This window comes from Rhincodon typus, chromosome 8 (assembly GCF_021869965.1).
Source record: "Rhincodon typus isolate 14 chromosome 8, sRhiTyp1.1, whole genome shotgun sequence".
NCBI lineage: Eukaryota > Metazoa > Chordata > Chondrichthyes > Orectolobiformes > Rhincodontidae > Rhincodon > Rhincodon typus.
This window is the reverse complement of record NC_063339.1, coordinates 44607960-44680048: the sequence shown is the minus strand read 5'-3', so window position 1 is coordinate 44680048 and position 72089 is coordinate 44607960. Positions and strand designations below refer to the sequence as shown.

Below are 72089 nucleotides of genomic sequence, written 5' to 3'. Positions count from 1 at the left end.
ACAAGAATTACAACCAGTGGCTCTCCAACATTCATGGGAATAGTCGGGTAAATCCAGGACTTGGTTGCATATCAACTCTGCCAGTCCTTCCATGGGCTGTATGTGTTTAGTTATTGTGGTCGCCCATTCAAAGTGATTGGACATGCATTGAGCTCATTCATCAAACATAGGAATGACAATCGAAAAGTTCCAAGCATCTTTTGCAATACACAGATCCCCGGAGCTGTTGGTCACAGACAGCGAGCCATCATTTACGCTCAGGGAATTCAAATATTTGCTGTAGTCAAATAGCATTGGGCATGTAAGGGCATCTATACTATCCATCAACCAATGGTCTAGCAGAAAGAGCAGTCCAAACTTTGAAGGTAGGCTTAAAGAAACAGCCTACAGCTTTACTCGGTACCAAACTGTCCTGGTTCCTGTTTGATTTTCAGACCACCCCTCACACAACTACATGGACCAGCAGACGTGCTAACAAGGAGAAGACTCCACACTCCACTCTGGTGTGGTGACCCAGAGCAGCCCTATGGTCCTTTAGGACAATGACAACTTTACTTTGCTACGCACATTCACCCCATATAATTACCCATCAATCCTCGATTATAAGGCTGTATTCAATCTAACTGAGCCAGGACATCATGTACTACTAAGTAAATTGATCTTCAAAATCTGTAGAACATATGCCAAGATGATGAAAGAATAAAAACCACATCTGAGCCATAAGTGACAGCTCCCCTTTCCCTGGAAAAGACACACTTGATTCAGTATTGTGTCTATATTATTACAGTCTGTCTGCCACAGTGCAGGATCAACCTGATAATCTGACAGCATATCACCTTAACTCTGACAGGTATTCATATTACATTGCATTATTTCAGCAGACTTGGGAGCATTTGCAGACATAGGAAAATCTTCAAATGATTGCTTCCTAAGCTCCCTTTTATCATCACTGCTAGGTCAATTGAAAATACTTATCAGCGCTGCTTTTATGATTGGACCCTACTGGAATCAAGCCTCACCTATTGGAATCAAACATCTGAAAATTGGAGACACATTCCTATGACGTTGCTTTCCAACCTTCTGTTATGGACCCTTAGAGTGGGACATCTAATAGGAATTTTATATATTTTCTTATAATGGAGACAGAATATAAGCAGCTTATATATTTCAGAATTTCTGTTTACCTTTTTGCAAATTTAAGAAGGCAACCCATAATTTATAATCTTGAGACTTTTATAGATTGTCAGTAAAAAGCAGCCATATTAAAGTTTCTTGCACCTGTGCAACAAATTAATAAGAGAACGTTCTGTACTTCTGATAAGCAAGGCCCTTTACAGCTAATGAAGTACTTTGAAACGTAGTCACTGTTGTAATGTAGGACCCACTACAGGGAATTTGTATACAGCAAATTCACACGACAGCAATGTAATAATAAACAGCTCATCGATTTTGGTGACATTAGTTATCCTCAATAGGCAGAACACAAGGGATAACCCTTGCTCTTCTTAAAAGAAAACAGAGGCATGGTGGGTCAAATAGGCAGATAAAACCTTGATTTATATCTCAACCAAAAGACAACAGGTCTGACGGTGCAGCAATCCTTCGTGCTATAGTTGAATGTCAGTCTTGATTTCTGTGCTCAGGTCCTGGAAGGGTCTTGAAGTCAATAACTTGTATATTAGAAATGCTAAGTTTCTTTAACCAGGAAATGAGAAGCACACTCCCATAACTGTTGTGACTATTCTATTTGCAGTACAAATGTGGGCAATAGTTTTTCTTTATTTTTGTCATCAATTATATCCCAGGAAATTATAACATTTTACAGTTTGACAATTCTTGATTGAATTCCTGAAGAAAAACGATGACAAATTACCCAACTCGTGACATTATCCTCTGTACTTTATGGCACACTAAGCCTATATTTTTCTTCATTGAGTCTAATATGAGAAGGCTGAAATGAACAAAAAGGCTAGAAGTACACACCAATTGTAAACACGTGAAAGGAGAAAAGTTGGTCTGTTTTTTAATTATATTATTGTTATATATCTTACCATTGTTCTAAGATTTAATAGATCAGTTTTAACAAAGGATTTGTTCCGCAAATTTTATCTTTTTTTTCTGTCAGATCTAACTCTAATGTTTTCTATGTTTAAGTTTTTTAATTGTAATTTGTATAGACTCAGTACCGAGAGTACCAGCCGATAACGGGCTTCAGCAAGATTGATTTATGAGACTCTGTTTAACAATCAGTTTCATGCCATTGCCTATTTGTCAAGGACAAGACAGTTTTCTCCTGGAGAATGTGAGCCCATACGCTTCTGTACCGAGTGAAATGAAGTGAAATAAACTGGTAAAACCATTACAGTCATGAAATGTTTCTGAATTCAGCTTTCTTATTGAATAAATTCAAAACACATTGCAACGTGGCATGTTTTTTGATACAGTAAAATAATGTGGCTTCAAAAACATCAATAAAAAAAAGCAGTTTAACAGCTAATTATGTGACCAGAAGAGGTTAACCAATTAATCTTTACATTGTTCTAGACTTAAGGTCCATTAATGATTTGATTTTCAGCTCCTTAGACAAAAGGTACATAATATCATTGATTTATTTAATTTGCAAAATCATTAAATCATTCAAGGCACATACAAAAGTCACAATCACAGGTGCCATCAGTGCACATGGAATAGCAAAACAAGAAAATAGAAAAACTAATGAATAGAAGAAATATTTAAAAATTTAAAAATTAATAGCACATAATAGTTTGCAATTACAAGCATAAATTGTTTCTCATGCATGAAGATGATGAAGTAATTTTCATGCTTTCAAAGAAGCTTATTCAATTGTAAATGAAACATGGGATATTCACATTGAATTTCAGCAGTCTTAACACTACTGTAATTATCATTTACCATAAAAACCATTTTGTTTTTTAATTCACCTCTCCAATTGACTGGCTGAAATGGAATTCCCAGCAGTTTAATCATGTGAAAAATCATTTGGTCACTGTCACCTGAAAGTTGCCAGAAAATTAAAACACAATTTCCAAATGCCTATCTGGGACTGCAGGAGGGAAATTATCCAGAAACAAAGAAACCAATTACTTCTAAATATGGGCAGTGACAACTGTGAAACAACATCTCTAGAGGATGATGAATAGCAGTCATTTGCAGCTCAAAACAGTGGTTAATTGTACAATGCAGACAATATTTTGCATAAAAAACCTTATATGTTTTTCATATAAGGAACCCCCATGAGTATAATTCCTTTAAAGATTAAATTACTAGTAATTTCAGACTTAATGATGTGATGCATTGCATGCAGAAATTTAGTCTATCATTTGCTGCTTTATTAATATTTTAAAGCTTATCTGCAAGTCATGGCAATTGTGGTGTCAATCATTAGGAGCTCCTCTATTCAGAAGGCAAGAGTTTAAATATACTTGCATTTAAAATTTCACTAATCACTTGTATTACATAGGCAATAAATTGGTTGAATAAATTGACATAAATTAGTAAGAACTATGTTGAAAAATAAACACAGTTTAGGAATCAATATTTATAATAACACAGCAAGTCACTAATTTTTGCTCATAACCCAGGTACTTTCATTTAACCAATGAACATTCTTAGGGAGGTTCAGCAAAAACAGATTGGATCTGTCATACAGCTCACGGGGAACAGTCAGTGTTCCATAGCCCCACTAAAGTTCGGCGCTAAATTATTGATTTATAAAGTGCAACAGCTCCATTTGCTGGCAGAAGGCAGTACTACGTGGGCAGAATTTCACAACTATGAAGCACTGATGCTTTGACATTCCAGTTAAAAGATTTAGCACTTTAAATCAAACAATGAGCTAATTAACAATTTGCATTAATATAACAGTTTTAACATCACTAAAATTTCCCAGGAACAATTTCAGATATAAATAATGAAACCAAGTCAAAGAGAAGGACTTCAATAGAGAGTAACAAAAGCTTTGTCAAAAAGGTATACTTGGAGTTTCACACGGTGTCTGTGGAGAAGAGGAGATTAACAGAAAACAATTACGTTCCAAGGTGAACATTCTAACAACTTTGAGATGGCAAGAGCTACAGATGCTGGAGTCAAAATCAATACAGTGTGGAGCTGGAGCTGGATGAACACAGCAGGTCAAGCAGCATCAGAGGAGCAGGAAAGTTAGCATTTCAGATTGGGACCCTTCATCAGGACTCTTGTTAAGCACCAGTAAGTTTAGTGTACTTACAATCCTTAATGTCCAATAGGACAGAAAAAAAGCATTGGTTGAGTGTATGGATCCTACATAGAATGGAAAACAGTACAGGTCCTTTGCAGGTCTGGGAGAGAGAGGCTGTGAGCTGGGGTAGAGTTGACTGTAGTGCGAGAAGATGCTGGCACATGGCTGCAAACGTGAAGCTGAGGATCCACAGAGAAAACTGTTTCTGGAGACTCTGGGTGTACTGTAGGTAGCAGTCGTCACAGTTTGGTCCAAATTGGGATGGTCTGAACGTTGTTTGGAGTCCGTGGGGTGTGAGCCAGCTGCGTAGGCAGGTACTGAGAAAGGAGATGTGGCTGCAGTAAACGTTGATTCTCCTGCTCCTTTCTTTTTTGACTTCTATTATTGCTCAATAAACACTCATATTTAAGCAAATTGCTGTTGTCAAGCCTTCTCTTAACTACATTTAACCAAATCTGAAAAGAACTGCTTGGATACACCCTGCTATTCAAAACAATTTGTTAGGCACAGAGGACATTATAAGATTGAGTGGTCAAAGCACCTGCCTGCACAAGGAACTTGCCTGATTTTCCTCCTATTCTCAAAGGAAGGAAACAAAGGTAAGTTCCCTTGTAGATGCATAGTGCAACTCAAGGCCACTTCTGCCTAAGACAATAGAATATAAAATATCCCATGATACTTTGAAGCACTGACTTTTGGCCAGTATATGCCAATTCATCCATCAACCAACATTGCTAGACATCTTTATAGTATTATTCATTCATAAGATGTGGGTACTGTTGGCTAAGCCAGTATTTATTGCCTATCCCTAATTGACCTTGAGAAGATAGCCTTTGTTACTTCATGCAACCATTGCAGTCACTAGGATAGGATCATCCAAACCGATGATAGGGAGGGATTTTCAATGGTGCAATGGTGAAAAAGCAGCAGTAAGGTTTCAATGATTTCTAGATTGGAGAGGAACTTGCCGATGGCGACATTCCCATGAAATTGTTGTCTTGATCTTTGAAGATGATACAGGTTGCAGGTTTGGAAGATGCTAGAGGAGGAGCCTTGATGCATTGCTGCAGTGACCTTTGAAATGATACACACTGCAGCCACATTGCCAGTTGTGGAGAGACTGAATGATGAAAGTGGTGGCTGGGGAGCCGATCACATGGAATGTTTCGTTTTGGATGGTGTTAAGTTTCTTGAGAATTGTTGGAGCTGCACCTATCCAGGCAAGTGGAAAATATTTTGACGTGCCTTGTAGATGGTGGACTGGTACAGGGAGACAGGATGTGAGTTACTCAATACATAATTCTTAGCTTCTGACCTGCTCGTGTTTATTTATCTGGCTGATTCACTTCAGTTTCTGTACAATGGTAACCCCCAGGATGTTGATAGTTGGGGATTTCAGAGTTGGTAATACATTGGAATATGAAACAGAAGATGGTTAGATTCTCTCTTATTTGAGATGGTCATTGCCAGGTATTTATGTGGCACGAATGTTACTTGTCACTTATCTATTCAAACCTGGATATTGACCAGGTCTTCCTGCATATGGCCACAGGTTGCTCATTATCGAAGTCACAACTGGTATTAATGTTGTGCAATTATCAGCCAACTTCCTCATTTCTGACCTTAAGATGGAGGGAAGATCAGTGAAGAAGGAGTTGAACATAGGTGAGCATGGGATACTGCTCTGAATAATTCTTACAGAGATGTCCTGGGACTGAGCTGATAAACATCCAAGAACAACAGCCATCTTCCTTGATGCCACACTCAGACAAATGCAGCCTTGATGTTAAGTGCAGGTTATCTCACCTCATCTCTTGATTTCAGCTCTTATGTCCATATTTGGACAAAGGTTGTTATGAGGTCAAGAGCTGAGTGGCCCTGGGAGAACACAGTGAGCAGATTATTGCTGAGAAAGTGCTGCTTGACAGCACTGTCAACAATCTCTTCCATCATTTTACTGATTGTCAAGAGTAGACGAATAGAGTGGTCATTGACCTAGTTGGATTTATCCTGATTTTAGTAGATAACACTATAGTTTTCCACATTGCTGGCTAGATGTCAGTGTTGTACCTATACCAGAACAGCTTGTTTAGGGGTGCAGCGCTATGATCCTAACTGATGATAATATCAGACAAGTCTGAACCCAGAGTGAAACCTGGCTTGATTGGCCAGAATTGTTGCAGTTTATCATGGTGGTCATTCAATGAACATATTACAAGAAGGGGGCCAAAATGTTTTTAACAAAATACATCAAAGTTTATTCCACACAAGAGGAAACAAAGCAATTTTTAATACTTTATAGGAAATATTTGAAGTGATCTTATACAAAAATTAGAAATAAAGAAATTCTTAAACTCGGCAATATCTTTACAGAAACCCAAACATCATTCAAGGGTCAACCTGTTTCTACTTTAAAGTTCCTGTTCAGTTGGCACAGCTGTGCTTGGTTTTTTTTCTGTAAACTTCTGTATTCACTTGATGCTACCTTCTTTATTTAACGTCCCTTCATGAGAGCCTTAAACAATCTACTAACAAAAATCACTTACTGCTTAACGTTTGTTTCTCAAAATCATGCATCAAAAGCCTTGCTGGATATCTTCCTTTCAGACACTTTAAAATCTTATCTTTCTGGAGCTTTTCCGTTACAAACTTTGAAGACATTAAGGAATCTTTTCTTTTGCCCTGAGTATTCTGGAGACTGATAAATTGCGTAGATTGCCATTATTGGACTTTTCTCTCTGAAAGATTTGCTTCAGTCTCTGAAAAAAATCTACACACTCATTAGTTATCTGGACGATTCCTTCTTCCTTAAAGAGAATTTCTTTTGTCAGCATGTGTCCTCTTTGTTGCTAGCCCAAATATTCCTTCCTTCCACCCTTGTTCTTTAAAACATTGAACAACTCACCTGAAGGTATCTTTTTTAAACGCTTCATTTAAATGCGTTGAATGAATTTCTAGACAAACTAATATTATGGGCTAAATTTTCTCAATCTTGGTGAAGAATGTATCAAGTGAGATTCAAGGCAGCTGATTCACCATGATTCATATCAATATTTCTCATACAACCTTCCACTCCTCATCTCAAAAGTTATACAACTGGCCATATCCACATGTTATGGAATTGTGTGACAGAAGAAGTGAAAGTGCTCACTGCTGTCGGTTTTGCAAACTTCATGTTGCTGGCGCCATATTTAAACTTTCTAGCGAGCCTCAGCATAAGCTCGAAGAACAGCATCTCATTTTCCACTTGGGGACCCTGCAACCTCTAGGACTCAATATCGAGTTCAATAACTTTAGAGACTGTTTCCATCCTTTCATGATTTTTACTCACACCCACACTCAGTTCCATCATGACATGGGTTGCTTTTAGCACAGCCGAACCATTCCCACCCACTCCCAGCTCTCATTGACACTTATTCAGCTTCTCTTCTGTCCTGGCTTACTATCAATAATTCCCTTGTTTGCCTACCCCTTTCATATCTCTCTGTTTCTCTGGGATCCATCTCCACCTATCCACTCACCTCCCAAACCCCACTCACCGTACAAACTGATCTTCAGCATAAATACCACTTTTTCCCAGCGGCTATCAGTTCTGATGAAAAGTAACCAGACTCTAAATATTAACTCTGCTTTCACCCACAGACGTTGCCAGACCTGCTGAGTTTCACCAGCAATTTCAGTTTGTGTTTCAGTGCACTCATACTGTGGTGTTCCAGCGTTATGCTGAAGGAAAGGGTCCAGGATAAAGTTAGCTCACTACTTTATGAAGTACCATGGACTTTGGGGTGGAGAGGACAGCGTTTTTTTCCTGCTGACTGACAAAAGAGGTCTCAGCCAACCCAATCTGAGGTAGCAGCCTGGGTTAGCGTTGTGTCCTGGGTTAAAAGAAATGTCCAGAAGTGCAGGTAGGAGGTGAATGAGCTTCTGTGTTACACAAGGTTAATTGTCACTGTTGTCTCTCTGCTACCTCACATTCACATGGCCACCACTTACTCAACTCTTTCCAGCGTACGCACTGAGCTTCCTACTCACGCACTGGGGGACCTTACCAACCGTCCTGCCCCTGCTTCACCACTGACAGCGCTCTCATCTACTTCCATCAAATTCAATCTTTCCTTTGTCCCATTTCAGGAAAAGATATCTCAGAACTAGGCTGCCAAGAAGTGGGGGAGGTAGTGGGGGTTGGGTGTGGTGACGGTGGACACAGTGTCCTCACTCCATATTGGGAGAAGATGGTACACCTGCCCAGAAAGAGGATGACAGTTTGTGTGGGGTCAACCCCTAGTAAGCATCATTGGGCTGTGCAGCTCTCCCATTACCATTGATGGTAATTCATTCTCAACCTACACCAGCTTTCATCCCTCTTACACAACTGATTCCCTCTCTTCTCCTTTGCAGGCTCGAGCAGGAACCAGCAAATTCTGCTTAGAAAAGGCCAGCACCAGAGACCCTAAGCTGCACCTCCACTTCTGAGGAGGAATCCATTCACGCCTGCAAGGCTTTCACTTACACTCTCCATTAGTTCAGCAATTATTACCTCAGTGGGTTCTCTTTCTAGGTTACCCTCAGGAGCACAGCCTGGTGAAAGCATCAGTGACACATCTTCGCAGTAGGTCAGGGAAGAAGAACAGCAAGTCCCAAGGATACAGAGATCTCAGGAGAACAGAAAGCTGCTCAGCTCCAGGCAGAAGGTGATCCCATGGTTTCAGCCATTAATGGCTGGGTCAATCTGCAGAGACAGGCACAGGAAGAGCAGGCGGCTTTTCCAGAGGCACTCAGTAGGCTGGATCAAAGGACCTGCACTCCATCATTCCAACTATTGGTATTCAGCATCAATGTCAAGGTGATGAGAGGAGGCGAGATTCTGATCTCACTCCAGGTGCCCTTTCCTCTCATGGGTGGTGCCAGTAGGCACCCACTAGGAGAAGGAGACACACACGGGACTACCAGACATTTGCTCTATTATTAGAGTTAGCTTTATTAGAAGTAGAATTAGCTTTATTGTCACATGTACTCACATGAGTACAGTGGAAAGTCTACAAGTCGCCACTAAAGGCACCATCTTAGGTACCAAGGTACCTCATCAAGAGTCATAGAAGCATACAGCACGGAAACAGACCCTTCAGTCCAACTTATGCATGCCAATTAGACAGCCCAATCTAACTAGTCCCATTTGTCAGCATTTGGCCCATATCCCTCTAAACCCTTACTATTCATATGCCCATCCAGATACCTTTTAAATGTTGTAATTTTACCAGCCTCCTCCACTTCCTTTGGCAGGTCATTCCATACACGCAGCACCCTCTGCATGTAAAAGTTACCCTTTAGGTCCCTTTTATATCTTTCCCCTCTCACTTTAAACCTATGCCCTCTAGTCTTGGACCTCGCAACCGTGGGGATAAGACCTTGGCTATTCACCCTATCCATGACCCTCATTATTTTATAAACTTCTATAAGGTCACCCCTCAGCCTCTAATGCTCCAGAGAAAATAGCCCTAACCTCTTCCTATAGGCCAAATCCTCCAATCCCAGCAACATCCTTGTAAATCTTTTCTGAATCCTTCCAAGTTCAACAACATTTTTCCTATAGCAGGGAGACCAGACTTGCATGCAGTATTCCGAAAGTGGCCTAACCAGTGTCCTTCACAGCCATAACATGACCTCCCAACTCCGATACTTAATGCACTTATCAATAAAGGCAAGTGTACCAGTTACCTTTTTCATACCTTGGCTAACTGCGAATCCACTTTCAAGGAACTATGAACCTACACTCCAAAGTCACATTGTTCAGCAACAATCCACAGGATCTTACCATTAAGTGTATAAGTCCTGCCCTGATTTGCCCTACCAAATGCATCACCTCACATTTATCTAAATTAAACTCCATCTGCCACTCCTCAGCCCATCGGACAATCTGATCAAGGTCCCGTTGTACTCTGAGATAACCTTCTCCACTGTCCACTACACGACCAACTTTGGATTCATTTGAAAACTTACCAACCATATCTCCTATGTTCACATCCAAATCATTTACATACATGACGAAATGCAGTGGACCCAGCACCGATCCTTGTGGCACACCACTGGTAACAGGCCTCCAGTCTGAAAAACAACCCTCTACCACTACCTTCTGTCTTCTACCTTCAAGCCAATTTTCTATCCAAATGGCTAGCTTTCCCTGGATTCCATATGATCTCAGCTTGCTAAACAGTCTACCATGTGAAACCTTTTCAAATGCCTTGCTGAAGTTCATATAGATAACATCCACTGCTCTGCCTTCATCAATCTTTTTTGTCACTTCTTCAAAAAACTCAATCAAATTAGTGAGACATAATTTCCCATGCACAAAGCCATGTCAACTATTCCTAATCTGACCTTGCCTTTCAAAATACATGTAAATCTTGTCCCTTTGGACTCCCTCCAACCATTATCAGGCTCACTGGTCTATAGTTCTCTGGCTTTTCCTTACTACCTTTCCTAAATAATAGCATTACATTAGCCACCCTCCAATCTTCCAGCACCCGTAGCTTCCCTAGTTTCCCATAAAGTTCTGAGACACACCTGATCAGTTCCTGAGGATTTATCCACCTTTACATGTTTTAGATGTCAGCAGCTCGTACTCTGTAACATGGACACTTATCAAGACATCACAATTAATTTCTCCATGTTCTCTAGTTTTCACATCCTTCGCCACAGTAAATACTGACGCAAAATACTTGTTTAGTATCTCACCCATCTCTTGCGGTTCCACACATAGACAGCTTTGTGGATATTTAAGGGGATCCATTCCCTCACTAGTTACTCTTTTGTCCTTTATGTATTTGTAGAATCTCTTTGGATTCTCTTTAATCCCATTTGCCAAAGCTATATCATGTCCCATTTTTGCTCTCCTGATTTCCCTGTTGAGTATACTCCAATTGCCTTTATACTCCTCTAGGCATTCACTCGATCCCAGCTTTCTATATCTGACATATTTTCCCTTCTTTTTCTTGACCAGAACCTTAATTTCTCTGGTCATCCAGCATTCCCTTCACCTACCAGCTTTGTCCTTCACACCAACAGGAACATACTGCCCCTGCACTTTCATTATCTCATTTTTGAAGTCCCCCCACTTCCGACCATCCCTTTACCTGCGAATAGTGTCTCCCAAACAACTTTTGAAAGTTCTTGCCTAAAACTGTCAAAATTGGCCTTACTCCAATTTAGAACTTTAGCTTTTAGATTAGGTCTATTCTTTTCCATAACTATTTTAAAACTAATACATTTATGATCACTTGCCCTGACGTGCTCCCCCACTGACACCTCAGTCACTTGCCCTGTCTTATTTCCCAAGAGAAGGCCAAGTTTTGCTCTGTCTCTAGTAAGTTCATCTACATACTGAATAACAAAGTTTTCTTGTGCACACTTAACAAATTCCTCTCTATCTAAGCCCTTAACACTATGGCAGTCCCAGTCTATGTTTGGAAAGTTAAAATCCCCTGTTGCAACCCTATTATTCTTACAGATATCTAAGATCTCCTTACATATTTGCTTCTCAATTTCCCACTGACTATCCCAATAAAGTGATCATCCGCTTCTTATTTCACAGCTCCACCCAAATAACTTCACTGGACATACTCCCAGGAATATCCTCCCTAAGCACAGCAGTAACATTATCCCTAACTAAAGACGCCACTCCATCTCCTCTTTCATGCCCCTCTTTCTATCCTTGTTTTGACATCTATAACCTAGAACATCAAGCTGCCAGTCCAGCCCTTTCCTGAGCCACGTTTCTGTAATTGCTATGATATCCCAATCCCATGTTCCCAACCAGGCCCTGAGTTCATCTGCCTTACCTGTCAGACTTCTGGCATTGAAATAAAGGTCTTTTCCCCACAGATTATATTGAAATAAGTTTAATTTATCAGTCTTATCTCATTCTCTGCCTTGCTCATGTCTGACTTGACTATTTGACTTGCTCCTCTCCTCCACTGCACCAGCCTCAGGCATATCTCTTTTCTCATTATTCTGTGAATATGAGTTTGTCAGACTATTACAGGACTAGTATGTGAGACAGCTCTCTCAGTTTTGGCACTAATACCCATCTATTGGTAAGTAGGACTTTGCAGGGTTGACAGGACTGAGTTTGCCATTGCCTCTTCAAATTCCTTAGTCAATACCAGCTGCTCTGTCTGGTTTTATTTCTTTCTTGAGTCTTTTTAGCAATTGGTACGATTGAATGGCTTGCTGGACTATTTCAGAGGGCAATTACAAGCCAACCGCATTGCTGTGGGTATGGAGTCACATGTAGGCCAAACCAGGTAAGGACAGCAGTTTTCCTTCCCTAAAGGTCCTCAGTGATCCAGATGGGTTGTTATGACACTGGGTTTCTTGTCATCAATTGTTTTTTTAATTCCAGATTTTTATTGAATTCCAATTCCACCATCAGCCATGTTGAATTCAAACCCAGCGCCCAGAATATTACCTAGCTCTCTGGATTACTAGCCCAGCAACAATGCCACTGCTCCACTGCCTCTCCTTAACATGTACAGTGCCAGAGGTGTGACCGCCAGAAGGTGTGAACACTTCTGCCTCTACTTCTGCAATCAAAAGCCCATCTCCTGTTGTACAATTAATGAGATGAAGCGTGGAAAATTCTGTGATATGAATCGCTCCAAGCCATGGTGGACCAACTGAAACAAATCTCTCTTGATAAAAAACTTTAACTGAAAATGAGAAAATTTAGCCCATATTGCTACTGTAGTGCATCAATGATTATTGGGAGCCCCATAATCACACCGCTTGATCAGCCATTTCTTTTATGTAACCTATTTTCAATTCTTTTTTGTAGATTCTTTTGATAACCTTTGCAGATTCACAAAAAAAAGTTAAGTCTTCATTCCTGAGTAAGGGAAAATTCCCATTTTTTCAATCCAACAATATCATCAAAACTTTCTATTCTATCAATTCACTTTTTACTTTACAAATTTCTTAGAAACCCTTCTTCACAGTTATGTATTTGATGTTTCTATCTGATTCTTGTTGTGTAAATAAATCCCACTGATCTTTCCTAGAACATTTGCTATTAATTAGTATTAATATTTAATAGTATATCCAAAGAAACCTCACAGGGCTTAAGATCATGCTGTGATGGTTGTCCGACAGCCACGTCATTTCTTTGAAATGTAGAAATCTGATGCACCTTTGCGCTACTCATATGCATTTAGGTGACAATGTTCTTCTAAATCTGGAAGGCTGCATAAATGGTTCATGGGCAGAGTACATTTAATGGCTTCACTAATTTTCTTATTAATTTTTACAACAGGGATGTGCTCCCATTAGAAAGAGATAACTGATGGTGGTTTAACCTGAGGATCACCACGTCTCAGTTGAGGGGAGAGGTTGAGAAGGAGGGTCTTTCATGGCAGGAATTGAACCCATGCTTTTGGCATCACAACAGTAAGTATTTTGGTTCGGTATTTTTGAAGTACTGTTATTTTTAGCAGACATGAGGTGCCATATTGGCAATAATGCGTCAAATGTGGCTCAGTTTATATGCTTCATATTGGTTCTGAGAGAAGATTGTGAGCTCAAATCTCACTTCAGAGACTTGTGTTCCAGTGTAGTACTGAGGGGCAATGTACATTTTAAATTGCTCCAACGTGTATGTGCACAGCTGCTCCCTGAATCTCTGTGCAAAGTGCTTGGCATTGGTGATTGCAGCATTGACCTCCAGTTCTAGAAATCTCTGCCACACACAGAACTTGGAAGCTCGCATAGCTGGTAAGAAAATTATAGGGAACACTGCTGAGGCCGTGCTGCACTGTTGGAGAGCCATCTTTCAAATGAGTTACCTTCTACCTTCTCAGGTGCATCTAAAGGATCCCAGGGCACTACTTCGAAAAACAGCTGGTGTCCTGACTTAAATGTATCCCTCAACTAACATCACAAAAGCTGATTATCACAGGGCTGTATATGTAGGAAAGTTGTCTGCCAATTTGACTGCATAACAATGCTGAATACACTTCAAATATACTTAGTTGGCTGTAAAGTGCTTTTGGAATCATGAGAGTATGAAGATGTGGCTCAGTGATTAGCACTGCTGTCTCACAGCACCAGAACCCTCAGGCAACTACTTGTGTGGAGTTTGTACATTCTCCCCGTGTCTGTGTGGGTTTCTGCTTGGTGCTCTAGTTTCCTCCTAAAGTCAAAAGATGTGCCAGTTAGGTGGGCCATGCTAAATTGCCCATAGTATCTAGGGATGTGTAAATTAGGTGCGTTAGCCATGGAAAATGCAGGGTTACAGGGAAAGGGTAGGGGGATGTGTCCGGGTGGGATGCTTTTTGGAGGGTCGGTGTGGATTTCTTGGCCCGAATGGCCTGTTTCCACACTGTAGGGATTCTATGATTAATTTCAAATCGTTCTTTTTTGTTGCATCAAGCTGGGAATGCAGTTTGTCAGTTAGAATATCCTGAAAGTAACTGAGCTATAGGATTGAGCGGGATGCAGGTTTGAGCCACACTGTTCTGATTAAGCTGACTTCAGCCAGGGTAACGGAAAGTGTAATCCAATAATTTTATCAGACAATGTTTTTCCCATTGCTGATCAGTATGCACTGATTCCTTCCAGAAATATATTAGTTTAAGTGTTATGTAACAGTTTTGATACTCTCAATCTCACAGATAATCTGCTCAACACCTATCGCTATCAAGAATCACTCATGAACAGAAGCTACTACAAAAATCTACTGAATACATTCACACGTATTTCAGCAGTGAATGAACATCTTCAGATACTGGAGAAAGAGCGTGCGGATTATTGGGAGAGGAAAAGAGTAAGTAAAGAATGAAGCAGCCAACATTCTGATAGAAATTCAACATAAAGAATTTGCATTTTTTTCCAACATGCCTTACGTAAAATATCTCTGTGTGCTTTAGAGAAGGGATTTGGAGAGCATTGGGAAGGAGATGGCAAGGGTCAAAGCTGCTAAAATTTGAAAGCTGAATCAAAGAAATGCATTTTAAGCAATTTAGTAGGAGCGGAGAAAAGAAGTAATGATAGGATTCAGGTGAAGGTTCTAAACTGAATTGAATTTAAATTAAAGGGGGTAGTGTCTACAGGAGCGGCTGGTGGTCAGGTCACAGTGACTGTGTACAGTGTGCCTGACTCTCTGACATTAGGAACACAATCAGATTGCAGCTTATGGAAATAACGCTGCTGAAGGAAGCAATTAGTGGCAAATGCCAGCATCCTCAAGCTTCTGCTATGCTTTAAAGTCAAGGTAGCAATGTGATCATATTCTGTGGTTTGACATGTCATCTTCAGTTTAAATTGAACAGAACCAATATTAATTTAGACAAATTGAAATCTTGCTGAGATTGCACTCTGGAGAGAAAGCTGGAGGTGCTATCAACCCATATAGGTCAGGGCAGGTTGTTTAAGTTTTAATCACATTTATTTTTCTCATAACTGACATTTTTGGGTTAGAAATTCAATTGCTAGCCTGCTCACCAAGGGAGAAGTAATAATTTTTTGGATGTCTTGTAAGTACCTGTGAGAAGTTGCCCTCTTACCTTGAGAAACCCTAAGAAGGTGTGAAAGAAGGGGACTCCTGGCTTTGAGCATTTCTTATTTGCACCAATAATCCTGAAACTCCACAGAATCTCAGAATCGTAGCCAGACATCGTTTTGCAACATCATTTTCAGGATTTCCTGCTGTGCATTCCTGTTTGCTCTTGTATCCCCTTTCCCAAGGCATGAGGGTTTAATTTTCTTGAAGTGTAGATTCATAGATTCATAGAATGGTTGTACCATAGAATATGACCATTTTGTCCATTGTGTCTGGACCTGCTTTCTCCCAGAGTGATTGTGTGAATCCCACTCCTACACTTTTTTTCTGTGGCCCAACATTTTCTTTCTTCATGTGTTTATTAATTTTGATAATCACAATTAAATCTGCTTCCACCACACCTGCAGGCAGTACATTCCACATCCTTATTATTGGTTCTAAAAGTTTCTCTTTAGTATCGCTTTTGCTAAACACCTTAAAATAGTACCCTCTGGTTCTTGACACTTCTACCAACAAAACAATTTCTCCCTATCTACCCTATCTTTACTCCTCCCCTCTCCTCCCAACTTTCCTGTCACTAAGGAGAATAACTCCAGCATCTCCAATATATTCTCATAACTGAAGTGCCTCCTCCATGGAACCATTCTTGTAAATGTTTTATCCACCATTTCTACAAGCTAAAGTTCAGTGCCCAGAATTGGCACAATACTCCAGCAGAGGCTACACCAGTGTTTTATATAGATTGACCAGAACTTTCTTGCTTTTATGCCCTGTAGGTGGAATTTTAACCAAGGAAGCACTATTCCTAATGAGAGGACTGGAAACCTGCTGAAGATATGGACAGGATGAGGTTGTTGACTTGCTCACCAAGCTGGTTGGTTATAGTTCAGATGTTTCGTCACCATACCAGATAACATCATCAGTGCTGCCTCCGATGAGGCAATATTGTTCTCCTCCGCTTAGTATTTATATGATCTGGTCTGTTGAGGTATTTTGTGTCATTTCTGGTTCTTTTTTGCAAGTGTTTGTATATGGGGTCTAATTCCACATGTTTATTGATTGAGAACCAGGCCTCTAGGAATTCCTGTGTGTATCTATGGGTGGCTTGAGCAAGGATGGTCACAATGTCCCAGTTAAATTGATGGCCTTCGTTGTCCGAATGCACTGAGATGAGGGAAAGCTCGTTGTGTCATTTTTCTGCTAGTGTTTGTATATCCTGATGGCTAGTTTCCTTCCAGTCTGGCTGATGTAATGTTCTTGGCTGTCCTTGTACAGTATTTTGTACACTACATTGGCCCTGCATGTTGTGGGTATGGGGTCTTTGGTCCTTGTGAGTGTTTGTCATAGTGTGGCTGTGGGTTTGTGTGCCACCATGATTCCTAGTGGACAAGAACAAATCGGAACTGACAACGAGATTCCTACAACCACTAGGAATGTACCTATACAAGTTTTTACAGTCGATTTTTGTGTTTTTGCTATATTGCATTCATATTCTGTTCTCCCTTATCAGTTTCTTGGTCCTCCTTTGGAGAATTCGAAAAATCTCGCAATCTTCAGATTTATGACTACTTCTGGCAACTTTCTTTTTAATCTTTTACAATCCTGAACTTCCTTTCTCAGCCACTGTTAACTGATCATCTTTGGATATTTGCACCTTGAAAGAATGTATAATATTTGTAAGTCACATAGTAGCATTTTAAAGACTGTCCTTTTTATTTAAATAATCATGGGATTTGGCATTGCTGGCTGGCCAGCATTTATTGCCTGTCCCTAGTTGCCCCTGAGAAGGTGGTGGTGACCTGCCTTATTGTACTGCTGCTATCTGCCTGCTGTGGTTTGAGCTATAATGTTAGTTAACCCACAGCAGTCCCTGTGTTATATAAACACAGATTCAGGTGTATGCACGGATCTTAGGCATAAATAGCGCAATCTGTAACTATTCAGTAACTACATCCATCAAACCCAGTGCTTAACTGTATTTTCATTTGGGTGAAAAGATGGTCCAAAAAGTAGTTCATATTTAACCCCTCAAGTCTGGTGGCATTACATGAAAATGATGAGAGGTTTTGTGAAATCTATTTATTTGCCCATAGCATCTGTTTATAAAAATCTGCTTCGACCCATCTCAAAAAGACATCTAGTTGATATACTATGCAAATTTAACCAAATATTGTTATTCAGGCTGCCATATTAAATCTGCAACTGCAAGAATGGAGCTGTGATAGAAAATGCAGAGCACAGAAGGCTATGAGGATGGGCAACATACACTGTTTCCAGCTTAGCACATTCACTGTTAACAGGAGGCACCAAACCACCAGCTGGATATTCTGCCAGTTCTAACTATACATTAAGCAGTCTGCTCAAAAATAATCTTGGAAAAGATATGAGAGCAATTAACCAAACAGCTTGTCAGCCAAAGATTGGGTTGTAACTCAAAACAATTCTTACCCCAATAGAACTAGCTGCAGTCTTCTAATCTGTTTCTCTAATCCAACAGTTGCTCTATCAGATTAAGTGAACGTGACTTGCATCTTGAAACAATCTTCAAAATTACTGAATGCTCAGGCTGTGAAATAAGTGGTTTAACCACTATGTTAACAGGCTTCTTCAATTTATTTTATTTCTGTCAGCAATCCTCAGAGTTTACCTCAGGAAAGTTATCAAAAATGGCAAGAGGCGAACAGAATAAACAATAAGGCTGCTTTCAACTAATAGCAATTTAATTGACAAAGAGGGCTGTCAAGCTGTAGGTACGCAGATTAATACCAGGCTTGTTCTTTAATGCATCACTTCCCTAATAAGCAAGCTCTTATCTACCATGACTTTACATAATATTCTAATGAAGTTAAAGCACGTATAGGTTTAGCAGATAAATTCTCCGAAATAATTTTAAATGATTTATAACAAGGAAAGTTCCTCAGATATTCACTGTAAATCACAGATCTGGTAACTTCAAAAGCAGAACTCCTTTTGCTGTTAGTGTTTCAAAGGTGTAAATGGCTGGCCATTTGAAATATCCTATGGTTATGAAAGGTGCTATATAAACACAAGTCATAGGAAGTAGTTTGCTTTTCAGGAGTATGTAAACTTTTACAATTGTCAGAGTAGCCAAGCAGATTATTTAACATCTATCTAGTTTGTGAACCCACTAAAAAATGTCCATTTGCCTGCTTAAGGTGATATTTTTTCTGAAATTTTAAACAAACGAAACTGTCCATTTGACTAAAGATACACAAATTGTTAAGATATGATCTCCTTTAATATGTTCTCTCATGTAATTACTTATTTTTCTTCTAAAAGCTCTTTGGATTCTTAAGGCATTGGGACTGATCCTAGGGGAGTTGGGACCTGTACAAGTCATTGAATTGCATTTCAACAAGGCCAGGACTAAGATCCTTTTAGAGGGCTTTGCTAGTGCTATTGGCAAGGGATTAAATTAGCCTAGTGAGTGATGGGAACTTTAAAGTATATTCAGAAGAGAGAGAAGTAAAGTTGAAATCAGTAAGCATGTTTGGAAGGCAGCGGAAAATGGACAATAATTAATGGAGTTTGGCATTGCTTGAATGGCTTCTACTCCAATACAAAGAGCTTTAGGGAATTCAATTCAAAGAATATGTTTAATGTTTTTAGGGAAGGCTACCAAGACAAAGGAATATGCACAAAGAATAATAGGATACTAAGAAATGTGGAGGATCAGAAAGACCTTGGAATGCATGTCCATTGATTCCTGAAGGTGGCTGGACAAGTGCATAAAGACAGTCAAGATGGCATATGGGATGATTACCTGACATAGACGAGGCATAGGTTAAAAGAGCTGAGAGATTATACTGGACCTGTACAAAAATAGTTAGAAAAGATCAGAGTTAGCGTTTCTGGTCCGGTGATCCTTCCTCAGAACTTGGGGTCACCAGACTCGAAACATTAACTCTGATTTTTTTCTTCACAAGTGCTGCCAGACCTGCTGAGCTGTTCCAGCAATTTCAGTTTTTGTTCCTGATTTACAGCATCTGCAGTTCTTTCGGTTTTTAAAAATAGTTAGACTCCAGTCAGAATATTTTGTGTATTTCTGGTCACCAAGAAAGATGCAATTGCACTAGAGAGGGTACAGCAGTGAATTACAAGAATCTTTACTGGACTGGAAAATAGTAGTTATGAGGAAAGATTGGATAACAACAAAAGCAATTTATGTTTATACATAGAATTGAGTTCTTTTCTTTGGAACAGAGAAGGCTGAAAAGAGCCCTAATTGATGTGTATAATATTACAAGCATGTAATTAGCATGGGGAAGATCCTGTGACAGAATGGGTAGTGTCCTGACCTCTGAGTCCGGGTTTAAATGTCACCCAAGAACTTGATGCCCAAACAGATACATTCATACTGTAGACAAACAGGCTGATGATCAATTTTCCTTTGTAAATTCTTCCACTGTACTTGATTGTGGGTGGCAGGAGAGTCTCCTGATTGATCATGCACCATGTGGAGTGCTGGCCCTCAAACTATAGCCTCTGGCAACAGACTAGCAGTTTGTTCCAGGAGAAACAAGCTACGGAGACAGATATACTGTATATACTCGTGTAAATCTTTGAGATTGTTTTTTAAGGTTAAATTTATGGGGTTGACTTTTACATGGATACTACTTTTGAGGGGCTGAAATTTATGCTACAGTCCAAAATACCATATCATTAGCAGAAGCCCAATTAATCTCTAAACTAATAAAAAAGTAAAACACAACGGATTATGATACCGGTAAGTACCAAATAAAGACAATAAAAACAAAAATGAATTACCGGTGATAAGATTTTATTTATACATTAAAAAAATTACACATGTTCAACATCTTCAGCACCGAATAAACTTCATCATCATCAGGATGAATGATATCATCGTATGGATCCTCTTCATCTTCGCTGTCTGTATTTAGATTTAGCACATCATCCACTTCTTCTTCATCATCTAATGTCATCCCATAGATAATCACCCTCTGTACTGTCAAATGTATTCGAAATTCCACATTTCTTGAATGATTTGAAAATAGTGTCAGCTTTTATTTCCTTCCATGAATCAACAATTCATTCACAGATCAGTGGCAGTGATGGAGCCCGCAAACTGCCTCTTCTCGTGTATGTTTTTTCTTCATCATGCATCCAGTTATTCCAGTTCATTCGCATGATGTCCTTAAATGGCGTATTGATACTAACATCCATTGGTTGCAAAATACTTGTAAGTCCACCGGGAATTACAACTATATCAGTGTTATGTGATCGGATGTTATCAACAGCATTCTTCACTAGATGTCATCTAAACTGGCCCCAGATGAGCAAACACTTTTCCTTGTGTAGTCCACCAAATTCCAAACTTTCTTTATCCATTTTCTAGATCCACCTTCATCCATCCAGCCTTGTGGACGCATATAGACAACAATTCCTTTTGGAAATTTTTCCTTTGGCAAAGTTTTTCTTAAAAATAGCCATCAGTTTTAACTTAGTACCATCAACCATACAAGAAGGAACTAAAGTAAACCTAATTTTCACCACTGCTGTTTTTTCTCCTTTTTGGTTCACAGTTTGATTCTCCGGCATGTTGAGAGTAACAGGCATTTTGTTCACATTTCCAATGCATGATAAATTGTAGTCTTCCTTTTCCCGATTTCTGATTACAAACTGGTGAAACTGTAACATCTTACCCCCGATTTCAGCAGGCAGCTTTTGTAAAATCTTAGTTCTCTGCCAAAATACTAAGTCATGCCTTTTCATGAATGTTGTGCATCATCCAGCACTCACCTTAAAATCCGAAATTCCATCCTTCTTTGATTCGTTTCGTGCATGGATTTAGGTGGCTTCACGACTAACACATCTTCCATTTTGATGATTTTCAAGTACCCACTATGCAACTTTTTTCTCCAATTATGGCCACTTGCTAGGTTTACTTCTGTTGGTACACTTTTGTTTTGGCATTGTCTGAAGTTCATTCGATAGCTTTCTCCAGTCTCTCACAAGTTTCTCTGAAACACAAAATTCTCTAGCTGCTACTGTTAGTTATCTTCTCTGCAACTTCAAGAACTTTCATTTTAAACACTGCTGTATATGTTTTGTTTCTTCTAAAGGGCATTTTTACACAAAATGATGAAGAAATTTCAAAACCTCAACTCGGTATATGACTGTATTCCTCAAGTGCCTGACTCTGACCTGACGTGTCTTAAACTTTAGCATTAAATTCTTCCATTTCCCTCCGTTTTCTCTTGTTTACTTTCATACAGTCTCATCAATCATTTCCTTATCATAACGTTTACCGACATGTACAGGATAACTCACAAATGTTGATCTGTTATCTGTGAAGAATCAGGGTCAACTTTTATACGAAAAATATATGGAAAATTCAAGATTTTTTGGCCAAAAGACAGGGGGTCAACTTTTACATGAGATCGACTTTTACTCGAGTATAGACGGTAACCATGTGTTTTGTCTGAGTCGTGCATCTCTAGGCATGGGAAGATTCATGGCATCTTCAAGAAGAAGATAGAATGAATGGCCCTATTCCTCTTAGTTAGGGATCAGTAATCGGGGGACATGGATTTATGGTAGGGGAATTAAAAGGGATCTGAGGAGAAACAAAATCACCCAGAAGGTGGTCAGGTGGCTATCTGGAACTTAGCAACTGAAAAGGTACGAGAGGCAGAAATCCTGATAGTTCTTACTTTAGTTATACACTTAATGTACTGTAACTGACAAGAATTGGGAAGTGAGGTTAGTCTGGATAGCTCCTTATCAGGCCAGCCTGGACACAATGAGCAAAATCGCCTGTTGTCATCCTGTAAATTCATGTGCTTTGTATGATTCTACGAGAGATTATGTTTTATAAAATGTGCCAATTTGTGTTTGTTGTAACGCCCAAACATCTTTCTTTGTAATTAGTGGTCTGAAGGAGGAATGAAAGGAGAAGAAAATGAGGGCAAGCAAAGCAGCACCCACTTTAGGGGGAAGGTAATGGTAGAGTGACAAATGTCACAGGATGAGTAATCCAGAGGCCCAGGCAAATGTTCTGGGGACATGGATAAAAATCCTATCCGAGTATTTGGTGGAGTTTTGTTTAGTTAATAAATCTGAAATATAAAGACAGCAATAGTGACTATGAAACTAATCATTGTCATAAAATCCATCTGGTTCATTAACGTCCAACAGACAAGGAAATCTGCTGTCCTTACCGGCTCTGGCCTACATGTGACCTTTTTGAGTTCATTCATAGGAAATGGGTTGCAATGGTTAAGCTAGCTGTTAGGAAGGGAATTCGCACATTTTAACCCAGTGACAGTGAAGGAACAGCAATATAATTGTAGGTCAGGACAGTGTTCTGTCTTAGAGGGTTACTTTCAGGTGATAATGATTCCACACATCTGCGTCCCATTGGCCTTCTAGGTAGTAGAGGTCAAGGATTTAAAAAGTGCCGTGGAAAGACATGTAGCACATTGTCACAGTGCACCTTGTAGATTGTACACACTATGTTGGCAGAGGGAGTGAATGTTGTTGGTGGTGAATGTGGTACCAATCAAGGAGATTATTTTGTCCTGGAAGGTGTTGAATTTCTTAGTGTTGATTGACCTGCATACATCCAGGCAAGTGGAGACTATTCCATTATACTGCTGACTTGACCCTCGTAAGTGGTGTGCAGGCACTGGAAAGAAAGGAGGTGAATAACTTACTGCAATATCCCCACTCTCTGACCTGCTTTTGTAACCACAGTATTTATGCTGCCAATCCAGTTCAGTTTCTACCCAACTTTTTATTATTTTTAAAGGCAAGTGTAAGGTGTTGTTTTCCAGATATACTTCAATTGGTCAAACTACCAGGCTTGAGGCAAAATGTACTTTATTCTTCCACTATAGTTAAAATACAAACAAAAGAAAGATCAATTGGAATAACTTAGCTCTAATGAAAAACTTATAAACACACCCTTGGTAGAGATAAATTCAGTAAAATAGATTGTCTCACATGCAATATTTCTCCAGTCCAGAAGGAAAGAACATCAAGAGAAAATTCTGAGAGAGAGAGAAAGAAAGAGAACTCAATGTTTTGCTGTATCAGGGAGAAATGTATAGCAGCTTCCAAACCCCAATAGCTGCTGAAAGTTAAACTAAAATCCTGTTTCTGTGGGAACTTGACCCCACCCCCTTCATGCTGCTTCTATTGTTCCAACTTTTAAAAACCCCAAGGCCTCACAAGCTGTTTACTTTATTGGCTGGAAACAGACCACTCAGTGCCTCTGCCTCAACCTCTTTCCATAAAAAAAGGACAAAATACATCTCTTAAGGCTATAGTATTGTTACAACTTCACTTCAGGAAAATTGCTCCTAATCAGCACTTGAGTCCTAAACGTACAGGTTTCCTTTTAGCACTTCACTGTGTGTTTAAATCATGGTGCAGGTAATCAGTAATTCAACCCAAAACTGCAGTATGAAACCAAGCCAGGTGTTATTAGCATAATGCTCACATAATGCCAGTTTTTACTTCTTTCCAAAATAACCCGGACTGTCTTCACTAATGATCCAGCACAAGAAGAGTAAGCAAACTCAACTTTCATGCAATCTGATGAGCAATAAGTCAGCACCATTCAATTCCTTAGAAATTTTTGTCAGGGTAGACCGTGACAATTTACAATCATGGCATGCATTTATGTGGAGAACATCTACCTACACAATGAATTTACAACTAATAAATTTAGTTCAACCAATTTTCAGTTCAGATTTCCAGCAGCTTGACATTAGTTCCAGAAACTGCTGATTTGAGAACCTTGAACTATTATATCATGTTGATGTCAGTACAATTCAAACACAAGCTGACTTATCTCATGACTCAACCTGAGGGACAATAGGAAAAATGTTTTACCAATTATTCCCTTCAACATTGATTCTCAAAGCACAGCATACAACAAATAATTTCAGAAAAGTATTACTCATCGTTCTGGATGGTTCTGCAAGATGCCATTTTGATTTACAAATAATGATGCTATGCAATACTTTGTGAGTATCATAAATAAAAATAAACTGGTTATTATGAGTCACAATCCATTAACCTATTGCTGGCTTTGGCATCTTGGTATCACATTTAATGTGGAAAAAACCTTTGCGGAATTAAATCATTTGTCAGGGAGAGTTAGACTATCCAGCAGTCAAGAAAATAATGAATTCAACACAAGTAGTATCCAAGAGATACAGTCTAATTGTCATGCTATTCTTTGGCAATATAAAATTACAGTAAAGACAATAGCTAAAAAGCTGAGTTCACCTGTCATCAAAGCTACTGCCTAAGCTGGGAACTGAATCCCAGAAACAGATTCAAGGAAACTCCTCTAAGTACAGCTTTGCAAGTTCAATTTATGGCAATTTAGAGAAGTTGGTGCGCAATTTGCTTACAAAGATATTCATAATTTCTGACAATTACTGTGAACAGCAGAAATGTTGCTCAGTAGTGTTATTTGTCTCTACTGTAATGGAGAATCATCAGACTAACTATATCTGGTCAGTGTAATGCAAAAACCACATATAGAAAAATGATAACATAGTTACAAGATGTCCTATTCTGAATAGGCTACTAAAACATAAGTTAGAGCCAGAGAATGAACATTCCCACATAAATGTATAATTAGTAGGCAATCAAAAGAGAGATCTTGGCTCGGTGAGTTGAAATATGACAGATTGCATCTATTTTAAGAGATCTTGAAAACATTCCATATCCAAGATTATAAACATTCAAACACTATGGAGGTAATTCTGTTTGAATACTGCCTGATCCTGTTGGACATCTTCTCGGAGTCACCAGAAGAAAAGGAATTTTTTTAAAATTATTCATTAATGGGACGAGGGCATCGCTGGCTAGGCAGCATTTATTGCCCATCCCTAATTGCCCAGAGGGCAGTTAAGAGTCAACCTCATTGCTGTGGGTCTGGAGTCACATGTAGGTCAGACCAGGTAAGGATGGCAGTTTCCTTCCCTAAAGGACATTAGTGAACCAGGTGGGTTTTCCAACAATCAACAATGGATTCATAGTCATCATTAGACCATTAATTCCAGATATTTATGGAATTCAAATTCCACCATCTGCCATGGTAGGATTTGAACCCTGGTCCCCAGAACATTATCGGGGTCTCTGGATTAACAGTCCAGCGATAATACCACAAGGCCATCGCCTCCCCAGGTTGTAACACTAGTCATGGGAATCTTGCTGAGAGTTCCCCTTTGTCTGGCTGAGGAATTGAAGTAGGAGATAAGGGAAGCCTGTGCAAAGCCAGTTGCTGCATGAGGGAGGCTCAGGAGGGCTATGATGAGGCCCAATTCATTTAAGGTCTTCAGAGCATTCTCCTGGCACAAAGCACGCATAAGGAAGAGGTGCTTTATAAAAGAGGTCATTACAAAAAGGTTGAGTCTCAGATGTCATAGAACATTCTGGGCTGTGTTCCCTGTGGCAGTCACAGCCAGAGTAGAGCTTAATTTTTATACAACTGTCCAAGCTGTCACATAGAGTCATAGAGCTGCGCAGCACGGAACCAGACCCTTCGGTCCAACTTGTCCATGCCGACCAGATATCCTAAATTAATCTAGTCCCACTTGCCAGAATTTGGCCTATATCCCTCTAAACCCTTCTTATTCATATATCCCTCCTTTTAAATGTTGTAATTGTACCAGCCTTCACCACTTACTCTGGCAGCTCATTTCATACATGCATCACCCTCTGCATGAAAATGTTGCCCCTTAGATCTCTTTTAAATCTTTCTCCTCTCAGTTTAAACCTATGCCCTCTAGTTTTGGACTCCTCCACCCCAGTCCTTGGCTATTCACCCTATCCATGCCCCTCATGATTTTATAAACCTCTATAAGGTCATCCTCAGCCTCCAACACTCCAGGGAAAATAACCCCAGTCTGTTCAGCCTCTCCATTTAGCTCAAACCCTCCAACCCTGGCAACATCCTTGTAAATCTTTTCTGAATCCTATATAGTTTCACAATATCCTTCTTATGGTAGGGAGACCAGAATTGCATGCTGTATTCCAAAAGTGGCCTAACCAATGTCCTGTACAGTCACAACATGGCCTCCCAATTCTGCCCTGATTTGCCATTCCAAAATGCAGAACCATACATTTATCTAAATTAAACTCCATCTGCCACTTCTTGGCCCAATGGCCCATCTGATCAAGATCCCATTGTACTCTGAGGTAACCTTCTCTGCTATCCACTACACCTCCATTTTGGTGTCATCTGCAAACTTACTAACCATACCTCCTATGCTCACATCCAAATCATTTATATAACTGATGAAAAGCAGTGGACCCAGCATTGATCCTTGTGGCACGCCACTGGTCACAGGCCTCCAGTCTGAAAAACCATCCTCCACCAGCACCATCCTCTGTCTTCTTCCTTCAAGCCAGTTCTGTATCCAAATGGCTAGTTCTCCCTGTATTCCATGTGATCTAACCTTGCTAATCAGTCTACCATGAGGAAACTTATTGAACGCCTTACTGAAGTCTCATGATCTTCAGTGCCCTTCTACAAGAGGGGGATCTCTGCAGCTCTGTGTGTTCTGAGAAATTAAAATGAATCATTTCCCATTACTAGAGGATAGCAAAGACTGAGAGGTCCAGAATTAACGGGACTGTAGCATTTCACCATAATGAAGGAGTCTACATGTACATGTGTAGCTATGCCAGGCCTCCAATTAAACTTAGAGATATGCAGTCTTATATATGTTAATTTCTGCTTGAACCAACTGGAATGTTTCAGGTAGATTCATTGGTATTAGCTTACGCTACTGATACCATGTTGGGGAGCATACCCTCAAGAAATTTTACGCAGAATATAGGCTGAATCTTGATTAAAAGTATTAGGGCTTTATCCCATATTACTTAATAACTGGTTATATTACATCTGAGATACATGATGGTTTCGTGCGAGATATCAGGCGTAACTTAAAAGTAAGCTACATTACAGCTGTTAAAGCATTCTCACACACCACCGGAAACAAGCAAACTCTTGTTAGCTCTCCCTGGGAACAGTCATTTATAGATTGATGGTTGGAGCTAATCTCATGGTGTCAGTAAACCCATTCAGGTCCTAATAGCCTTAAGACAACATCTCCCCTAAGCTTGTCTCCCGGTTGTTAAAATCTTGATACAATTGTTTCAAATAAGTAAAGTAGTTTTATCACAAGCCCATCTTCCCTCAAGTCTCTGACATTAAAATCATTGACAGCTTGATTGGGTTAAAAGTCTGCTGCTCAAAGATGAATCATTTAGGTTCAGTTTGTAGCCACACTGGATTTTGGTGCACCAATTGCTTCCAGGATGCTGTTTGCTGAGATGTGCTCCAGTATTGATGTTCACTGCTGAACATTCGTTTCCCTTGGAGAATCTCTCATTTCCATAAATCACGTCAGAGAAGACAGTTATGTGAATGAAAGAATTAATCTTCTTTCAATACTGTGATGAAGTATTTGAATATGTTAGCCTTACTTGTATTTTTACAACACCATCATTTTATCAGACTCAATCAAAGACAGTAAAACTGACTGTGCTATTTTGTGACTATTTCTTCTGAACAGCTGAATTGACTGTTTCAGGGGTCTACCACTAACTCCAGGTGGTTCTGGTGCCAAGGCATCCAATAATCAGATTTTGAAGATCCATCTGTGATTTGAAGATGAATGAATAATTCCACCAAACCTATAGAATCAACACTATCTTTTGATCTCTCAGTCATGAAGGGTTGTTGGATGCCAATGAAATTAATCTGAAGTGGCTTAGGTTCAACACACAACATCCTGAGGACTATGAAGTTATCCCCTTGTTGAGGAGAGTTACGTTGATCACTAGTATTTGGGTTCTGAGCTGATTGAGTTTATTCAGCATACTTTAGAATTTTAACAGTGAAGCATGTATATCTGCTCAGAAGTATTGGTTTCTGATGACGTTGTTTCAAATAGTACTGGTCTCTGTACTTTAAGAGTATTCGCAGAATTCCTTTTGCATTGAGCATTGTTCTACCTGGAACATGTAGTTATCTGTGACAAAACTGATTTACTTGAAAGCTGTTGCAGGATTTTGGTTTTTTCAGATGTTACTGATTTTAATGCTCAGTGTTTCAAATTGTTCAATCAGTTCAGTTGTATTAAATATTGAATCTTGTTCAACAAGTTTCCCAAAGTTTGCAAATAATTCTTTAATTACTGGATAATAAGATGAATTGCTAATGATGACTTGCCAATAATGTTTTAGAGTCATAGAGGTCTGCAGAACAGGAAAACGCCCCATGGTCATCAAGTCTGTGCGGGTCAAAAACATTTACCTAACTATTCTAATCCCTTGTTCCAACACTTGTCCCATAGCCCTTGTATGCCTTGACATCACAAGAATGCATCAAAATACTTCTTAAATGTTATGAGTGTTTCTACCTCCACCACCCTTACAAGCAGTTAGTTTCAGATTCCCATCACTCCCTCAGTGAAAAGAATTTTCCCTCATTCCTTCTAAACCTCTGGCCCTTACTTAAATTATGTCCCATGGTTATTGATCCCTCCACCAAAGGGTAAAGTTCTTTCCTGTCTACCCTGACTATGCCTCTCATAACTTTATACATCTCAATCATGAACCCCACTCCCCTCCTCAGTACCCACTACTCCAAAGAAAACAACCCCAGACTATCCAAACTCACTTCATACCTAAAACTCTCTAGCCCAGGCAATATCCTGGTAAATCTCCTCTGTACCCTCTCCAGTGCAATCACACCCCTCTGATAATGTGGTTTCCAGAACTGAACACAAACCAACTTTTTATATACTTTCAACCTAACATCCTTACTTATAAATTATCTGCCTTGGCTAATAAAGGCAAGTACCCCCTATGCCTTCTAAATCACTTGTCTAATCTATCTGTCCAGCTACCTCTATGTCTCTCTGATCCTGTTGTTTCCTACCATTCATCGTGTATTCTCTTGCTTTGTTTATCAAGCCCAAGTACATTACCTCACATTTATCTGCATTGAATTCAATCTGCCACTGATCAGCCCATCTGACCAGCACGTCTATATCCTCCTCACTATTTACCACCCCATACATTTTCATATCCTCCATGAACTTATTGATCAATTCTCCCAAATTCAAGTCTAACTCATTTATGCAATACGGAAACAGCAAGAACCCCAACACTAATTCCTGCGGAACCACACTGGACACAGGCTTCACTCACAAAGAACACCCTTCATGATCACCCTCTGCTTCCTGCCACTCAGCCAATTCTGAATTCAATTAGTTAAGTTTCCTTTGACCACATGGGCTCTTACTTCCACTATTAATCTCCTATGTAGGACTTTATCAAAAGCCTTGCTGAAGTGCAGGTAGACTATATCAACTACTTTGCTGTCATCTACATACCTGGTTACCACTTCAAAAAATTCAATCAAATTGGCCAGACATGACCACCCCTTAACAAAACCATGCTGACTGTTATTGATTAAACCCTGCCTCTCCAAGTGCAGATTAATTCTGTCCCTCAGAATTGTTTCCAGCAATTTCCCAACCACTGAGGGTTAGACTGACTGACCTACAGTTTCCAATTTTATCCCTTGATCACTTCTTAAATTATAGTGCCAGTCGTCTGGTACCTCTTCTGTGGCCAGACAAGAATCTTAAACTTATTGCCACCAATCCTGCTATTTCCTCCTTTGCATTACTCAAGTGCTTGGGGTAGATTTCATCCGGCCCTGAAGGTTATCTACTTTTAAGCCTGCCAGACCAGCCAGAATGTCATAACTATCTGTGCTAATTTCTTTAATTGTATCACAATCTTTCTCCCTGATTAGTAATTCCAATCATCCCTCTCACTAATGAACATTGATACAAAGTGTTTATTCACAAATTCATTTAGAACCCTACCAACGTCCTCTGGCTCCATGCATGAATTGCCACTGTGGTTCTTAATGGGCCCTACTCTTTAATGTACTTGTAAAATAACCAAGGATTTTCCTTTATTTTACCAGCCATTATTTTACCAGCCATTATTTTTTCATGTCCTCTTTTTGCTTTCCTAATTCCTTCCACTTGCACATACTGTACTATTTTGAGACCTTGGAATTTACCATAAACCTTCCTTTTTCTTTTATCCAATCATGTATATCCCTTGATATTCAGGGTTTGCTGGATTTGTTGGTCCCACCCTTTATCTTTATTGAAACATATTGGTCATATAGACTCCCCCATTCCTTCTCGAATACGTCACACTGCTCTGTCACAGATTTACCTAAAGGTATCTGCTCTCAGTCCGCTTTGGCTAAATCATATCTAATCTTATTAAAATCAGCCTTTCCCCCACTTGACAACTTTAATATTAGGCCCATCATTGCCCTTTCCCACAACAATTTATGAATCAAATGAGTTATGTTCATTGCTTGCAAAATGCTTCCCCAATGATATTTCAATCATGTGCCCAGCTTAAAATTCAAGTCAACAAGGTGCAGGGCTGGATGAACACAGCAGGCCAAGCAGCATCATAGGAGCAGAGAGGCTGACGTTTCGGGCCTCGACCCTTCATCAGAAAAGGGGGAGGGGAAGGGGGTTTTGAAATAAATAGGGAGAGAGTGGGAGGCGGATAGAAGAGGGATAGAGGAGAGGATAGGTGGAGAGGAAACAAACAGGTCGAAGAGGCGGGGATGGATTGGCCACTCTAATGTAGGGTCTTCTACACACTGGCTTAAAAGGGTCTCCTGGATGCATTTTATGAATTCTGCTCCCTCTAAACCTTTCACACTATTACTACCCCAATTAATTTTGGGTAAGTTAAAATCCTCTCTATCACTACCCTATTACATGTTGACTTCTCTGAAATTTGTTTAAATGCCTGCTCATCTATTTCTTTCAGACTGTTAGGGGACATATAGTACACTCCCAGCAATGTGACTGCTCCTTTTTGGTTTTTAAGTTCTACCCATATGGCTTAATTTGAGGAGCATTCTAAGATGCCATCCTTCTTTTACTGCTGTAATTGATACCCTGCTCAATGTTGCAACACCTGCTCCTGTTTTATCTTGTCCCTTGTCTTGCCTCAAGATCCCATAGCATGAAATATAGAGCAGTCAATCCTGCCCCTCTCTCAAACCTATCTCAGTGACATCATACCCCGAAGTTTTAATTTGTGCCCCAACTCATCTGCCTTATTCGTCAGACTTCTGGCATTAAAATAAATACCATCTACCTTTTCTAAGTTTCTTTGTGACTTAAATGCCGATAATTTTTATGCCGTCTTGTTTCACCCATTGTCTCTTCTTATTTTGACTGTTCATGTCCCCCGGCTGACCATTATCTCTGAATCCCATCCCCCTACCAAGTCAATTTAAACCTTTCCCCAAAAACACCAGCAAACCTCCCAGTCAGGATGCTGGTCCCATTCTGGGTCAGATGCAACCCATCTGCCTTGTACAAACTCCACCGCCCCCAAAAATGATCCTAATGTCCCAGAAATCTAAATCTCTCCCTCCTGCACCATCTGTTCAGCCACACAGTTATCTGCACTAACCTCCTATTTCTATACTCACAAGTAAGTGGCACCAGAAATGATCCAGCAATTACCTTTTAGGCCTTGTTCTTTAATCTACATTCCAGCTCCTTCTTCCCCACTGTTATTAGACTTCTGAACAGACCTCTCAAATTTCAAATCTAATGTTCATCTTGCTTTTTGTGCACCTTCTTTGCAGCCATAACTTTGTATTTCTCACTCTGTTCAAACACCCTATGATCTTTCTATGTTATGATCTGTCTGTACCTCATGCAAAGCAAAAATTTCTCTGTGCTTAGGTACATATTGACAATAATGAATCAAATCAAATAAATAATGCTTGCAGGGCCTCATTCCTTTCTACCTATGTCATTGGTACCATGATCTCTTGTCTGTTTGCTCTCTCCTTTCCAAATGCCCTGCAGCCGTTCAGTAACATCCCTGACACCAGGGAGGCTATGCTCTATCTTGGAGTTTGTTTAGCGGTGGCAGAAATGCCTGTCTCTTCCCCTTACAATTGAATTCGCTGCCATGCTTCTTCCTCCCCTTATATACAGCATACCCACACATGGTGCCATGCAGTTAACTCCCACCGTTTTCCCTGCACAGTCATCTCTCCCAACAGCATCCAAAATGGTATTATCTGTCAGAAAAACATTTAACTTCGACATTTTTATTTCCTTTTTTCAGAAATCTTCCATAATTTCAATTAATCAAAGTTGAAAAACTTCTGAACATTGCAGAATTATCCTCATCATTTTTAAAGACTGATAAGTTTTTTTAAATTGAAGAAATACTGCATTTTAAACCTTTCATACAAAGTGGAGGAAACTTAACTTTTTTCTGCCATTTTCCCCTTCTTTGTGATTTTCACACACATTCTGGCACTATGGAGAATTTGTGCTATGGAGAATTGTGACTGTTTCTGTGAGCTTAATGTGTGAATTAACATTGAACAAAATTGTGTCGGACTGATAATGCTTGTTAAAGAAATATTTTCAATTGAACAATAAAACATTGTTTTCCACTTCAAAACATTGAAAAACAATTTATTAAAAACAACCTTCAAATGTTCCTCACTCATTAGTGGATTTTTACTGTTATTTGCCCATTTCTTTTAAAATAAGTGGCCTGTTTTGAAAAGATTTTTCTCATAGCTTTTCCCGATTTTGAAAATAATCATAACAATGTTTCTAAGCTTACTATGATATTTAAGCCTTCTTTTAGCTTCTTAGCCTAGAATTTTCCTTTCAAATACAAACTATTTCAACCTTTCTCAAAGGGATTTAATTCACATCAGGTGTCAACGGTGGTATTATTCAATTAAGGTTCAGAATTTTTTTCCCTTCCACTTTTGGTGAGACTTGGTCCTCAAAAGCTTTTTCATTGATTCTAGCTGATTTGAGTTTTTAAGCGGTCAGCCTTGATGCTGCTATTGCTGTTTTCACAGAAGCTGACAGGCTCTATGCACCTTTAAACTGCTGGATATTTTAAGACCATAAGCTGTAGGGGCAAAGATAGGCCATTTTGCCATCAGGTTTGCTCTGTCATATCCTGGGATTATGGCTGATCTGATAAACCTCAACTCCGCTTGTGTGCCGTATCCGCATAACCTTTGATTCCCTCCTGATTAAAGATATGTCTATCCCAGCCTTGGGTCAGTCAGACCCAGCCTCAACAGTTGTCTACAATGAAGAATTCCCCAGCTTCGTTTCAATAGTTTTTTTTTTGTTTCTACATTGAAAAGTATATTTGAAGAGAAGAGAGGAATCTGTTAATATGAGAAATAATTAAACCCTGAGGGAAACAAGTGATGGTTGTTAATTGATTAATTGATGTCTCAGTGAATAAAAAGGGACAAGATTATTGCCCCCTCCAACTTTATTTTGACTTAATCCCTACCCTCCACCTTCACTTTTGTCATGTAGGCATTGTCCTTATCAGGCTTGGCTTTTCATTGGCCACGTGGGTGTTTTCCATGGTGGAAATGTTGAATAAAGTTTTTAAACGATGGTGTACACAATCTTTTTTACTGAGTCACTACACACACAACCAAATGTGTAGCGGGGAAAATAAGGAGTGCTACTGTACGGAGGTAGTGTAGGGGGAAGAAAAAAAGAGATTAACAGAGGATTCAGAGTCTCCTCACTTCAGGAACTGACTCCGAGCTGGCTGGCCATAGCCCAAGTACTGTGCACATATAAATGAAGTGTGACTTGGTGATGTGATACCAGCCTGTGTGCAGTTATTTCAGGTTCCTAGAAACTGACTCTTGTCAAACACCTAAAATGCTCTCAATGAGCTCCAAATAAAAAGGAACAGATTATTTCCCCCTCCAACTTTTTTTTTGATTTAGCCCCTCCCACCTTTACTTTTTTCACAGAAGCATTGCCCTTATCTAGCTTTGCTTGTCAATGTTTTAATAGCCACATGGGTGCTTTCCTGTTGGTGCAAAATAAAGAATAAAGTTTTTGCACAATGGTATCTTTGTACCGAGTTGCTACACATACGTACATAGCCATGAATGATGTGGGCAAAATACAAACACTACAGCTGGGCCCACCACCATCACCCTCACCTCCCCCCGCCACTGACGACCGTGGATGCAGTGGTAACATGAAGGAATTAGAAAAAAGGGGAACAGATTGGAGGACTACCTTGTGGGCACGCTCCTGGGCCTGGGCAGGCTGACTATAACCAGGTCCAGGCAGCAGGCTGTGGAGTGGGTTCCTTTGGCCAACTGTCTGCCCTGTTCATGGTTACATTCAAGTCCGGGTGTCCTTGGAGAGGGAGCACATGGTATCCATCAATGCCCTCGATGCCTTTAGGGAGAGGTGGGCACCGTAGGAGATACAGTTCTTTACTTCCCCTTCCAACTCTGTTTTAATTTGGTCCCTGCCCTCCCCCTTCACTTTTTTCACGTAAGCATTGCCCTTATCAGGCTTTGCTGGTTAATATTTCACTAACCACGTGGGTGTTTTCCTGGTGGTGGAAAATATAAAGTTCTTGCACAATGGTATCTTTTTACTGAGTCACTACACATTCACACACAGTCACTGATGATATGGGGAAAATATAAGCACTACTGCTGGGTCGCCATTGGGGCTAGTGGTAGCGTGAGGAAGAAAAAGAAAGAAAAAGAGAAAAAAAAAGAAAAAAATTTTAAAATTAAAGAGCTAACATATTAATGGTAACAGTGAAAGCACTGGGTTCAAGCGCAAAGAGCTTGGCTTTCCTTATCTAATGAAGTATATGTTAATTTGAAGGAGATCACAACAAAGATTCACTAGATCAATTCCTGCTAAGAAGGGAAAATTTTTTAAAATTCATTCATGGGATGAGGGCATTGCTGGCTAGGCCAGCATTTATTGTCCATCATTCATTGCCCAGAGGGCAGTTAAGAGTCAACCACATTGCTGTGGGCCTGCTGTTACATGTAGGTCAGGCCAGGTAGGGATGGCAGAATTCCTTCCCTAAAGGGCATCATGAACCAGATGGGTTTTTCCTGATAGTTGACAGTGTTTGCATGATCACAATTAGACTCTTAATTCTAATTTCTTTTATTAATTGATTTCAAATTACACTGTCTGCCATGGCAGGATTCAAATATGGATCCCCAAAGCATTTCCTGGGTCTCTAGATTAATAGTCTGGCAATAATACCATGAGACAGCCACCTCCCCACATAGTCCTCTGAGGAGAGATTAAGTAGGTTGAACTTATATCCCTGAAGAGAGGTGATCTCATTGAAACATATAAAAATGAGCCAGATTTTCTGAGGAATGGCAATCATACTTAGGTCATCGCTTCCCAATATATGGTGCCAGGACAGTACAGTGCCAAGGTGGCATGTGAGTAGGATGCCAGTGCGCAAGATGTGCAGGAGGCAGGTAAGTGAAGACTGTTTAAAGTATGTTGGGGTGGGCAGGAGACATCAGTGTAGTGATTATAATGAGGTCAGTCAGGTGGATCTCATGGAATATGAGTTCCCTGATTGGGACTGTAAATCTGGTCCAATCAAGGAGCCCTGGGTGACAGATAAAAACAGGAGTGTCAGACTTCTTGTTCATTCTGAGAGCTGAGTCTACACAAGCTGGATCAGTGGCAAGGATTCTCCATGTGTAAATAAAGGGTAATTTGGGGACGACATACTGGCCTCTGTAGAGTTATTTCAGTGGCAACAAGATTAAAGCACATCCTGAAGAAACCTGTTTGCAACAGTCATCTTTGAATTTGGGTAAACATTTCTGGCATCATGCCATTATTTGGGAAACTTGACTTGTTCGACCCTTCTATAAAGACTAGACCCTGTGTATCGAAAGTATGCATAATTTTTTCTGGGCAAATGTCATTGGGGTAGATGAAAATCAATGAGTAATTCTCCAGACCGTTTGTGGACCCACAGCTATTTCAGTTATTAGGAGCCTCACTGTCCCTGAGGCACTAGATACTAAAACCTTTCAAGGGTTAAAAGTTTTAATTAAGGAATATTACAACCTCTAGCATCCTCTAATTCTTAGATGCTATCTGTTTTACTCGGCAATTTGAGAACCAGAGGAATTCATATTGGGTTTTATGTTTATGTTAAGACAGCTGGCAGAGGCCTGTGAGTTTGTTCAACCTTTATTGAGATGCTGAGAGACAGTTTGGTATGTGGGATTAATGATGTAAACGTGCAAAAGCGCCTATTAGCTAAATGCCAACTAGACTTCAAACAGATACTACAACTGGCTCCATCATTGGAAAATGCAACAAGGGGAGTATATGAATTGCAGGATATTCCAATGGAAGTGGACACCCTTGCCAGTCTGACTGAACTTGGGGAGTACAACTTGAGTGAAGGCAAATTATATAGCCTCACTCAGGACACATCCTGAACAGAGGGACTCCAGGTCAACTCACAGCTAAATCCCAAAACAAAGCTAATACTCAGCCAAATGGTTACAATTTTCTTCAGGATTGGGACCAGCAAGCCACTGCAGTTGCTGCTGGTATGCGGACTTGGGACAGCAAAAGAGTCCCACTAGATCTAGATTGAGCAAGAGAACTCATAGGCCGGTATCCAGGAGCGTGCACACCTTGGAAAGCCCACCTACATCTGGTTTGGAACAGTTAAATTGCTTAGCAACATCCAAATCAGAACCAATCAAAATAAACGTCTGGTTAAATGACCACGAAGTTCTATTGCAGGTCACTACCAGCACTGCCATTTCAGTGAATACAAAACCGGGCTTTAACAAAATTCACTATGGACTCCAACCCTGACGCTTATGCAAGACCTTGGTTACACTGAGAACCTATACTGGAGAATCTTTACGGATTAAGGTTCGACTTCGGTTCCAATCTCTTATGAGAAGCAGTTGGTTCAGTTACCATTGATGGCAGGAAAAGACTCAGGCCCAAGCTTGTTGGGGAAAAATTGGTTAAGAAAGATTCACCTATATTAGCTTAACCGTTTTTGATTAGAAAAAGGCTGCCTGAGTGAAATCCTAATGAAATACCTGGAAGTTGTTCAAGAAAGTCCAGGGACTACCATGCCAGACCTTGCATGTTGACCAGGAAGCAATCCCATGATTCTGCATTCCTACTATCTCTCAGACTCCACCCAGTGCTTGCCTTATGGGCAAAAGTAGAGGCAGAAATCAGAAAGCTGGAAAATGAAGGAATCATCAAACCAGTGCAGTTTGTGGAATTGGCGGCACCAGTTGTACTGATTATGAACCCGAAACGTCAGTTTGTCTTTGTATGGATTTTAAAGAAACAGTAAACTGTTTTTCACAGTTATTAAATAACAAATCTCTCGCATAGAGGATTTGTACACAAAGCTGGCAGGTATGTTGTCCTTCACAAAACTGGATGTGAGCCATGTGTATTTGCAGTTGCGGTTAGATGAGGATTCCCAGAAGTATGCTACAATTAACAAGCATAAGGGGCAAAAACTGAAGTTGCTGGAAATGCCCAGCAGGTCTGGCAGCATCTGTGAAGAAAAATCAGAGTTAACATTTTGGGTCCGGTGGACCTTCCTCAGAGATTTCTGGACCCAAAATATTAACTCTGATTTTTTTCTTCCCAGATGCTGCCAGACCTACTGAGCTTTTCCAGCAACTTCTGTTTTTGTTCCTGATTTACAGCATCTGCAGTTTTTTTGGTTTTTAATACCCATAAGATTTTGGTCCAATATATGAGACTGCCATTTGGAGTATCATTAGCCTGTGCAACTTTTCAGTGGACGATGGGGAACAGTTTATAAGGTCTATCCTAGGCCGCCATTTATCCAGATGACGCCCTAATAACAGGGAAGACCAACAAAGAGCACTTAGAAAACATGGACATATTCCTTAAACATTTATCTCAGGTAGGCATACACTTTAGAAGGGAAAAATGTGTGTTCCAGGCACCCTAGTGACCTTGACAAGACTGGGTTACACATGTTGGAAGATAAAGTAAGGGTGATCCACGTCTTTACTGGAGCTTAGGTCTTTCCTTGGGCTGGTGAATTATTACGGAAAGTTCATACATAACCTGGCCTCCATTCTGGCATCTTTGCATCAATTCTTAAAACAAAAGGGTCAGCCTTGGAAATGGTCGCATAGCCAAGCTATAGCTTTCAGCAACGTGATGAAACAGCTATCATCGTCTAAGGTGTTTACACACTATGATCCCAAGCAAGATCTGGTATTGACATGTGATGCCTCACTGCGCAGCATTGGTGTAGTATTAGCTCATAGGTGGTCCAATGGAGAGGAACGCCCAATAGCATATGCATACAGGACTTTGCTTAATGCAGAGCGTAAACACACCCAGATAGAGAAGGAAGGTTTGACAGTCATATTTGGAGTCAGGAAGTTCCACCAATACCTTTACAGATGTAAATTTATAATAATATTGGACAACAAACCCCTGCCGGGTTGAATTCAGTAGTTGAGCTCTAATATTGAGTGTGTATGATTACAAGTTAGAACATTGTCCAGGAGATGAAGTAATGATTGCGGATGCATTGAGCTGCCTCCCACTGGCAAATACATCACCACTGGTACTGCTGCTGGAAGACTCCATAATGGTTTTAAATTTTCTGAACACACTTCCAGTCACAGCTGACAATGTCAGACTTTGAACACAGGAAGATCTGATCCTGGCAAAACTGAAACAACTGCTGGTGATGGGAGAAACCAAAGGGCTATCGCAACCAGATCAGATACCTTTTTGGTTCCAGAAATATCAGATCACAGTAGAGGATGGCATATTATTACGGAGAGCAGGAGTGATTGTCCCGAGCAAACGTTGACACCAGACACCGGCTGAGCTCCACCGGCGTCATCGAGGGGTTTCCAAACTGAAGATGTTGGTGAGAAGTTACATGTGGTGGCCAGGATTGGATACAGATATAGCTAGAGTGCCAACAAGGAAAAAAATTACTGCCAGCAGCTCCCCCATTTTTGTGGGAATGGCTGGGTAAACCCTAAGTTTGATTACATATTGGCTATACAGGTGCTTTCATGGGCTCAATGGCCTTAACCATTGTGAACACCCATTGGTTGGACATGTATAGAGTTCAATCATCAAACAGTGGGACAACGATAGAAAAACTGCACGTATCTCTTACCAGGTTGTTGCTGCAGCTCATACCACTGCATCCAATCACCGGGAGGCTGCCGCCATTCCACCAATGGCCCTCTATCACTGCCACGCTGTTGTTGGTGCCATCGCCTTTACCATCGAATGGCTGTCATATGAAGAGCAGTTCAATAGCTAGAGTTTGTACTTGCTCAGGAAGTTTAGAAGAATGAGGGGGGAATCTGATTGAGGTGTATATAAAATGCTAAAGGGGATTAATAAAATGGATGTTGAACCCCCTTGTGGGACAGTCTAGAACAAAAGGTCATAGATAAAGAGTGAGAGGAGGTAAGTTCAAAACTGAGATGAGGAGAAACTATTTCTGAAAGACGGTTGTGAATCTGTGGTACTCACTGGCCCAGAGTACAATGGAGGCAGAATCAATCAACAGATTCAAGATAGGTTCCTATGTTTGGATCACTTCAGAAGCCCCCACATTTTGCAGCAGCAACACAACACTTCTCTCACCATTTTGTGTACATTAATTAGATAAATGTAATTCATTGATTCAATAATTCACTATTACTAAGCACATTTTTACTGTATCAATTAAATGCTGACACCACTTACAACTGGGCAATAATAATTCCTTAATTAAGCAGATCTTAGTGATCTAGATTAAAGTTTGAGTGTGTTTTTTTTAATTTCTCGGCCTTCCATGCCTCAGGTGTCTTTCACCAAGCTGTTTACACTGTCCCATATCTAAGCACTTACCAGCTAATCAGCTGATCAGACTCCCATGATGTGTCTCTTGTTTTTCACTCTTTTCATTAAACCAAAGACTTTAGTTTCCAACAGCTGAAGTGAGTTAGGAAATAGGTTAGAAAATGCAAATATACTTCCTTCCCCAACTTACCAAACTCCAAAAGCAACCAAATTCCCAGGATTTCTACTTCATGCCAGCTGTTCGTTGCGGTCATTCAAATGAAGCAGCATCATGAAGCTATTCCTGCAGCCTCTAAAGACATATCTGGGCAATTTTCCACATTGTCGGGTAGATGCCAGTGTTGTAACTACACTGGAAGAGCTTGGCTAGGGGAGCTGCAAATTCTGGAGCACAAGTTTTCAGTACTATTGCCAGAATGCTGTCAGGGTCCATAGCCTTTGTACTATCCATTACCTCCAATCAATTCTTGATATCATGCGGAGTGAATCAAATTGGCTTAAGACTGATATCTGTGATGCTAGGAATCACTGGAGGAAGCCAAAATGGATCAACCACTTGTCACCTCTGGCTGAAGATTATTACAAATGTTTCTGTTGTAGAAATTTTTATTTCTACTTAACTAATAAAGAGACTTGACTCCAGCTCCCGTTTGAAGCAGTTTATTTTCTTGCTTGGTACCAAGGAAAGTGAGTGTCGATCTCCACCGGCACCCGACTCTTCTAATACAGAGTATAACAATCTCCTTTATACCATTAACTTCAGAGCAGGGTGTTCCCGTGACATCTTGTGTTTGTCAATTCATTCCTTGTAAGTTTAAAGAAAACAGACGCTGCTCGAGGTAACAGGAATGCTGTCTTACAGATACCTTAATAATTACTTCTTCAAATGACCTTCGGCATGCAGCTAGCATAGGGAGTGATATACAGTTTGATTGAAGCTCTAGCTTATCAGTAACTAGGCTCCACAGGGATACAAGGGACATCTCTAATTCAGCCTAAAACCTTGGTATAGTGACAATATATCAAAAGATCCTTCTCTAACTCTAGCTAAGATAACATGAACATAGTGATAACACAGTCTGAGTAACTACCTCCCGACTTCTGCTAAGCTCATTAAAATCCCCCATGCTAACTAATTAAAATTCTTTCTCTATGCTATCAGTTTCTCCCAAGGCTGCCTTTTCTGTCTTGGCCTAAATTCCCATCTACCCTTGCGATGTAAAATTTTTCTTCCACAGTTCCCTCCTTGTTGATCTTTTCAGATCAACACTTAAAATATTACATCTCTCTCTTGGTGAAAAGGAGGCTCATATCCCTCTGGGTAAGGACGCATTTTTAAACATTCCTCCTCATCAAAACTCTCGATCACTGTTCTAGGGTACATTGGCACCATAGGTCGGTGTCCTCCTATCGGGGGTAACAGGGTGCAAATAAATCTAGCAGCTACTACGCAAATAACCACCATGATAAATATTACACTATAATGTGTCAGAGTTCCCTACCAGTTACCGAACATCCACCAACCTCAGGGGAATTATAATTGTGAAACTGTTCTCTTATCTTCTTAATTTTCTCGGCCGACTTTCTAATGTGATCAGCCAGGTTGGTAATGTTTTCTGATTCGTCAGGAATATAAATGGAGCACTCTTGTCCTATAATGGCACAGCTACTCCCCTTTTCAATGCCATCCTATTCTGCAGTGCCACAGTCCTAACCGCCACTAATTCTACTGTAACTGCAGATAGATCTTGCTGTGTGTCCCTGAAACCTTCTGCTGTTTCATTTGCTAATTTCTCTAATGCAGAGGCCATATTAATTAACTCCCTGGCTGCTTTTCCAGTTCCGTAAATGGGAAAATCTATCATCCCAAACCCCTCTGCTTCAGTTATAGCTCTCCTTCGTACATTAGCGCCGGAACTGGCTATGCGGTGAACCCCGGGATGTTGAGTTAGAGACTCAAAGTGTCAGATCTGGGGTACAACATATGCTAGATAACAACAGCATGTCCATCGCATCGGGAGCCAAGGGTAGGCCTTTACCCCGCATACCCAATATGTTCCATTCAAGGCACGCAGCGGTGTATGGTTCAGGGTGTTGTTAAACTCGCAGCGGCTGTAGCCCATAAAGGTAGCGTTGGGGTGGTCTGGCTGACATATGCACTCGCTGCCTATTTCAGCCCTCGTTACGGTCAGGCTGGAGGGGGGCTAGATGTTTTGACATATCTACGTATGTACCAGCCATCAAAGGTGAGTTCTTGTGATCTGTTCACACAAGGAGGTAACAAAGATATCTTGCTGCCTTTGGGTGGGTTTCCTATCCAGCAATCCCCGGTTCTGATGCCTCCCTCCTTTCTTGTATGATTTTTAAAACGTCTCCAGGCGTACATGTCACTATGGCTAAAAGGGATTGACCTTAAGGGGATGCCTCCTTCCCCGCCATGGTGAGGGACGATGGTGCATACACAGCAAGCAGAGGCACTACTTCTATCAGCATACTCATGAGACATACACAGAAACGTGTTTATCGCCTTTCCTCTATGCAGTCCGAAAACATATATCAGTCCAATTGCCACAATCAGGATTTTACTTCTTTGCATGTTATGTCCTTTCGTTCTCGGTGATGTTTTCTTTTCTTTTCGGGAGGACCTTATTCTCCTTTCTCGTCGTAGTGCAACTTGCACCTAGTGGCATGGATCCAGTCGGGTTTCTCCTTCACTTTAACCACCGTGCGGGTCGTTAGCAGCACCAGGGGGAGAAAGAATCTTTATTCATCGATTTCACGTATATCCTATCACCCGGCTTAAACGGATGCATATTACCTTCCTTTAGCAGTGCTCTTGTCGGACTCTTTCATGTAACTTCCCTGCCTCCTGACACAGCGTCTGCGCATACTTTAATGTTTTCTCATCATTTCATATTAAAACTACCCTTTCTGGGGTCATGGGGGGCCTAGTTCCTGTTGTCATAGGTCGTCCCATTAAAATCTCATGAGGGGTGAGGCCCGTTTTTCTATTCTTCTGATTTTGCATAGTGCACAGTACTAAGGGTAGGGCTTCTGGCCACTTGAGGCCATTTTGTTGGCAGACCTTTGTTAAGGCTGTTTTTGTTTCTCCATTTATGGTTTCCACTATACCCGAGAACTGGGGCTGGTAGGGGATGTGCAATTTTCACTGAAATCCACAGGCTTCCTTTAACCCTTGTACAAGTTTGTTGGTGAAATGGGCCCCTCTGTCACTATTTATTCCCACTGGAATACTGAACCTAGGCATGATTTCTTTCATTAATATATTTATCACAGTTCTAGCATCATCCCTCCTCATTGGATAGGCCTCCACCCATCTGGAGAACATGTCAACTATTACTAACATATACTTAAACCCCTTCTCAGCAGGCATGTGCACAAAGTCAATTTGCAAATTTTCAAAAGGCAATTCTGTTTGGGGTAAATGGTCAAACGTAGCGGCTGTCCTTCCTCTATTATTCTGCTGGCATACCAAGCAAGTCTGTGCTACTTTCTCAATGGCTACTGTTATCCCGGGGACATACCATTGTTGGGTGATAACATGCTGCATCCCTCCTTCGCCCATGTGAGCCTGGCCATGGGCCAGGCGAGCTAGGGGCAAAAATAGCCTACGGGGCACACCTAGCGACCGTCCGGGTGGCGCCATATGGAACCAGATTGATAGCACCCTGCCTTGTGCCAGGTGCTCTGCTCCTGGCGTGAGGCGTGCCTCTGAGCCTCTTCCAATTGTGGCGCTTCAACACACACGGGGAGCTCCCTACCTCCCGATTCAACCCGTGGGGCCTGCAGCAATGGAGACTGACGAACAGTCACTGCCTTTGCTGTTTTGTCAGCGAACCTATTCCCCTTAGAAACTTCATCCCCTGCAGAGGTATGTGCCTCGCATTTAATAATCGCTACAACCTGTGGCAGCTGTATGGTTTCTAAAAGATTCAGTACCAGGTTGGCAAGCTTAATCGGTTTCCCGATTGCCCAAAGTCATGCACTACCCCGAAGGCATGACGTGAGTGAGTATAAATGTTTACTGTTTTGTTCTTAGCCAGAAGGCTCGGGTGACGACGAACAGTTCGGCAGCTTGTGCCAAGGTTCCTTCGGGCAGGGCGTACGTGTCCATTACTTCATGTGGGGTGACTGTGGCATACCCAGCTAACAGCAAGTTGTCTCTTGGGCAGTACGAGGAACCATCCGTAAACAGGATTAAATCAGGGTTTGTAATGGGCGTACTCAGCAAATCTGGCTGCAGCGTAGCGGTAGCTTCAACAGTAAGTAGGCAATCATGTTTGGTGCCTTCAGGAGTTGGCAAACAAATAAAGGTGGCAGGGTTGATGGCCAGGGTCCTCTCGTATTTATAGTTGGAGTGAGAGAGAAGAATCACCTCATAGCCAGTTCGTCGGGCAGTTGTAAAATGCTGAGTGGAAGCAGAGTTCAGTAACAGCAGAACTGCGTGGGGAACTCTCACCGTACACGGATGATCCAACACAATGGGGATAGATTTTTCCAGCATTACGGCAGTAGCAGCAACCGCCCGTAGACAGGTTGGCATGCCCATCACGACTGCGGGGAGCGTTGTGGAATAATAAGCCACTGGAACCTTCCCTCCCCCATGTTCCTGACACAGGATACCCGTGGCGAATCCTTGCAATTCGTTCACGTATAGTTGGAATGGCTTGCTATATTTCGAGAGGCCTAACGCTGGTGCGCTGATCAGTGCGTGTTTTAACTCCTTGAATGCCTTATCCCTGTCAGCTGCCCATTCAACTGCAGCCGGTTCGTGTTGCAGTGTGGCAGCTCACAACCCAGCGTCTCACTCCCTATACTCAGGGATCCACTGCTGACACTATCCCACCATGCCCAGGAAAGAGAGGATATCCTTTTTTGTCTTAGGGGTCAGAACCTGCTGAATGGCCCTTATACGATCCTCCCCCAGTTTTCTCCACCTTTCCCGATGTGAAACCCTAAATACTGTACGGTCTCCTGGCAAAATTGCATTTTCTTCAGGGACACCCGATGTCCTCGATTGGCTAGATGTGTCAGAAGGGTTAAGGAGTCAGCCAGGCACTGAGGGCCTGTGTTGGAGGCGAGCAGGATATCGTCTGTGATGATAGTGGAATATTCAGACAAGTGGCACTCGTCCAGGTCATTTTTAACAACTGCAGCATAAACTGCTGGGCTTTCAGTATACCCTTGTGGCAGACGTGTCCATGTTTACTGCTGGTTTTTATAAGTAAATGCAAACAGGTACTGGCTGTCTTGTGTAAAGGAATAAAGAAGAATGCTGAACATAGGTGGACTACTGTAAAGGCGCTGGCCTCCGCAAGAATAGACGTCAGTATAATATTGGTATCGGGCACCAGCGGCGCAATGGGGATCACTATCTTGTTAATGGCCCTTAAGTACTGCACAAACCGCCACTCATTTTTTTCGTCCTGATTTCGGAATGGGCAGTGTAGGGGTGTTAAAGGGGCTCTGTGTCTTCACTATTACCCTTGTTGCAGAAGCGAGTCCATCACTGGGGCAATGCCGTCCTCTGCTTCAGCGGTTAAACGGTACTGTTTAACACACGGCAACACCACATTCTTCTGCAGGGTAACCCTGTGCTCCCTGTTTGGATCTTTCCCACATGATTCCTGTGCTGTGCCCATAGATTTACTGGCACCTGTGCTAGGACTGTAGGGAGGAGAAGAGGATCCTCTTTTGGTGGTTGCTGCCTTTCAAAAATGGTTCCCCTGACCTCGGGGTATATAGCAATCCTCCCCTCCCTGTCCTTAAAGAACTCAATGCGTGTTCCTTGTCCCAACACAGGCAGGGCTATAGTGCAGATGATCTTAGTATCGGCTACCATGCATTTTATCATCGTCCCGATATCTCTAGGTTTCGCCGGTGGTTTCACGGCTACTGTCAAGTGGGGCAGTGAGGAATCTCCCATTCCCTTCCTGATCCTCTGCTAGTCCCACGACGATCCCAAATCCTTCGGGACCAAAGTAAATGTACTGTGTTGTTTTCAACTCTTCTTTTCTGTTCTTGATAAGGGTGTATCAATTTATCATAAAGTGGGTCAGCCTGCGAAGTATAGTAGGCTGTGCAGTGGACTCTCTCCTTTTCTCGACTGGTGCTGATTAAAAAGCACAAATTCTGGGCATAGGGACTTGCGAAATTTTGCAGAGCAGTCTGCATTTGCTGGAGTCCTGGGGTATAGGGGTTGTCATCCAGCTGCCAACAGTACAATATAGGCTCTATATCGCCTAATTTTGGCTCATCCATCAATTTCAACATCTGGGGAACCCTAATTTGGGGGAGCTCCATGTATATACCTTCAGTCATACAATGTAATGTGGCTCCCAGTTTACAAAGAGTTTGTTGGCCCAGTAGGGGGAGTGGGGCTGTCTTAGAAATAATAAAAGTATCCGTGACATCTTTCCTTTATTTTCAATTGAGCTGGCAGGGAAAGAGGTTCCGCTCGCGGGACGCCAGCTATCCCCACGGTTTCAATTAGGCTGCCACTTTCTAGGACGTCTGCAGAGGGGGGTAACAGAGGACATGGTGGCACCGGCATTGATCAGACAGTCCAAATATTTATTTCCCAATTTAATAGTAGTCATAGACTCCTCCCTCATCGTTTTGGACAATCTGATGACGGCCGCCTGTACCACCCTCCCCTCGCGGCACCTCTATGCTGATGGATTCGGGTGACTAAAAGAGAAGGGGGGCATCTCCCCTCCCCTCATGTCCTGGCCTCGTCCTGATCTACATTCCCGGCCCAGTGACCCTTCCTTCCACAATGGTTACACGGGTCTTGGGATTTATCTCTAGATCATTTTTGTCTCCTTTTGCCCCCTCCACCTCTATTGGTCTGGGGATATCCTCTTTTTTGATAAAATTGTCCCATCGTGTCGGGCTTGCTCTCCTCCTGGGAAACGAAAAGGCCCTGTCTGTCCATATTCATTAATGAAGTGACCACTTCTCCCATTGTTGATTCTGCCAATTTAGGTTTGCCAATTTGTAAGCCTGTGCCTGGCGGGGTAGCATACAGTTTAGTAAAGTTTGGACTGCCAGTGGTCCATTCTCCAGGGGAATACCTGCATGGTCTTCCCATTTGCTTCTATACCTGGCTATAAAATGTGGGATAGGCTCCCCTTTTTGCTGCAGGCAGCGGGCTACTTCCCCTATATCGCTATGTTTTCGCGTTCCTCTCATTATAGGTTTCTTCCCTCTACTCTCTAGCCAGTGAGACAGAACCTCATTCCTGATTGCAAGTTGGTCGCTGTTTGGTCTCCAATCTCCGTTTTCACCAGGGGGAATAGAGAATCCCCCTTTTAGAGATGACCACGAATTTCCATATGCACATCTCAGTAGCATCCGCACATCCCCGGGGAGGGGAGAGTAGGTTGTACATACTTGTACCAGCCACTTATGAAAAGCATTGGGTCTCTTTAAGGTGTCTGGGGCTTTCGATGCCATGGCTCGGGCTTCTGCTGGAGTCCAGCGTTTTAGTATAGGAACATTTCCTATCATAATACGGGGAGCTTGTAAAACCTCCTCCTCCCCCCTTGTCTTATCCTTAGGTTTTCGGCTAGGCTGTCTTCGGAATTCGCTAGTGCTACTAACTGTCGACTCGGATTCCCCTGTGCTCTGGGATTCCTCGCTTCCACCGACAGCCTCCTGTGCCAAGGGGCCCTGGTAGGGTGGGGTAGGTCTGCAGCAATTAGTATCAATTCATCCACTCCGTCCCCACCAAGGGGAGGGGCGCTAGCCAGGGCAGGAAGGCGGGGATATAATCCCACTACAGGGGGGTTGGTTTCTATTGCTTTTTTAGCCACTGATTCTATTTGGTCTTTTCTCTTGGGGGGTTTTGGTGACTGGTGTCTTCTTGCCACTTCCTTCCACTTTTTAAAACACCCCAACATATAGTCCACATCCCAATTTGGGTCGCTGACCCCTTCTCGCATGACATCCTCCCAAGTTTGAATTAGTTTTAAATTAAAGCATCCCCCATAAGGCCACTCTCCATCCGACCACCCATATAAATCACTACTAAAGGTAACCGCATACCGATCATCTCCAGTTTCTTTAATTACAGTATCGGCTGGGGATCCTGGTGGGACTAAGGGGTACCCAATAGTTGTTGCTGTTTCTTAACTTTCTTTATCTTTTTTAAAGTTTTCTGTCCTACCTTCAACGGTCCGTCATTTTTATCTCCAGCGTTCCTCCTCTTGTCAGCAGGCCCAGCATTACCTGATCGACTGCTTCTGTTCTCCATCTTCTCCTTTCGGCTTTGTCTCCTCTACCTCTTTCCTGTGAAAGTAAAGGTTATACAAAACACTACTACTCTATAACCCCCTTATTTACACTGAGCGCTCACCGGTTTTCCTGCCTTGTCGCGGGCCCTGGAGTCCAGTTATCATTCACCTTAGTGGAGACATCTGGGTCTGATTTCCTTTGGCCCCTAATTCTTCCTAGCCTCACCCTGTTCCTCAGCCCTCAGGCGTCTTGGCAGTTTTCTCGGACTAGGTCACCGGCCGGGCAGTCTTCTTAGACTGTGGGTGGCCTGGAGGAATCCCCTTTTCAGCTAGGATTTGCTCAGCTCGGTCCCCGTTTCAGCTAGGACCGGCTCAGATCTGTCCCCCTCCTTGTTGGGCAGTCTAGGTTTCAGACTCCAGTGCCTCCACTCAGGTGATCCTGTCCGAATCCCGTTCTGTGGGATCCTGCCGACTACGCCAAATTGTTGTAGAAATTTTTATTTCTACTTAACTAATAATGAGACTTGACTCCAGCTCCCTTTTGAAGCAGTTTATTTTCTTACTTGGTACCAAGGAAAGTGAGTGTCGATGTCCACCGGCACCCGACTCTTCTAATACAAGAGTATAACAATCTCCTTTATACCATTAACTTCAGAGCAGGGTGTTCCCGTGACATCTTGTGTTTGTCGATTCATTCATTGTAAGTTTAAAGAAAACAGACGCTGCTCGAGGTAACAGGAATGCTGTCTTACAGATACCTTAATAATTACTTCTTCAAATGACCTTCGGCATGCAGCTAGCATAGGGAGTGATATACAGTTTGATTGAAGCTCTAGCTTATCAGTAACTAGGCTCCACAGGGATACAAGGGACATCTCTAATTCAGCCTAAAACCTTGGTATAGTGACAATATATCAAAAGATCCTTCTCTAACTCTAGCTAAGATAACATGCACATAGTGATAACACAGTCTGAGTAACTACCTCCCAACTTCTGCTAAGCTCATTAAAATCCCGCATGCTAACTAATTAAAATTCTTTCTCTATGCCATCAGTTTCTCCTAAGGCTGCCTTGTCTGCCTTGGCCTAAAGTCCCATCTACGCTTGCGATGTAAAATTTTTCTTCCACAGTTTCAGCCTTATGTTTTGCACTAATGTGTCAGGCTCCTCCATCATTAAGGATGGGGATATTCATGGAGCCACCTCCTCCTCCAGTGAGTTGTTTAATTCTCCACCGCCTTTCACGGTTATGGATGCAAAGCTTAGATCTGATCGGTTTGTTGAGATCATTTATTTCCGTCTATCACTTGCTGCTTATGATGTTTGGCATACGAGTAGCTCTGTTCTGTAGCCTCACCAGGTTGACACCTCATTTTAGGTATGCCTGGTGCTGCTCCTGACATGCCCTCCTGCACTCTCCATTGAACCAGGGTTGATCCCATGGCTGGATGGTAATGGTTGAGTGGGGAATGTGCCAGGCGATGAGGTTGCAGATTGTGCTCGAGTACAATTCTGCTGCTGTTGATGGACCACAGCACCTCATGGTTGCCTAGTCTTGAGTTGCTGGATGTATTTAAAGTCTGTCCCATTCAGCACGGTGGTAGTGCCACACAACACAATGGAGGTTATTTTCAATGTTTATTCTCAAAGATTATTCTCAAGCAGGCCTTCATCTCCACAAGGACTGTGTGGTAGCCACTCTTACAGATGCTGTCAGGGACAGATACTTCTGCAGCTTAATAAGGATGAAGTCAAGTATATTTTTGTTTTGTTTTGTTTTGTTTACAATTTACATAGATGATTTGGAGTTGGGGACTAAGTGTGTTATGTCAAAATTTGCAGATGACACTGAGGTGAGTGGTAGAGCAAAGTGTGCAGAAGACACTGAAAGTCTGCAGAGGGATATAAATAGTCTAAGTGAGTGGGCAAAGGTCTGGCAGATGGAGTACAATGTTGATAAGTGTGAGGTCATCCATTTTGGTCGGAATAACAGCAAAATGGACTATGTTTTAAATGGTAAAAAACTGCAGCACGCTGTTGTGCAAAGGGACTTGGGTGTCCTTGTGCATGAATCGCTGAAGGTGGGATTGCAGGTGCAGCAGGTGATTAAAAAGGCAAATGGAATTTTGTCTGCCATTGCTAGAGGGATGGAGTTTAAAAACGGGGGGGCTATGCTGCAGCTGTATAGGGTCCTGGTGAGGCCACACCTGGAGCACTGTGTGCAGTTTTGGTCTCCTTACTTGAGAAGAGATATACTAGCACTGGAGGGGGTGCAGAGGAGATTCACTCGGTTGATTCCAGAGTTGAGAGGGTTGGATTATGAGGAGAGACTGAGTAGACTGGGATTATACTCATTGGAATTCAGAAGAATGAGGGGAGATCTTATAGAAACATATAAGATAATGAAGGGAATAGATAAGGTGGAGGCAGGGAGGTTGTTTCCACTAGCAGGTGAAACTAGGACTGGAGGGCATCGCCTCAAAATAAAGGGAAGCAGATGTAGGACTGAGGTCAGGAGGAACTTCTTCACCCAAAGGGGTGTGAATCTGTGGAATTCCCTGCCCAGTGAAGCAGTTGAAGCTATCTCGCTGAATGTTTTTAAGGCAAGGCTAGATAAATTTTTGAACAGTAAAAGAATTAAGGGTTATGGTGAGTGGGCGGGTAAGTGGAGCTGAGTCTCAAAAAGATCAGCCATGATCTTATTTAATGGCGGGGCAGGCTCAAGGGGCCAGATGGCCTACTCCTGCTCCTAGTTCTTATGTTCTTATGTTCTTATTTTTCCCTTACCACTTGCCTCAGACCCAGTGTAGCAGCTATGTCCTTTAGGACCCGACCAGCTCTATCAGTAGTGCTGTTGTCGAGCCACTCTTGGTGGTGGACATTGAAATCCCCCACCCGGAGTACATTTTGCACCTTTGCCATCCTCGGTGCTTCCTCCAAGAGCTGTTCCACATGGAAGAGTACCGATTCATCAACCAAGAAAGGGCATACATGTTAATCAGTAGGAGCTTTTCTTGTCCATATTTAACCTGAAGTCATGAGATTTCAGGGGATCCTGAGTCAATGTTGAGGATTCCCACGGCAACTCCCTCACAGCTGCATACCTCTATGTCGCCACCTCTGCTGGGTGGGGCAAGATATATCCAGGGATGGTGATGGTGGTGTCTGGGACATTGTAGGGTATGATTCCGTGAGTATGACTAAGTCAGGCTGTTGCTTGACTAGCCTGTGAGACAGCTCTCCCAATTTTGACACTAGCTCCCAGATGTTAGTAAGGAGGACTTTTGGCAGGTAAGTAGTCCTGTTTGGTGGCTTCACCAGGTTGACACCTCATTTTCATGCATGCCTGGTGCTGCTCCTAGCATGCCGACCTGCACTTTTCCATTGAATCAGAGTTGATCCCCATGTTTGTGATACTGGTTTAATCTGAATGCCTAAGATCTGCTTCATAAGGAATGTATAACATTCAGTTGTATGGTGTCAGCATTTGATTGGTACAGTAAAAACTTGTTGAAGAATAGCAATTAATTTTGTGTGATTGATTGAAATAATGACTTACATTTATTTAATTAGCCCTAGTGAGGACTTTGCAGGGTCGAAAGGGCTTTTCTGCCATTGTCATATCCAGTGCCTAGGTTGATGCCAGTGGTCCATCCAGTTTCAGTTCTTCATAGTTTTATCAGTTGCTATGAAGTCTGAGTGTCTTGCCGGGCTACTTCAGAGGGCAGTTGAGGGTCAGCCACATTGCTGTGGGTCTGGAGTCACGTGTAGGCCAGGCCAGGTGAGAACAGCAGATTTCCTTCCCTGAAGGACATTAGTGAACCAGCTGGGTTTTTCCTGACAATCGACAATGGTTTCACAGCATCAGTAAATTCTTAATTCCAGATTTTTATAAAAACTGAATTCAAATTCTACCATCTGCCATGACAGGATTCAAACCCAGGACCCCAGAATATTAGCTGAGTTTCTGAATTAATAGGCCATCACCTCCTCACAGTAGAAATGAACAAATAACTGCTCACATACTAGAAATGAACACATGCTCGATATGTCAAAGATTAACCTGAAAAGTATCAATTAGACTACATTTGTACCACTGTTACCACTGATGTTTCTTCACACCAACATAGGTAAACAGGGGTGGATTATTAGCTAAGATTGTTCAGAGTAAATAGGATGAAAGATACATGGAAGTAACAGTGTATCATTTACTAATTAATACGCGGTGGTAACCTCACTGGATAGATAGATTCAAATGAACAGACCATGTGCCCAGCCTGCTCTGTCCAGTTTTGTGGGTAATGATGCTGAAAGAGCTTTAAAAGTATAATTGATTTTATGACACCAGCAGGAGCAGAAGTGAAAGACAATTGAAAGATGTTATGCAATAGTTAAAGTTACACTTAGTCATATTAAACAGCAATTATGATCGTTAATACCACGTTCAACTTGCCTTCTCAAATGTTATTTAAAAAATTGCAGAAATAGATTGATTTGATTAACAACAGCCCACATCATAATAAGACTGCAAAATTTTGCTCAATAACATAGATCTCCCCTTTTTTGCATGAGAAAATTTCTTTACACTACTCAATTTTCTTTCTGAAAATGGACAAATACATACATTCCACTGAATGGCTTCAGCACTGCTGAGGAAAGGCTTGTTCCTTCAAAACGTCAAACTTAACCAGCATTGGGTATGCACATCCCCTCTGTATCTGACATACATCTGAATGACACTTAGTGCAATTAAGAGACTCATGTCATCCACTGCCATGTTAATTACATCTTGTGCTAAAACCCTGCTGTTTAGCTTGTCCTAATGATAGTTTGATCATGTGTCATTGAGCAATATATAAACACAAGTGCAGGAACTTTATAATACCAGTGGTTGACTTTAGGGAACATAAATTCTTTTAAATATGAATTCACTGACATCATAATATGCATTGCATTCATGGGATAGATAAATATCAGATAAATATACATTGATACTTCTGTGATTGTGTTTTTATTATAATTAATGAAGAATACCTGAAAATGACTATAATCAAGCATCAAGATGAGATTTGAATTTTCATTCATCTTAGCCTGCAAATTATGCATAAATCAGACCAAGGCAATCTTTATTTGATTCTGTTTTGTAAATTTGCATATCTATGTTCGATATGCTGAGATAAAATATTCATTAAACCTAGTTCTATGATACCAGTAAAAATGACCTGCCAGAATTAGTGAACCAAATGATTCATCAATTATCTTTAAGGAGAATGAGCTGCTGCCCTTACCAAGTCTAGCCTGTGACTCTTGTTTCACACCAATGTTGTTGACTGACTTCTCTGAAGGAATAGAGTAAGCCATGCAGATGTACCAAAGCACCACCAAGATTCCCAACAACACTGCAGGAGCACCTTCACCTATACTGCAGTAGGTCAGGAGCTGGCTCACCATCAAGCGCATCTGAGGACAGGCATGCCTGGGGTAGTCTTCAAATACTGAGACAGTTCATGTCCAAATGCAGCATGACCTAGGAAATGTGAGCTGACAAGTGGCAAGTAATATTTGCACCACACATGTTCCAGATATCTCTGACAAGAAAGAATCTGACCATTGCCCCTTGAAATTGAATGGCATTACTATCACTGAATCCCGCACCATCAACATCCTAGGGATTACTATTGACCAGAAGCTGATTTAGACTAGCTACATAAGTATCATATAAATAAATATAAATACAAGAGCAGGTAAGAGGTTAGAAATACTACAGTGAGTAACTGATTGTCTGACTTCCCAAAGCCTGTTTGCCATCTCCAAAGCATAAACCAGTGGTCTAATGGAATACTCTCCACCTGCTGGATGAGTGCAGCTCCAACAATACTCAAGAAGCTTGACACCATCAAAGATAAAGCAACCTGCTTAAGGGACCCTCCCACCTGCCTCCCTCCACATGGACCACGTTCAATATTGAATTCCTTTGCACCTACACAGGAGCAGCATCTAAAAGATGCAATGCAGAAATCCAACAAATTCTCCTCACACAGCACCTTCCAAAAACTACTAAAATCTAGGAGGGCAAGGGCAGCGGATACAGGGGAACACAACCACCTCAAAGTCCCTCTCCAAACCACTCACCATCCTGACTTGGGAATATAGCACTATTCCTTCAGTGTTGCTGGGTAAAAATCCTGGAACTCTTTCCCTAACAGCAGTGTGGGTCTCCCTACAACAAATGGACTTTAGCAGTTCAAGAAGGCAGCTCACCACCACCTTCTCAAGGGCAACTAGGGATGGGCAATAAATGCTAGTCTGGCTGGTGATGCCCAAATCCCACAAATTATTCCAAAAGTAAGTGCTGGGACTTTGCCTGCAACTCGCCCATCCTGAGAATGAATCAACGTAAAGTTACAGTATTAACACAACCTTATGTATTGTCCATTCATTTGGTTCAATGCTGCACTCTGACATTTGAGGTTTAGACAGACTCTTTGGAAAGAATGGGAGAAATCAGCTTTGTGATGACATCACCTCTGGTCTGCAGGACTTCTTAGATAGGGAATAGCTCTGAAAGAGTTATGGTTTTAGCTATGCTGAACTGACCCCGTCTAATGATGCCAAATGGCCTCTGTGTGGAGAATCAGTTGGACTCTGGTACACCTAGTTATTCTCTACCTCCTGCTAGTGGTTATGGATAGGCATAACAGTTAATATAACCTGTATGTGGTTAGCGTAATGTAATAAACTCCATCTTGTTTTGAAAGACAAGTGCCTCTTCTGCTCCCATTTATTCATGGTCCATTTTCCACCATAGATTACTGAACAGCCCCTTAGACAGACCTATGAAGGGAATTGGTGGTAGCACTCTTACCCCAAATCATCCAGACACAAAAACAAGAGATGCTGCCAGTGCAGGGCATCACATCATTATAACAGATTTGTAAGGAATATCTGGGTTTTATTGAAAATTAACTCCTTTTGAGGGGGCAAATACAGAGAAAAGCAAAGGCTTAGATGAGTTGCTTGCTGTAGGAGCACGTATACCTGAGGTCCAGGGCAGGCTTGGCACAGCCAAGATCAGAACAGCCTTGAGCTACTTTACTTATATTCTTTCCAAGATGTCCGGGAATGTCCGTAGCATCATCATTCTGCATTGCATTGCCATGTAAAGCATGTGCCTGCTGCATTATTTACTGAGCAAACAATTCATAACTTGCCCATTAAGAAAAAGTAGTTCTTTTAAAGCAGGAAAGACATTACTGATGATTTCTACATAATTTTACACAACTAACAGTAGTACACAATAAAACACCAACTTGACTTTATACTATTAGAGTCATATCGTCATAGTCATACAAGTAGGGGAGTAGGTCTGAGTGGGATGCTCTTCAAAGGGTCGGTGTGGACTCAATGTGACAAATGGCCTGCTTCCACACAGTAGAGATTCAATCATTCATCTCTCTCTAACAAATCTGCACTGACCATCCCTGATCAATCACTGCCTTTTCAAATGTTGATTCATCCTCACCCTCAGAATTTTTTCCAATAATTCCTCTATCACTGATGCCAGTAATTGCCTGGCTTATCTCTGCTCTCTTCTTGGACAAAAGAACTAAATTAGCTTTCCTCCAGTCATCTGGCATTTCATCAGTAACCACCAAAGTGTTGAATACCTTTATCAGGGCTCCAGTAACCTCCTTCCTAGCCTTCCATAGCAGCCTGGGATACAACTCATCAGGCTCTGAGGATTTATGCGCCTTTATGCCTGCTAAAACATCTAATACCTCCTCCTTATTAATCTTAACATGCTCTCAAACCTCACCATCCCAAACAAAATCCCCAATGACAATGTCTTTCCCCTCTGTCAATACAGATGAGGAATATTCATTTAAGACCTCACCTATGTCCTCTGCTGCCACACACAAGTTGCCCCTTTGGTCTTGAATAGATCCCACACGTTCCCTGGTAGCCCTCTTATCCTTATAAATATACTGATAAAATGTCTTTCTGCCAATGATATTTTGTGGCCTCTCTTTGCCCTCCTAATTTCATTTTAAGCAAACACCTCCCCACACATACTTCCTTTACTTTTAAAGGCACACCCCTGTTTTAATTGGATTGTACCCGACATATGCACCTGACAGGGTGGCACAGTGACTCAGTGGTTAGCACTGCTGCCTCACGGTGCCAGGGACCTGGGTTTGATTCCACCCTCGGGTGACTGTCGGTGTGGAGTTTGCACGTTCTCCCTGTGTCTGCATGGGCTTCCTCCGGGTGCTCCAGTTTCCTTCCATAGTCCAAAGATGTACAGGCTAGGTGGATTGGCCATGCTAAATTGCCCGGTGTGTTTAGGAATGTGTAGATCAGGTGGGTTATCGGGATGGGTCTGGGTGGGGTGTCCAAGGTCCGGTGTGGACTTGTTGGGCCAAAGGGCCTGTTTCCACACTGTAAGGATTCTATGCTTCCTTCTTTTTATTTATCAAACTCTTGATATCCCTTGACATCCAGGGTTCCCTGAACTTGATGCCTTTGCCCTTCATTGTCTGGGGAACACACTGGCCTTGGATTTTCACTATATTACTTATAAAAGATTCCTGCTTTCCAAATGTAGACTTACCTGCAAATAACTGTTCCCAGTCTATTTTTGCCAAATCCTGTCTAATGATATTGAAATTGTCCTTCCCCTTATTTAAGCACTTAACTTCTGCACTAGCCATATCCTTTTCCATAATGACTTTGAAACTTACAGAATTATGGTCACTACTCCCAAAATGCTCACCCACTGAAACTTCAACAACTTGACTGGATTCATTTCCCAGGATTAGGTCTAGTACTGTCCTATCTCTAGTAAGATTATCTAAGTACTGGCACAAAAAGCTCTCCTGAGTGCGCTTTAAAAAAAAACCATCCCATCTAATTAATTCACACTAGGGTGATCCCAGTTAATGTTAGCAGCTGATGTTTAATACAGAAAATTCTGTCAAAAGCACCTCAGAGCCAAAACCAGAACCAAAGGAGGAACTATTAGGAAAGTTGACTAAATGGCTTAATCTAAAAGGTAGGTTTAAAGAAGGGACATTAAGATGCCAGATCTGGACCAATTTACGGAGTGAACATTGCGTCCCTGGCGCTGTGAGGTAATCAGGCAAGACACTTCATCCTTTAATACGAAACCCGTAGGCCTTAAAAACTGTTATATTTGATTCCTGATCTTGACTGTTTTAGGACTATTTGTCAGTAATAGTTACAATAAGCCCCCAAATTGAATTTGCACGTGCAATTCAATCAATTACATATGATCTATGTCTCATATATTCAACGGAAGGATGATAGTAAATGGTGGGATACATGCTCCACAAATACTGCCTAGCGCCACTTTTCTCCATCTTCTGCTGCTCCAATTCCTCTGACTAGTGACAATTGTGTTGACACAGCAACTCACATGGAAGTCCTGACCGCGGTGGGTGCCTGAAGTCTGCTACTGTCACATTCAAATTCAGTGATTGGCAAGTCCGGGTCAAAATAAAATATAAATTGGAGCAATATATCTTTCCAGCAATAGAAATCATCAATGCTTGTCTCCAAACTGATCAGGTTCCACAAGAGAAGAGAAGGTTGTCATTCCAGGTTATTCAAAGCATGTATTTCCCATGCAAAGTCACATGTTTATGCATAAAATGGCACATTTCCCAATTTATCAAATAATTAAATCATTGACTTTGTTCAACACTCACAACAAAACAGCAAGCAGTTGTAATGAATTCTACTTGAACAAGGATTATTTAAATTAAGCATTAACAACACCTAATTGCTGAAGGGTCACAACTTCATCCCTCATGATTATAAGCTCAATGAAGCGTATTCTCTCCTTTCTGTTACTCTGTCCTTTCTGATACACTCTTTTTTTCTTGGAGTATCTCCACCTGTTATTCTTTTCCTGTGTCACTCTTATTACTTTTCTCCTGCACGTTTTTCTGGGTTTTTTTCTTTGGCATTCTCGCCTTGCTCTCTGTTTCTTTTTGACTATTATTTTAACTGCATCAATTAGTCCAGTGATCTCTTAGTATTTGCAACTACATTCTTTACTTTCATTGTTATCTAATCACTGTTAGTTGTTTCCTCCAGCAATCTATCCTGTTCCATGCTCAAATATAATCGAAAAGAGACTTGCTCTATTCAAGCACCTGCTGGACTGAGCGAATGCAATGCACTTCTTAACATAAATTGAAAGCGTAAATCAGGCTTATATTTGATATATTTTGTTTAGCCCCACTCTACTCACTTCTGAAATCAACAGCTCCTTTGTATTGTAGGATTTATAACTGACTTGAGTTAGCCCTGTATAGAAACCCAATTCAAAAGCAGTATCTGTGGCCCAATGGTATCAATGTGGATTTCACAAGTTTCAAAATCTCCCCTCCCCCCATCGCATCCCAAAACCAGTCCAGCTTGTCCCTGCCTCCCTAACCTGTTCTTCCTCCCACCTATCCCCTCCTCCCACCTCAAGCCGCACCTCCATCTCCTACCGACCAACCTCATCCCGCCCCCTTGACCTGTCCGTCCTCCCTGGACTGACCTATCCCCTTCCTAACTCCCTACCTACACTCACCTTTCCTGGCTCCATCCCCGCCTCTTCGACCTGTTTGTTTCCTCTCCACCTATCCTCTCCTCTATCCCTCTTCTATCCACCTCCCACTCTCTCCCTATTTATTTCAAAACCCCCTTCCCCTCCCCCTTTTCTGATGAAGGGTCTAGGCCCGAAACGTCAGCCTCTCTGCTCCTATGATGCTGCTTGGCCTGCTGTGTTCATCCAGCCCTGCACCTTGTTGTCTCTGTACAAGTTTTGTGGCTCAGTATTTTTAAGTATATGCCCAAGCAGTGGATATTTCTACTATGTCCTTTTAAATAGCCTTTGACTCCACAACAAATTTTCATGATAAGTAACAAAGTAACATGATGCATGAGATGACATGATATGGAAATTGCAGGGGATATCAAACTTCTGTATCAAACGATAGAAAAGAACCTTACATTTATGCCCCAGATAACTATTGAAACTGTATAAATGACCGTCTTAAAAATATTACAGAATATTAGCGACCCCCAGTTTGGGTTCTGCCAGGGCCACTCAGCTCCTGATCTCATTACAGCCTTGGTTCAAATGTAGACAAAACAGCTGAATTCCAGAGGTGAGGTGAGAGTGACAGCCCTTGACATCAAGGCTGCATTCGACCGAGTGTGGCATCAAGGAGCCCTGGCAGAACTGGAATCAATGGGTATCAGGGGGCAAATGCTCTGGTGGTTGGAGACATACCTGACACATAGGAAGATGGTTGTGGTTGTGGGAGGTAAATCATCCCAGATCCAGGACATCTCTGCAGGAGTTCCTCAGGGTAGTGTCCTAGGCCCAACCATCTTCAGCTGCTTCATCAATGACCTTCCCTCCATCATAAGGTCAGAGGTGGGGATGTTCGTTGATGATTGCACAATGTTCAACACCATTCATGACTCCTCAAATACTAAAGCAGTCCATATTCAAATGCAACAAGATCTGGACAATATCCAGGCTTGGGCTGACAAGTGACAAGTGACATTCACGCCACACAAATGCCAGGCTATGGCCATCACCAATAAGAGACAATCTAACCACTGCCCCTTGACATTCAATGGTGTTACCATCATTGAATCCCCTACTATCAACATCTTGGGGGTTACCATTGATCAGAAACTCAACTGGACTCACCACATTAACAGAGTGGCTACAAGAGCAGGCCAGAAGCTGGGAATACTGCGGCGGGTAACTCACCTCCTGACCCCTCAAAGCCTGTCCACCACCTACCAGGTACAAGTCAGGAGTGTGATGGAATACTCCCCACTTGCCTGGATGAGTGCAGCCCCAACAACACTCAAGAAGCTTGACACCATCCAGGACAAAGCAGCCTGCTTGATTGGCACCACATCTACAAGCATTCACTCCCTCCACCACCGACACTCAGTAGCAGCAGTGTGTACTATCTATAAGATGCACTGTAGAAATTCACCAAAAATCCTCAGACAGCACCTTCCAAACCCACTAGAAGGACAAGGGCAGCAGATATATGGGAACACCATCACCTCCAAGTTCCTCTCCAAGTCACTCACCATCCTGACTTGGAAATATATCACCTCTCCTTCACTGTCGCTGGGTCAAAAATCTGAAATTCCCTCCCTAATAGCATTTTGGGTCAACCCACAGCAAGAGGACTGCAGCGGTTCAAAAAGGCAGCTCACCACCACCTTCTCAAGGGCAACTAGGCATGGGCAAGAAATGCTGGCTAGCCAGCACCCACATCCCATAAATGAATATAAAAATAATATGAAGCTTCTGTAAATTATGGATTAAGAACACTGAATATTGTTTCTTGTGGCAAATGATTGAAGTCATTGACAATTTTATAGTTGATCAGCCAAAACTGATGGTGAAATCTATTTCAAATTAAACCTCAACATAACCAAAATCAATAGAGATACTATTATACAGAATAAAAGTTCTAGCAAATTTTTATGTGGGTTAGAAGTAGGGCAACTATAGGAATCTTTTGTCATCTGATAGGAGTAGATGACACTCAGTGCAAAAGTTTGAAATAAACTCAACCTTTTTGAGTCCAGTATATATTTGGATACAGCAGATATTATTATGTAGCCAGTTGCTTCTGAAGCCCAGGTGAACAGCATAGAACTGAAACGGGCAATACCAAAAGTGACTTATTTAAAATGGATGTATGATAGAATACATTCCTGTACTTGACTAAACAAGAAAATATTTACGGATCCATAATGCACTATGCAACATAAGACAGCAAAAAGCTACTCTTTTCAACTGAAGAACTACGCACCATGAGCCATCATGGGAGTAGAATTTGGAAAAAAAAACAGACTTTGCTATTTTGTAGGATCATTAAGTACCATCTCTCTCAGACAGAATTATTTCTCAACTGTTCCTTAAACATCCCAAATTGAAATTCAAACCAAAAGACAAACAGAATGATTGTCCTGTCTCCTATCCATAATATATAATGACATAAGCAGAATCGTATTGCTATTAAAATTTAATTACAACACAAACTATATTGTTAATGAAAACCATCAACGAGACATTTCCAAAACTGTTCAAACATAATGTCCTCATCTGGTCTGGCCACCTGTGATTCTAGACCCACAGCAATGTGATCGACTCTGAATTGGCCAAGCAAGATATTCAGTTTTCAAGAAGGTGAGCCTTCTCAGGGAAATTAGGAATGGCCAATAAATGCTGGGCTTTCCAGTGTTGTCACACTGAATGGGTACAAAAGATATTGTATCGAGCTTTATGTTATATTAGGAACTGCAGAGGGTCCCCGATTTACAAATATCCTACTTACGAATGCTCATTTTGTGACTGCGATCCCATAAAGTTTTGTAATTTTAAAGACCCGGCATATGAACATTTCCTGTAATTACAGACAACTGCTTTCCATTGTCCTGACATGTGTTCTGATTTGCATACAATTCAAACTGTGAACAGACTCCAGATGGAACCATTTGCGACGCAGAGACAGCTTGTATTTAACTTTTAAAGGGGATTTGTATAAAACGGAAACACTTAGCTTTCGTCAAAATAGTCACTAAAATGTACTTACAACTTTTATTACGAAAGCAAATAGTTTTAGGCTCAAGTCTAAAAATAGTTCCTTTGTGATTAACTCTGGGCAGTGGTTTTAGCCTGTGCAAATTGGTTTGTGATATTCCTGTGATGAACATTGCATGCATTTTTCTCTAGGCAATTGATTACAATCAGGCTTAGATCTGAGATATATTAACTGGAATGCAAGGGCAATAAAAATGCAAGTTTACATTATTACAATTGTAATAAAAATGAATCCTTAATATGCAACTTTCATTGTTGTGTGTCTTGTGGTGTCTTGTGGTCCCTACCTCTGAGTCACACCACTCCATTCACACCATTATACTATCTTTTGATCTCTCTGACTATAAATGTTGTGCTTGTACGCTTCCCTTCAGTTTGCCTGATGAAGGAGCTGCGCTTCAAAAGCTTGTGATTTCAAATAAACCTATTGGACTATATCCTGGTGTCATGTGACTTCTGACCTTGTCCATCCCTGTCCAACACCAGCATCTCCACATCTGAGCCAGGAGACCAGGGTTGAAGTCCCACCTGATCCATCAATTTGTACTAGAATCTCTGAACAGGTTGTTTAAAAATATCCTCAACTTTCATCATTTGACTTTAATATCTGATACTTCCATGCAGAAAAATATGGGTTTAAAAATGGACACTTTTTAGATCAAAGTGCCTGCTGTGATCACCTGACAAGCCCAGACAACCCACATGGAATATGTGAAACCAGCTGCTTCAGAATTAACATTTTAATCAAGAAGCTCTGAAATTCAGTAAGGCGTCAAATAATTTGCATCTCTTACTCATACTTACATGATAACTGCACATTGAAGATGACAGACTCACTTTGCCACTTAGCCAGTTGAAAAAGACAACAAACAGACTCAAATATGCAAACAGAACTATATCAATAGCTGTTTGAGACAACAAAACAGAGGCAAGGAAAAATAAGGATAGTAAGAACTGCCGATGCTAGAGTCAGAGATAACACAGTGTGGAGCTGGAGGAACACAGCAGGCCGGGTAGCATCAGAGGAGCAGGAAAGCTGATGTTTCGGGTCAGGACCCTTCTTCAGAAATGGGGGAGGGGTAAGGGAGCTCTGAAATAAATAGAGAGAGGAGGGGTGGGGCTGGGGAAGGCAGTTGGGATGGTGATAGGTGAGTGCAGGTAGGCAGTGGTGGGGATTGGTCGGTGAGGTGGGAGGAGCAGATAGGTGGGAGAGAAGATGTACAGGTCAAGGAGGCAGGGATGAGAGGGGCTGGGGAAGGTAGGTGGGATGGCAATAGGTGAGTGCAGGTAGGCAAGGAAAACTAGGTTTGTAAACAAGAACTGGGAGACACTCTCTCTTTCTCTACCTGTCTCTCCTGGTCTCTCAGTATCAGGAGCCCACTGTGGTGAATAGACAATTTAGTTTAATAGTGCTGCATAACATGGAAGAATTTAATACAGTTTGAGAGGGAGAAACTTGGTTCAGAAATAACTGTGCTCAACTTAAATAAAGGCAGAGTTAAGTGAAATGGAATGGGAACAGAGTTTAGCAGCAAAAGTTTAAGCAAATAGTTCATGGCTCACAGGAAAGATATACCCCAGCTGGAAAGTAGAATTCTCGGAGGTGGAAAAGCCAGCTATGGTTAACCAGGGAAGTTGGGGACAGCATCAAATTGAAAGTAAAAACATACAATATGACAACAATGAGTGGTAACCTAGAGGATTTGGAATGTTTTGGTCATCTTTTATTGGTTTTTAAAAGAGTAATTGGGTAACTAGATAAATTTGAGAGTGAATTTGAAAGTAATACCAAGATGGACAGCAAGAACTTCCCTAAATGTATAAAAAAAGAAGAGAGGCCAAAGTGAACACTGCCCCCACTTAGAGAATGAGGCTGACTCAATAATAATGGTGAGCTACAAAGGTAGTGGATGAACTGGTACTAGGGGATTGGAAAACTGCCAATATAACACCTTTATTTAGAAAGGGAAAGAGACAAAAATAGTCATAGAGATTTTACAGCACAATTAAGGGCCATTTGGCCCATTGTGTCTGCACCAGTCATCAGGCATCTATCTATTCAAATGCCATTTTGTATGATTTGAAGCGTAACCATGTATACTACGGTTTTTCACGTGCTCACTTAAATAATTCCTAAATAACTTAAGGGTTCCTGCTTTTACCACCTTGTTAGGTAGTGACTTCCGGATACCCAATACTCTCTGGGTGAAAACATATTTCCTAAAATCCATTCTAAATCTGTTGTTCCTTACCTTAAAACTTAAAGCACTGCCTGAAAGTGTGTTCAGGCAATTTCAATTGAGGCATTCAAGATAGCATTGGATAATTATTTGGATAAAAAATAAGATGCAAGGATTTGGGGATAAAGCAGGAGATTGACACTGCATAATGAGACTTTTTGAAGAGCAGGTGCAAGCACAATGGGCCAAATGGCCTTTTTCTGTGCCATCAGACTTTTGTGATTCTGTGATTCTATTTGCCAAAAAGGAAACAAAAATATTGTTGCGTTGATCAAGGGCAGGTAAGAAACCGGAGAGATGATCATCCCTCCTCAAGTGATAGTGGCACGCTGTCCATAAACTATTATAGTCTATTTATGGAAACAATTGCCAAGCTATTTGCTTGAGAAAATGTATTGAAAAATGAAGAAATAACTGCTCTGTTTCAAGTCTCATTTCCTAGCAAGATAATTCCCCTTCATTTTCTTTCTAGAAAAACTGAATCCAACAATTTACTTATTTCCTTAGACTCAGATTCCCAAAAAGAAAAGACTGCAGTGAGTAAAATGCCTTCTTAAGGTTTTATTTGTGCAGCAAAGCCTTCCTTGCACAGCTTATAGAACACAAATAGCAACACAAATAGCCAATTGCATTTTCATATCACTTCTTAATGGAAGCACAGCCTCAGCCACACCACAGTGCACTGAGGTTGGAAGTAGCATGTGGGGGATCATCAAGTCAGACCCATAGTCTGTTACAAAAATAACTTCTCATGTTCAGCAATTCTTTCTCAACAGATTCGCCCAGCAAGGTGAGTGTCTTCCAAATTTCAGTTGGCATCGTCATTCTCTCACCCCACTGGCAATCACCTGTATAGCACTCTTCTGAGTAACATGCCTTGCAGTTAGACATGTTCCTCTTCTTCAAACTCTTGCCCAAATCTCCACCTCAACAGATCATACTCACACTCATTTGTTGAACCTCTACCTCACAGTTACCCTCCTCAAATGCCTACCATCCATTCCGAGTGATTCTTTTGATTCGCTCATAGGATGTAGGCATCACTGACTGGTCCAGTACTTGTTGCCCATCCCTAGTTGCTCTTGAGAAGGTAGTGGTGAGCTGCCTTCTTGAACTGCTGCAATTCATGTGCTGCGGGTAGGCCCACAATACCATTAGAGAGGTAATTTCAGGACTCTGACCCAGCGTCAGCGAGGGAACGGTGATATACTTCCAAGTCAGGATGATGACTGGCTTGGAGGGGAATATCACAGATCATGGTGCTCCCATGTATCTACTGCCCTGGTCCTTCTAGATGGAAATGGTTATGAATTTGTCAGGTCCATCTAAAGAGCCTTGGTGAATTTCTGCAGTGCAACCTGTACATGGTGCACACTGTTGCTACTGACAGTTGATGGTGCAGGGAGTGAATCATTGAACTCCAAAAATAAAGTTTGCCTTTTCCTCATGACAGGACAAGAGAACAAAGAACAGTAAAGAGCCAGCAGACATGGATTCAGCTGGGGCTGCCCTGATCTCAATGCAGGAGGAAGATCTGAAGATCAGCAAGAAGACGGAAGTACATACCTTTGCTGAGATGCGCCCCTAAGGGCTATGGACAGCATAAACTATCACACTACCACTAAGCACTGAGTTCCCACTCATGTTGAACCTATGTCATTAAAGGCAACTAGGGATGAACAGCAGAAGTTGGCCTTGCTAGTGATGCTCACATCATTATGGATAAATATTTTAAAAGATAAATAATATACAAAATGTCATAATCTTCCTATGTTAAGCTGAACTCCATTTCACTGAGGTTCAGCACTAACTCATGTCTCTTTGTGAACTGAGCAAGCAATCCACTTCAAGACTGCTGGAACCAGAGGGTAGCAGGACATAGAAGTAATAGAAAACAAATTAGGTAAATAACTTTATTGTTCAAAGAGAATCACTTGGGTGCATAGTAGAATGTTAGAATGACATTAATACCTTCATTTGAATTAAGGACTAGTTTTTGGGAACTACTTATTGTTATGATCACAGCTTTGTTGGATTCCCTCATTGACCCTGGTCAGTTAAATTCTAGTGAATGGCATTAGTGTCCTTGATGAGGAGATAAGGCTAAACATCTGATAGTTGGCCCTGTGCCTGTAGGGAGGAGTTTTTTTCTGCTGTGGGGCAAGTGTTTGCATAGGACCCAACACGGGAAGGATTCAATGCTGCAAGCTGATCTCTCAGGTTAAGCGAGTCTGGCTGAGATCACTGTTGGCTTCTCTGGTGGATAGCTTTGCAGCTGCACCCACCAACAGCATTCAGAATGCTCCTCCTGCCCCTTCTCTGAGGATGGGGGGCTTTAATTTACCCTCATGTCAACTTTCTCTGCAATGCCTTTTCTCAGGCATATTAAGGGGCACCTCCTGTTCAATCAAGGCAAAGAAGCCTTAGTTTGAGAAAACCAATAACTTCCACTCTGTTGGTCCGTGTACGCCAGTTGTACCTTGCTCTGTGCCTCACAGTTAGGGTTTCTCACTGGTAATATAAACCAGGCCTCAGGTGGTTATACCTGTGCCGCACAAGTCACTTACTGAGGCTGTTTGATTGGGGAGAAGAGCAATAGAACCTAAGACCACTGAAGAATGAATACATAGCAACCCACTGGATACCTGCTGCACACTGGCATTATCCTCTTGGAATGGGCACATACCAGCCCCACAGTAAAAGGATGAAATGTTAACTCTGTTTCTCTCTTTACCACTACTGACTGACCTGCTGAGGTTTTTCAACTTTTTTTTTAGTTATTTCAGATTTCCAACATCAACAATATTTTGCTTTCAGCCCCTGTTTATTCAACTTACCTTCTTCATAAATCCCACAACGATTCCAACTTTCACCTTACCCCAGAGCAACAGAGCCAGGCTAACAGCCAGGATCTTCTGCATTGTGTGTTTTACTGAAAATATAAATCAGAGTCTCACATTTCTGATGTCTAATTAGAAGCACACAATACAACAATTCCACTTAAAATGATGTACCTTGGTGTTACATCATCAGTTTGAAGCATATTTAACAACTCTAGTACAAGCACAATGTAAACTAATAATATAACTAAAGCATGATGGCGCCTTGATTCAACTTTTCATTTGAATGTAAGGCAGATATGAGAACCTTTAAAGGTGAATGAGTTGCATTTATTCAAAAACACTTCTGTAATATTGAAGTACAAATAACATTGTATAACACACACGTACATATTATCTGTGAAGTATAACTCAAGTACGATGACGTTCACCCTTTCAAATATACCTGAGTATGTGTGTGGTATATGTAACAAAGTAGCTTCATTATCTGGCTGAACCTTGAAGCAAAAAGACAGCATATAAAACAAGTAGGCTGATAGGATAAGTATCTTTTTTGCTAGGTAATGATATCAATTCTATCATTAGTATTCCTTACAGCACGTGTTTCCCTTGAGCCATTTCTGCTATTAGTCTACTTTTAGAGTTTGGCATTTATACAGCTCAGTAGAATACCTTAAGCAAATAAATGTATAATTATAGAAGGATCTATCCCAAGCTTTTGTAAGTTTTCACAATTGAGAGATATGAAAGAGCTAATACACCTAGATCTAGTCAGCTAACACATCTTAGAGATAATCTGTCAGCACTTTCTCCTTAAACAAGGATTACAGGATTATTTTTCTTTCTTACGTATTTTGCCATTTACTGCTATAGAAATTTCTTGTCACCATGAAGTTTTTTCAGGTTGGTAGCTCGGATAAGTTTATTTGCTAACTGCTCCTTAACAAATCTATGATTTGAGTTGGGTGGGGAAGCAGTTTCCGGCAGTACCAGAGAAAATGATTACACCCTCACTGCAGTGAGTAATCCATCTATTCACCAGCATGGCCAAAAAATAAAGAAGTTCCTTAAAAAAAATGAGAGAGCAAAAAGCGCAAGAATTCCAGTTGCCAATGATCTGGTCAGAGGTTAAATATTCTACTTTTGGTGCTGCCAAAATACGCAGCAAGGCCTATTACTCATAATTTGAAATTAATGTGCAGATGATACAGTAAAAGTTGAACACAGGTGAACATTTATATATATTCAAAATTTATGTTCTATTTTGAGATATAGCATAAAAGTTGAAATAATGTAAAACTCCAACAGATGTCATTGTTGGGAAACTGGGTTGTAAAGTGTGAACCATTCATGTACTGCCAGCCTAGTGTAGCCCAGAGCAGTCCATATCATAAATAATGGACAAAAGGTGAGAATCAGCACATCTGAACTTTGTGTAAGAAGTACTGATCAATAGTAACTCCAAGGATGTTGAGAGTATGGGATGCAATGCTATTGAATGTCAAAGGGAATAAGTGAGATACTCTCATGTTGAAAATGGTCATTGTCTGGGTGTGCAGGTTTTGTTATAAAGTATTTGAGGAGTTGTAAATGGTGCTGCACATTCTCAATCTTCAGTGCAGATTCTCACTGTGACTTCATGATGAAGCTGCTGAGAATGACTGGGCCTAGGACATCACCCTAAGGAACTTCTGCAGTGATATTGTGGGGCTGAACCACAAACATCTTTCTTTGTGCTAGGTATGATTCCAACTGGTGGAGAGATATGCCCCGGCCTCCCTGTTTCCCATTCATTCCAGTGTTATCATGGTTCCTTGGTGCCACACTTAGCTGAATGCTGCCTTGATGTCAGGGGCTATCATTCTCACAACCTCTGGAATTCAACTCTTTAGCTTAGAATGAAAGCTGTCTTGAGGTCAAGACTGAGACATCCTGATGAAACCCAAAGACAGCATCAGTGAGCAGGTTATTGCTGAACAAATGGTGATTGATAGCACTCATGATGATACCTTTCATCTGCTGATGATTGGGAATAAATTGATGGGGTCACAATTCAGTGTTGGTGTAGCAATTGCTTAGGTTGGGTTTGTCCTGCTTTTTGTGTATGGGAGATACCTGGGTAATTTTCCACGTTGTTGGCTAGATGCCAATGTAGTAGCTGTACTGGAACAGTTTGGCTGGGGGAGCAACAAGTTCTGGAGCACAAGCCTTCAATACTATTGCCAGAATGTTCTCAGGGCCCACAGCCTTGGCAGTATCCACTGCCTGCAATCGTTTCTTGATCTCACATGAAGTGAATCAAATTGAATGACAGCTCTGATGCTGGGAACCACTGGAGGAGGTCAAGATGAATCATTCACTCAGCACTTCTGGCTGAGGATGGATGCAAAAGCTTTAGCTTTGTCTTTTGCACTGGAGTGCTGGGCTCCCTTATCATTGAGGTTCAGAATATTTGTGGAGTCTACTGCTTCTGCTAATTCTTTAATTGTCCACCTCCATTCATGGCTGAATATATCCAGGACTTCAGAACTTAGATTTGATCCATTGGCTATTGGGTTTCTTAGCCCTGTCTAATGCACGCTGTTATAACTGTTTGGCATTCAAACAGTCTTGTGTTGTAGCTTCACCTAATTTTTAGATGATAAGTTTTAGGTTGGTGAGGCCGATATTATTAATCTGGAGAGGCTTAAGAAGCAATTTACAAGAGTGTTGGTGGGAACGAAAGGTTTGAGTTATAAGGAGAGGTTGGATAGGCTGGGACTTTTTCCAGCGTAGGAGGTTGAGAGGTGATTTTATAGATCTTCATAAAATCTTGAGGGTTATAGATAAGGTGAATGGCAATGTCTTTTCCCTAGGGTGGGGGATTTCAAGATTAGGCTGCACACATTTAAGCTGAGATGAGAAAGATTTTAAAAAATACATGAGCTGCAATTACACATAGAGCGGTTCATGTGTGGAATGAACTTCCAGAGGAAGTGGTAGATGCAGCTACAGTTAGAATTTGTAAAAGGCATTTAGATAAGAATATGAATAAGTAATGTTTGGAGGGATGTGGGCCATGCGCAAACAGGTGGGACTAGTTTAGTTTGAGAATATGGTCAACATGGACTAATTGGACCAAAGGGTCTGTCTGTATCAATACAGAGTGGAGCTGGAGGAACACAGCAGGTCAGGCAGCATCAGAGAAGCAGGAAAGTTGATGTTTTGGTTTTACACCTTTCATCAGGTCTGGGCAGGGGGAAGGGAGCTCGGAAATAAATAGAGGGAGGGGGTAGGGCTGGGGGAAGGTAGGTGGGATGAAGTTAGGTAGATGCAGGTAGGTGGTTGTGGAGATATGTCATGGGACCAGTGGGTGGATAGGTGAGAAAAAAGATGGACAGGGTGTGTCAGGTCAAGGAGATGGGGATGAGAGAGATGATTGGACATGGGAAGAGACCGGGGGTGGGGAGATTTTGAAACTGATGAATGCTATGTTGAGGCCATCGGGCTGTAAGCTCCCGAGGTGGAATATGACATGTTGTTCCTCCAGATAATGTGTGATGTCACACATAAACCCGAAACGTCGACTTTCCTGCTCCTCTGATGCTGCCTAACCTGCTGTGTCCCTTCAGCTCCACACTGTATTGACTCTGACTCCAGCATCTGCAGTTCTTGCTATCTCCAAGGGTCTGTTTCCATGCTGTATGTTTCTATGGCTATATGACTCAATGAATCAAGGTTAATATCCTGACTTGATTATGACAGAGTAGTGAACATGCGTGGCCATGACTTGATTATGACAGAGTAGTGAACATGCGTGGCCATGACTTGATTATGACAGAGTAGTGAACATGCATGGCCATGAGATCACAGATTGTAACTGAATATAATTCTGCTGCAGTGGATAATCCAAAGAGCCTCATCGATAAAAACTGAAAGAACTGCAGATGCTGTAAATCAGGAACAAAAACAAAGTTGCTGGAAAAGCTCAGCAGGTCTGGCAGCATCCGTGAAGGAAAAAACAGAGTTAACGTTTTGGGTCCGGTGACCCTTCCTCAGAACCGATAGTGGCTGGGAAAACATGAGTTTATATGCAGAAAAAAGAGACGGGGATGGGGATGGGAGTAAACAATAGGTTAGAGCCTAAAGAGAGAGAAAAGCAGTTGGACAGACAAAGAGTTGCTAATGGTCAGGCTGGGAGGGTGAGTAGTTGTTAATGGGGACTATTAGTGACTAACAACAGGGGGTTTGTAATGGCAGGCTATGTGGTACCAAGGCCTGGTGTGTGCGGTAGGGGACTGGGACATGGGAGAGTTTAGACCCTAAAATTATTGAACTCAATATTGAGTCCAGAGGGCTGCAGGGTCCCTAAGTTGTTCTTCCAGCTTGCGTTGAGTTTCGCTGGAACACTGCAGCAAACCAGACAAAGATGTTGGCATGGGAACAGCGTGGTGTGTTAAAGTGGCAGGCAACTGGTAGTTCAGGGTCTTCTTTGCGAGCAGACCATAGATGTTCTGTGAAG

At 41.5% G+C, this 72089-nt stretch overlaps 1 long non-coding RNA gene across 1 annotated transcript; it reads left to right on the top strand.

Moving 5' to 3' along the window:
• The first annotated feature begins 44303 nt into the window (after positions 1 to 44303).
• Positions 44304 to 66433, top strand: LOC125483772. The gene is made up of 2 exons (XR_007262720.1): positions 44304 to 44483; positions 66202 to 66433. It is a non-coding gene; the product is annotated as an uncharacterized LOC125483772 (long non-coding RNA).
• Positions 66434 to 72089: the final 5656 nt, after the last annotated feature.